The 71287-nt window shown below is 43.7% G+C and overlaps 2 protein-coding genes across 2 annotated transcripts; both read right to left on the bottom strand.

Moving 5' to 3' along the window:
* Positions 1-2522: 2522 nt before the first annotated feature.
* Positions 2523-18903, bottom strand: TCTE1 (t-complex-associated-testis-expressed 1). The gene is made up of 6 exons (XM_044675329.1): positions 18888-18903; positions 10083-10262; positions 6064-6632; positions 3672-4121; positions 2790-2941; positions 2523-2736 (listed from the first exon to the last, which is right to left on the bottom strand). Exons 1-6 carry the CDS (start codon positions 18901-18903, stop codon positions 2523-2525), a joined length of 1581 nt encoding a protein of 526 aa, XP_044531264.1.
* AARS2 (alanyl-tRNA synthetase 2, mitochondrial) lies at positions 18623-36644 on the bottom strand. Its single transcript, XM_044672901.1, has 22 exons — positions 36312-36644; positions 33727-33918; positions 32981-33126; positions 32069-32236; positions 30048-30192; positions 28925-29070; positions 28679-28787; positions 27383-27421; positions 27140-27251; positions 26684-26811; positions 26083-26233; positions 25181-25353; positions 24386-24499; positions 24046-24186; positions 22671-22808; positions 22467-22576; positions 22203-22311; positions 21891-22013; positions 21563-21673; positions 20928-21011; positions 20549-20659; positions 18623-19787 (listed from the first exon to the last, which is right to left on the bottom strand). The coding sequence occupies exons 1-22, from the start codon at positions 36606-36608 to the stop codon at positions 19623-19625; spliced, it is 3012 nt and encodes a 1003-aa protein (XP_044528836.1). The 5' UTR covers positions 36609-36644; the 3' UTR covers positions 18623-19622.
* Between the last annotated feature and the right edge of the window lie 34643 nt (positions 36645-71287).

Genomic DNA, 71287 nt, shown 5'->3' on the forward strand with positions numbered 1-71287 from the left:
CTGCTGATTTAGTGCAGAAAGGTAAAAGCAGTCTAGAGATGAGTTATGGTAGGCCTTTGTCTAGAATTTCCTTTCCCTTGCTCTCTCCCATCTCCCTCAGAAGACACCTAAAGGTAACCAACCCTTCTCCCCACTTTAGGCCCAACAATGTCAGTGCCCCCCTCATTGTGGCCTCCACCTATGCAACATCAACTCGGTCCCCACATCCCTCCTCATTAGGGGTTTGGGGAAAGAAATTCAGGAGGCACTGCTTCTGGGCTCTTTCAAGGTGATTAGACTGGTGTGGGCCTGTGTGTTTGTGGCTAAGAGGCTGATGCTGGGGTTGGGGAGGCTATGGGAAGGTGGTACCAGAATGTCCACTAGATTCCTCTGGGAACTTTTCTCCCCATCTCTACCCCCTGCTGTATAATCCTACACTCAGTTGGCTGCCTCCCTGAGTCTGTCCTCTCTCCCCCATTCGGTCTCTAGCCTGGTCTGAGCCATCTCTTCACTCCCACCTAACGGGCATCTGTGAGATATAGATGGTGAGGCAGAGGGACACCTTCCCACTTCATGGTCAGCCCCATCCCATTCTATGTTGCTCCTCCTACTGTCAACTTGTAAAAACATCTTGTTCTTCAGAAAGAAGGAAAACCTTTTCAGCCCATTCCCATTCCTATTCCCTTCAGAAAGGGCCTGAGAGGTTATGGTGGGGATGCAGGATGCCAAGAGAAGGGGATCAGGACTTGGACTTCTCGTTCCTTGTCTGGACTCACCACCCCTGGCCTTGGGTGTCATGTACACACACACACACACACACACACACACACACACACACACACACACATTCACACTGGCAGACTTAGAGGCGTCAGTCGTTCAGTTCTTGCTTGGTGATTCTTCTGATTGGCAGGAGAAATTCAAACCAGTGAAATTAATCTCCAAAATTAAAACCGTACACTGAATGTTCTCATTCCTTTGATGAGGAAGTCTGCACACACACACGCACACCCACACATTCACACTTGCACAGAGATGGAATCAAACTCACAGTGGCACAGGCACACAGATGGGCAGGGCACTGACAAGCTGCGGGACTCACACATGCACACTCCCCATTGGTGCTCTGCTAGGTGTCGGCTGGCTGGCAAGGCAGCTCCAGCTATCTCTTTTCCCCAAATGCCCTGCCCTGGGGATTTGCCTGATACTTCTTGGCTTTTTGTCCAGGAAGGGGGCTCACCCTTTCTCTGGGCTTCCAGGATTGGGGGATAGGGTAACGGGATGGGGAAAACGGTCATTTCTCTGTTAGATTCTTTGACAAATACCAGCAGGGGTAGGAAGGGGAGAGCTTGCCTGTTTCCTAGTCTTCCCCACACCCTGGGGTAGGCAGACAGGGTGAAGACAACCCTGGGAAGATGGAGATAGTGGGATGCAGGCATTTACTAGCCACATGCCTTGGGCAACATCTGGAAAGTTTGGTGTGCTGGGGATGAGGGCTAGGGGCTGCAAAAGGGGGGTAGGACAGTGTTCTGTCCATTGGGTGCATCACACTGTGGCCTTTCTGTTAAGGATCTCCAAGTGGAAAGATTGTACAAACCAAACATGGAAAAATAAAGTTTTCAGATGACTCACTGATTTCCCTCAACAGCTTGGTGTCTCCTTCCTTCCTTCTCCAATCTCTTCCCTGTGCTATACACTCCATTTATAGTCCTTTAGGATTCGCAGCTGGTAGCAAAGTGAGACTTGGGTCTAGATTTAGGGAAGGCCACTTAACCCTTTCCACTCAGAGATTTTCTCCCTTTTAAACCCTGCTCTATTCTGTGGTGACCCCTTTGAGAAGGTGGAGTGCATGCATGCACTTATACCATCCCTTCTTCCATAAATTTATCACCCAAGGATAGTTCCCCCTATCCTCAACTAGCCCTGTTCTCCCACTCCCTGAGAGAGGCAGCTTAGGCAGGGGAATGACTCAGGAAGAGGACAGAGATGGAGAGAGGAAGGTGGCCTTGGCTGGGGTAGGGATGGCAGATGGTAGCCAGGCATCACGCCCCAAAAGAGCCAGCTCTGTGTTTGTATATATATATAGGTTGGAAGACATGCTTATCACTGTCTCCTATGGTATTCTGGGTAAGGAATTGGGGCTCAGCACAGAGGTAAAGAAGACAGAGGGACAAGGAAGGACAGGAATGGGGGCCCAGATGAAGGAGATATTTATAACCTCTTTATAGATGTCTCTTGAATTTCCCCACTCCCTCCAGAGATTTGTACCCATCCTAGGCTTGGAGAAACTTTGCTTCTTCCCAGTGTTCCCAGCTTTTCTGTCCCTTGATATATAACCAGGTACCTGCTTGCTCCAAGCCAAGTCCTTAACCCCAACACCCCTCCCCAGTTCCTTTTTAATTTTCCCCTTTAATTTTCCACTACCAAGACTCTTCCTCTTCTACCCTTGTGACCTGCAGCCGATGATGGGATGCAAGAGGATGAGGGCTTTATTAGAAAACTATCTTAGGGACAAAGCTGGTTTATGGGCAAGGGGATGGGGCTCAGTGAGAGGGGGAGGCGGGCTTAATAGCAGGTAGACGCCTCAGGAGCTTGTCACGCTTGCTGCCATCGTCACTGTTGGCATTGTCGCTGTTGTAGCTGTTGTCATCGTCATCGTTGAATTGGCCACTGTCATTGTCGAATTGGCCATTGTAGTCGTTGAACTGGTCATTGCCGTCGCTGTTGTCGTTGTTGCTGTCTCTGTTGTCGCTGTTGCTATTGTAGTCGCGATGTTGAGTTTGCTGACTGTTATATGACAGCAGGTAGACTGCAAGGTTCGAAGACGAGCAGCCTCTCGGTTGGCATTGAGAGCCACATTGATGAGGTATTCACTCTCCTGGCCAATCTCAGACATCCGCAGGTCAAACTCCATCAGGGTCTTATTGTCAGACATGCCCTCCAAAAGCTGCTTCCCACCATCCTGTGCCATGGAGTGTGAGGAAGAGAAAATGGTAAGGGTGGGGAGCTTTTCGGGAAGGATAAATTAGAGAGGCATTTTTCCTGGGGGGTGGCCTTATTCTAAGAGGGGACAACATGAGACCTTGATGAGGCTATTTCACTTTTGGACCTGTTTTCTTCTCTGTACAATGAAGAAGTTAGATTCTGTAATATCTGAAGTCCCTGTCAATCTAAGTTTCATGACTATGGTTCAATGGGTCATGATACCATGAGTCTACAAATAGTGTCCTCCAGCCCTCCTCTCTTGTCTCTCAGCTCCATTAGTTTCCTCTACAACCCTTGCTGTGGCATGTCTACTTAGACTGGTATCAAATTCAAACAGCTGGTGTGTGACCTTGGGCAAGTCACTTGACCCCCATTGCCCACCCTTACTCTTCCACCTAGGAGCCAATACATAGAAGTTAAGGGTTTAAAAAAAATTTTCAAACAGCTGGGTGACGGTGCATTGAGAGCCAGCCCTAGAGAGAGGAGGACCTGGGTTCAAATGTGGCCTCAGACAGTTCCTGGCTGTGTGCCTCAATTGCCTACTCTTTACTCTTCTTCGGTCTTAATTGATCTTAAGACAGAAGGTAAGGGTTTAAAGAAAATTCAAGTCTATCTACAGCACTGAATAATGCCATACCTCCTACCACTGACCCTTTGCCCATCTGCCCCATTGCCATCCCTTCCTAGGGCCCTCCTAGCTGACTCACCAAACCAATGTGATTGCAGGAGAGATTGATACAAGTCAGGGTGGTGTTGACTGACAGCACCTGGGAGAACAGAGTGGCTGTGGGCTCAGATAACTCGTTGCCCGCCAGGTTTATGTAGGTGAGGGTTGAGTTGGTCTGCAGGGCATGGGCCACAGCCTGCCCACCCTCGTCCTCGATGCAGTTGAGGCGAAGGTTGAGGGAGATGAGAGTGGTGTTGTAGGACAGAGCATGGGCTAGTGCCTGGGCCCCCATAGCTCTGATTCTGTTGTTGGCAAGGTTGAGGATTTTCACTTGGCTGTGGTTGATCAGTTTGGCTGCAGCCCTCACACCTCGGTCCCCAATTTTGTTGTGTGACAGGTTTAGCTCCAGCAGGGCTGGGTGGTCCAGGAGGCTTCGAATCAGGATACGAGCCTTCTCATCATCCACCTTGCTCCGAGTCAGTTTAAACACCTGAAGGGGCAGAAGAGTTTCCTGGGGGTAACTGAGTAAGAACTTATCCTATCTGTTCTTTCTCAGGGAACATGGGCATAGGGAGGGAAGCAGTGATCTGAATCTCTAGCACTTGTCCCATAGCCTGACTCCTTGGATTGGGCTCTGAAGGTGGAGGGCATCTTTACCCTGCATGGGAGGATGATATAGGATGGGATATGGGTGATGGCATAACTAGTAAAGATCTCTCTAGCTTGCTAAAAGAAGTATTCTCCGTGGACAGTGTTGACCTTGGAGTTGGGGAGACCTGGGTTCAAATCCCACCTCTGATACTTGCTAGCTCTGTGACCTTAAGCAAGTCTCAACCTTCTTAGTATTTGTTCCCTCATCTATGAAATGAAGAAAATAGAATATTGTACCTACTTGCAAGATTGTTGGACGATTCCGAGATATTTGTAAAGTACTTTGTGGATTTAAACACACCATATGAAATTATTATTATAAGTAAGTCCCATCATTCTCCATTGATATTTCACTGTGGTATGGAGGAGACCCTAAGATCTAGCAGGCTATTTAAGGGGAGCCAGGGTGGTACTTTATAAAGAACTTTGGTTTTGAAAGCAGAGGATGTGAGTTCAAATGCTAACTCCCCGAACAAATTTACCCAAGTTACTTTACCTTGTTGGCCCTGGTTTCCTTCTCTGCAAAATGAGGAAGTTAGATGCCTGAACTGGCATCTGAGTTCCCTTCCAGCTCTTGTTGGAATTCAATCGTGTCTGACTCTTCAGGACTTCATTTGGGGGTTTCTTAGCAAAGATACTGGAGTTGTTTGCCATATCCTTTTCCAGCTCATTTTATAAAAGAGAAAACTGAGGTAAACAGGGTTAAGTGTCATACAGCTGGATTTGAACTCAGTTCTTCCTTACTCCAGGACCAGTACTCTATCTACTCTGCCACCTAGCTGCCTCTTCCAACTCTAGTTTGTGAAACTGTCAAAATGTTGGGAGATCTTACCATTGGGAAAAAGGCTTTGAGTGATGAGTCTAACACTGGGTTTTATGTCTTTGGTCTGAAGAGTGGCCTATATATTAGAAGAAAGTCATGAATTTTTTTTTAACACACTTTAAAAACTCTCTCTTAAAAGGGATGAGATCTGAGCTGGTGGAAGGAATAGCAACCCAATGACAAGACTGAAATTCCTGAAGTGCTCATATACTAAAGCTAACCTTAGAAGGGAAATTTCTTTTTTTTTAAATTTTTTAATTTTTTTTTTAAACCTTTACCTTCCATCTTGGAGTCAGCTGTGTATTGGCTCCAAGGCAGAAGAGTGGTGAGGGCTAGGCAATGGGGGTCAAGTGACTTGCCCAGGGTCACACAGCTGGGAAGTGTCTGAGGCTGGATTTGAACCTAGGACTCCCATCTCTAGGCCTGGCTCTCAATCCACTGAGCTACCCAGCTGCCCCCTAGAAGGGAAATCTCTCTCTCTCTCTCTCTCTCTCTCTCTCTCTCTCTCTCTCTCTCTCTCTCTCTCTCTCTCTCTCTCTCTCTCTCTCCTCTCTCTGTATGTGTAGTACCTTCTATCTTAGAACTAATGCTGTGTGTATTGGCTCCAAGGTAGAAGAGCAGTAAGGGCTACACAATGACGGTTAAGTAACTTGCCCAGGGTCACACCGCTAGGAAGTGTCTGAGGTCAGATTTGAACCCAGGACCTTCGGCGTCTAGACTTGGCTCTCAATCCACTGAGCTACCCACTTCCCATTTTCTAGATGAGGAAACACATGAAATGATTTGTCTATAGGCACAGCTAGTTAATGACAATCTGGATTCAAACTCAGATCTTCTGATTCTAAATCAGAGAATGTTTTTCACTCCTTTGTGCTGTGGACGACTGGGCCCTGACATTCTGGGGTTCTGTGGGGAAAAAAAAGGGGGTGGGTGGGACAAGGGGATGAGGCTTCACTACCTTGAGAGTTTGACAAGCCTTAATGGTGGCAGCCAGGGAGTAGCAGTCTCGGGTGGTGAAGTTAAAGAGATTCCACTCGAAGTTCATGCCGCAGTCTTTCACTCCGTACACCAGATCCAGCTCTTCCAGACGATGGAGTTTGCCCACCAGTTCATCCAGCTGGAAGTGATCCATGTTGAGTTCCTCGGGCTCACCCTCACTGGCTGAGTCTGATTGCTCCAGATCCTGGCCCGGCTGCTCTAGCTTCACGGGGGGCAGGAACTGGTCCACCTGGAGCCTGACCACGTAGTCCTTGCAGAGAGGCACCAAGTCTAGGATCTCGTTGGGGTCCGTGGTTCCCGGAATGAAGAGTTTCAAACGTTCCTGGAGGTGCCTCTCAAAGAACATTCGTTTCCAGCTGTTTCCGTACTTCTCCACGTGGCCCACCGTCCAGCACTTGTTGCAGCGGCGGTGCCAGTACTCCTCGTCCGAAATCAGGTTGGCCACCACATTCAGGGGCACATCCAGGGAGATGCGATCTAGCACCCTCCGCTGCTGGTCTGGGCGGAGCTCTCTGAGTATGGGCTTGGCTGTGAGGAGGAAAGGCAAAGTGGAATCAAAGGTTATCTTATCTGGAATCAGTTACCGAACTCCAGGGGTGAAGGAATGGATTCAGTGTTGGACTCAGAGGAAGAGCTGAGTTCAAATAGTAACCTTGGGGAAGTCTCCTCACCTGTTAAACGGGGATAATAGCGCCTGCCTACCATGGTAGCTGGGGCAACTGGGGTGGGGTGGGGGGCAGTGGATGGAGTGCGGGGTCTGGAGTCAAAAGGATTTGAGTTCAAGTGTGGCCTCCGATGCTTACTAGTTACCCTTAACTCGTTTGCCTTAATTTCCTCATCTGTAAAATGAGCTGGAGAAGCAAACCACACCAGTATCTTTGCAAGAAGACCCCAAATAACAACACTGTGGTGGCTGTGAAAATTACATGAGGTAATATACCCCAAAGCGATTTGTCAACCATATATAAATATAAATATTACCTATTGTTAGAGGCAACAGGGAACAATAAAAGGGAGAGTTTCTGCCTTCAAAGAACTTAAACATTCTTAGAAGTTCCCAGAAAAGTAAGCAGAGGATTATATGAAAAACAAAAACAAACTGGTTGGCATAGGACACTAGCAACTGGGGGGATTTTGTTAAAATTTTTTTTAAAATCTGTTTCTATTTTATCTGCCAAGGATAATAATTATTTTTAAATCAGTTTTTTTTTAATGAACAAAAATTCCAATTTCTCTCACTCCCACTTCCTTCCCCATTTCATTGAAAAACAAAACCCTGGTAACATAGAGGCATAGTCAAACAAAATAAGCTGCCAAATTGGTCATGTTCCCCCCAAAATATACCTCTCTCTGTACTCTGATGTCACTGGGAGAATCCAGAAGGAGTTCAAACAGGAAAACATTCTAAGCTTGGAGGGAAAACCTGTGCAAAATGGGATGTATGGTACGGGGAATAACCAGTGGGCTATTTAAACTAGATCATGGGCTGGGAAAGAGAAGAGAAGGAATCAGGATTTATAAAGCACCTACTATGAGCCAGGCACCTTGTTAAATATTTATGAATATTATCTCTTTTGATCCTCACAACAACCCTGTGTGTTAGGTGCTATTACCCACATTTTATAGTTGAAGAAACTGAGGCAAACTGAGGTCAATTGACTTGTTCAGGGTCACAATTAGTAAAAGCCCAAGGCTGGATCTGAACTCAGTTCTTCCTGACTCTGGGACCAGAATTCTTACATCTAGATGTCTCAAGGAAGATTAGTGAAGACAATCTAGGGTGTAGTTAGTCAGGGAAGGCTTCTGGGAAGAAGGGAGCTTGCTTTGAACTCTTTAATTTGATCCAGAGTCTTCCTAAGTGGACCCAGCTAGAAGTGGGACAGTATGCAGGAATCTAAAGTTGGTATTGAGCTGCATAGAGGGTTTATTCTGCTCTTTTTCTGACCTGGGAAGATCAAGAGAGTCCCTGCCCTGAAGGAACATAGTAATCCTAGGATCATATTTCTAGATCGACAAGGGATATCAGAAATCATCTCATTCAATTCCCCTCATTTTACATTGGAGGAGACTGAGTGATGGGCATAAGATTTGAACCCAGGTTCTTCAACTTCCAATCCAGGACTCTTTCCATCCATTATCTGACAAATGGTGGATCATATGATCATGGAATCCTGGATATTAAGCTGGAAGGAGTAAAAGGGGCCTTAGAAGTTATTTAGGCTAGTCCTCTTCATTTTACAAATAAGGAAATTGAAGTCAGGGGAGGTTGAGTGACTGACCTGAGGTCATGGAGATAGTAGATGTTAGAGTCAGGGTGCCTCAGTTTACCCTCAGTTACTTATAAGGGCATCTCATTAGATCGCTCCTAACTCATCCTTACTCTTTCTGTCAAACATTTTCCTTACTCCCAACATGGACATTCACCTTGTCTAATAATAATTCTTGTGCCAGCCTGTCCTTTGAAACTCAGATTTTGTATGTACTGCAGGAAGGCACTAGTATAACTTGTATCAAACTATTTACTGCCTCAGAAGTAGAAGAAGGGCAGGAGGGAGAGAGTCTGAATCAGAAAATATCAGAAGACAATTGTCAAAAATTGTTTCTACATATAACTGAAAAAAATAATATTTAATTAAAAAACCTCTCCAGGGTAGCTGGGTAGCTCAGTGGATTAAGAGCCAGGCCTAGAGATGGGAGTTCCTGGGTTCAAATCTGGCCTTAGACACTTCCCAGCTGTGTGACCTGGGCAAGTCACTTAACCCCCATTGCCTAGCCCTTAGTACTCTTCTGCCTTTGAACCAATACACAGTATTGATTCTAAGACAGAAGGGAAGAGTTTTTTAAAAAGTGGAATTTGAACCCAGTTCCTCTGGCTCAGGGAAGACTCACTGAATTTGGAGTCAACATCTAGGCTCAATTTTCTTGCCCCGTCTATGATCTCAGGCAAATCTTCATTTCTTTGTACTTCATTTTCCTCATTTACAAAATGAGAGTGTTGAGGGAGCAACTGGGTGGCTCAATGAATTGAGAACCAGGCCTAGAGATGGGAGGTCCTAGGTTCAAATCTGACCTCAGAGACACTTCCCAGCTGTGTGACCCTGGGCAAGTCACTTGACCCCCATTGCCTAGCTCTTACCACTCTTCTGCCTTGGAACCAATACACAGTATTGATTTTAAGGGGAAAGGGAAGGAGTTATAAAACAAACAAACAAACTCCCCCTCAGATTTCAGGAGAGATTGGTTGGGCTAGGGTTGGTCAAGAGAGAGAGCAAAGAAGGGCATTTTGGGCAAGCTAGAAAGGTTGTGAGGGCAACAGTTACACCATGTTCCAGGAGGACATGGGCTGAACCCCAGTAGAGGATGTTTATGTATTTATGAACATCAATTAATATTTATTGGTGTTTCCATTCATGCATTGGCTTGTAAGGACTCTTGTGTTTTTCCTGTCTTTCCTTGTGACACTAGGAGCCCCAGTAAGTAATTGTGCCTCTTCCAGGAGCCTGAGAGCTCCTTAAAGGCAGGGACAGTACCTGTCCCATCAGATTGGCAGTGCCTACCTCTCTTAACTAAGTGGAAACACTCTAAAGGAAGGGACTATGTCTCCCCCATTAGATGGGGTATTCTTTGAAGCTGGTTTAGCTTTTACCTGGGACTGGAAAACTTTCCACTGTGGCTAAAGATTTCTTCTAAGCCATCAACAAAAAGAAGTTTAGCGGTGGTCAGGACTGGGACTGGGGGCTGCTGTGAACCCAGGATGGCTGAGAGCAAAGCTACTAGATGTGGAGGAAGCTGAGAGTTGGGGGAGAGGCCCAATCCTGGAAGCTGAAAACCTTCCCTTTGGTTAGCTGATAGGGCACCTCTCTAGGAAGCCATGGCACAATATCCAGGGACTCTGTTGCCCCTGATCCTCTTGGGCTTCTCCTCCCAGTAGCTTCCAGAGCAGCCTCCCTGAGGTTAGTAGGGATAAATGGGACTTACTCTCAAAGTTGCTGATAATATGCTGCAAGCAGAGGTCAGAGAGCATGGGTACGATGGCCAGGCTCCATTCGGGGTCCTCGGAAATGATGCGACGCATCCTCCGGGAGTTGTTGGCCGGGTTGGCCCCTGCGGTCTTTGATGGTGGGGGGACCGTCATGGTTACCTGGGAGCAGGCTAAGCCTGTGACACAAAGGGTTCACTGGTTTGGGAGCAGGAGACTCCTTAAGCAGAAAGAGCCGGAAGAAGTCGCTGCCAAGGTCCTAGGGCAAGAGACATGGTTAGTGTCCTTCAGTAGCTGGCATGGCGCAGGCATCCACAAAATGCTTGATGATAAAGATGGAGATAGAGGTCAAGCTGGGCTGTGGCCAGTGCCATCCCGGAATCTCTTTTAGGTTAGCCTGGGATATAGGAAGAGCTGGAAAGAGAAGAGTGGGCAGCCAGGGCGAGGGAAAGGCGACGAGGGAAACAGTGGGGACCCCAGAGGAATATTAGAGGAATGGATGTGGGGCCAGGGCACACTGAGGCAAAGAGGGGACCGTGGGAGTTTGTTGGTCATAATATTTTGGGATGGCAGGAAGCCAGGTTAAGGAACTTCCTCTACCAATGCAGATTGCTGCCTTCTTGCAATTTATAGTTTTGGAATTGCCTAGGGGTACTAAGAGCTGAGAAATAGCTTGCCCAGGGTCATAGTACGTGTCAGATGAGACTTGACCTAGGTCTTCTTGCCTTTGAAGCCAGCTCTCTCTTCACTAAGCAACACTGTTTTTCACCTTACCATTAAAGGAGAGAATTTCTTTATTCTTGGGCAAATGGGGGTTTAATCACCAAAGGATAATACTTTAAAATGATTAAACTTCAACGTTTAATAGAGAGTTCTTTAATTAGAATTTGGTTTACAGATCAAGTAAGCAATGGGTTTACTTGACAGAGGTTGGCTTGCTCGCTTTGAGGGAGTTGGGGTACCGCTTTGAGGGGATGTGGTTGGTGGAAATGGGGAGAGGGGATGAGGATTTGTTCCTGCCAGTAACAGCAAAAGTCTCAAGCAATTGGACTGAGAGCTGCTGCAGAATAGCCTTTGGGAGGGAACCCGATTGGCTTTGCAAAAATGGATGCACATGGGAGCATGCCTGTGACTGTGGAGAGAAGTGTATCCACAGCTTTTCTATACACACAAAGGATACACAAATCTCCAGCTCCCCTCATCTCCCACGAATCAGAGCGCCTTAGGACGGAAGAGAGGGCTATTCTCCCACCCACATCCTCCTTCCCCTAAACTGGGCCTGACTTCTCCCTCTTAACAGGCTTGGTGGGTTGCAATAGAATCAGGCCCATGCTCTAATTCAGTGGTTCCCAAACTTTTTTGGCCTACCATCCCCTTTCCAGAAAAAATATTACTTAGCCCCCTGGAAATTAATTTTTAAAACTTTTAATAGCAATTAATAGGAAAGATAAATGCACCTGTGGCCATCACTGCCTCCCTGGATCGATGCAGCACCCACCAGGGGGCAGTGGCACCTACTTTGGGAATCACTGCTCTAGTTGGATGGTCTGTTCCACAGTCCAGAGGCTAGTCTCAGGTCAAGGAAACTGCCTTGGTCAGGCCCTTCCCTCTTCCTGATGGCCTATGGTCCCAGGCTTTTCCTTTCTCCATCCTCATCCTTCTAGAGTACTGGTCTGACCCAAGACCTCTAATCAATCAAGTATTTATTTTAACACTTACTATGTGCCAGACACTGAACTAGATGTTAGTGACAGGGTGCAAAGAATGAAATGAGTGGCAGTTAGGTGGCTCAGGGGATTGAGAGCCTGACTCAGAGTTGGAAGGTCCTGGGTTCAAATTTGGCCTCAGACCCTTCCTAGCTGTGTGACCCTGGACAAGTCACTTAACCCCCACTGCCTAGCCCTTACTGCTCTTCTGCCTTGGAACCAATACACAGAACTGATTCTAAGACCGAAGGTAAGGGTTAAAAAAAATGAATGAAATTATTCCTTTTTGCTATGAATTGACATTCTAAGCTCAGCTTTCTGGTTTGGGATTGGGGAGAGGGTCATCTTTTATCTCCCTGACCCTTTGGGGACCACAGGGGGATGATATTGGATGATGGACTAGACTTCTTCCTAGGAGTGAGTCAACCGAAAGAAGGGATGGGAAGGAAGTGGAGAAGGGGGGATAGCAAGGAAGGAGGCCCCTTGTTTCCTTTTCTCTCCCTCCAGACTCTTGACATTCCAGACAACAGCAGGCATGCGTTGGCAGTGAAAATGGAGGTAAATTTGGGTCTGAATTTTGGGGGATGTGATTGTGCCATAAGAGCATCTTTTTAGCCTCACTTATGGGGCCCAGGATGGAGGCTGTAGGACCTAGATGGGCCCCCTCTGACCTCGTCCTCAAGCCTCTGCCTGCTTCCCCACCTTGCCTGGATTCCTTTTGAATCGTTTCTTGGCTTCCTGCACAGTGGGGAGGGCTCCTTTGAACCAAGCCACTGTGTTCCCTGGCAGAGGGAGCACAGCAGATGGTGCTGCCCCCCTGTCTGGCCCGACTCGGTGGCTCAGTGCTGGCTGCAGCACAGGTCCCTTCTAGGCAGCCCCTCCACCACTGAGGAGTCTGCAAGGAGGGAGGGTTCGGAAGATCCCTAAGTGGGATTGGTTATCTGTGAGGCAGAGGTCTGCCCTGGAAGAAGAGGAGGAAAGGGAAGGAGCCAGGGTTGGGATCTTTGCATTTTGATTCAGATTCATGCCAATTAGAATCCAACACATTTGATAATCAGCCTGGACAATGAGAGGCCTGTGGGGATGTGGTGGGGTAGAGGTGGGGTGGGAAGGAAAGATTGAGACTGTAAGGAGAAAGGGGCCCGAGAATGAATGGCATCTGAATGGGACAATTGGGTCTTTTGAAAGAGGATGCTGAGGAGTAGCTGGGTGGCTCAGTGGATTAAAAGCCAGGCCTAGAGATGGGTGGTCCTGGGTTCAAATGTGACCTTAGATGCTTCCTAGCTGTGTGACCCTGGGCAAATCACTGAACCCCCTTTACCTAACCCTTACCACTCCTGCTTTGGAACCAATATATTGATTCTAAGATGGAAGATAGGGGATTAAAAAAAATAAATGAGAGAAAGAGGATGTTGTCTCTGAGAGGGGACAGAGTTTGAGGGAGGGATGAATTCTGGGAAGGGTGATATGAAGAGAGGAAGCAGGTGGGTCTGCTGAGAGAAGATGGTGTCTCTGAAGGAGAACAGGTCCTCTAAGAAGTGGAGAGGTCTTCATGAGGGTTGGGAATCCCTAGACGAGGTGTTCCCTAGCTTCTAGGCTCCTGGGGTATTTATTCTGGTTTGGGTCAAGGGCCACGAAAGAGGGGGTGGTTGCTCCCAGAGGAAATGGGAAAGACAAGAGAGGAGAGTAGGGAGCTCATCCAGGCCCTGCCTGGTTCTGAGTCACCTTCCCATTGACTCAGCAGAAGGCAGAAGGCATGATGTCAGTTCTGTTCCAGCTTGGGATCTTCCTGAGAGGTCCAAACCCCTTCCCAGCACAGGAATGCCTTCTCAGGGATGGCTAATTGGAAGTTATCCAAACCTAGTGGTGCCTGGAATCTCCTCTCGGGAGTCTACCTTTCTGCTATAAGAGGGAAGTTCCTGATCAGGAGAACCTCTGAACAACTAACTGGGTGGTTTCCCAAATCAACCTGATGAGAGAGTGTGAGCTTTTATCTAAGGGCATCTCCCAAGAGGAGGTAGTTCTCCCCAGTGAAGGGACACAAGGACCTCCTCTGATGGGCCTGCCAACAAGATGACTAGCAAATGAGAGTCAGTCAGGAGGGATACAGGGGGCGAAAAAGGAACTTTTTTCTCACAATCTATAAAATCAAGTTGTGAAGGTGCTCTGCCCTTTCCAATGCATTCTCTTCAAAATAATAGAGGGGAGGGAACCAAGGCAGGGGGTGGGAGTTCATCCCTTTTCAGCAAGAGAAGCCTGAGAAAGGAACCCCCAGACTTCCTGGACCTGGCTGCCGTTTGCCTTTCTGTTTTCTTTTCTGAGCAAAGGTCAGAGATTAGAGTTCCTGAGAATGGACTTTGAATGAAAGTTTAAAAACCATCAGGCAACTGGTCAGTTCCTGGGTCTGATCAGTCATTTGGGTGTTGGCTTCCTAGAGGTAAGTTTTTCCAATTTATGTTTGTAGGAGAAGGCAAAGAACCACAAAACCTTCCACAACTGAGGGAGAGGAACCATGTCTTGGGGGAACTGGAGATTGGTTTTGTAGTGGATAAGGCATGGGCCCTGGAGTCAAGAGGTCCTGGGTTCAAATCCTCAGAGCTCCCCATACTTACTTAGCCCTGTGATCCTGGCCAATTATTCTCTCCAAAACTCAATTTCAGCATGTTTTAAAATAAAGATTGGGCTCAATGGAAGACCTCTTCTAGCTCTAAATCTATGATCTTATGACCCCCTCTACAATATTGCCATGAGTTGCTTGGACAGTTGAGGTGGGAGATGATTGTTTAAACCAGTGATTCCCAAAGTGGGCGCCACCGCCCCCTGGTGGGTGCTGCAGCGATCCAGGGAGGCAGTGATGGCCACAGGTGCATTTATCTTTCCTATTAATTGCTATTAAAATTAAAAAAATTTAATTTCCATGGGGCTAAGTCATATTTTTTCTGGAAAGGTGGCAGTAGGCCAAAACAGTTTGGGAACCACTGGTTTAAACAGTGTCCACCATGTCTTTTAACTTTCAGGGGGAGTCTAATGAGCTATCTAGTATCTACCTCACAAGGCTATTGTGAGGACCAAATGAGATAGGATATGTAAAACACTTGGCATATAAATATACACATAAAGCACCTTCTAAATGGGCACTTAGGTGGTACAATGGATAGAATACCCAGACTGGAGACTCATCTTCCTGAGTTCAAATTTGAACTTAGTGTGACCCTGGACAAGTCACCTAGTCATGTTTGCCTTAGTTTCCTCATCTACAAAATGAGCTAGAGAAGGGAATAGCAAACTACTCTGGTACCTTTGCCAAGAAAACTCCAAGTGGGATGATAAAGAGTTGGCCACAACTGAATGCCACCACCATATAAATATTAGTTCCTATTATATCTCCTCATTTGTTCGCAGGCTGTGAAATGTTATCATCTTATACATTTTCTGTAGTGGGTGAAATAAAGGCTACCCCATACCTGATATGAATATTGTACACTGAGTGTCTTTGTAGAGGTTGGGAACTCTGTGATGCCAACATTTGGGAAAACCTAGATACCAGCTATTCTGAGGTTTCATTTTGGAGATTTTTCACCCCCCTGGGGAACTCCAGGTGGTGGCAATGAACTAAAGAGAGAAGCTCCCCCTTTAAGGTCAATTATCCAGAATTGAACCCAGTCCTGTGTTTCTTGGGCCCTGGGGAGTACAACAAAGTGGGGATATGTCCAGTGATTTCTGGTCTCCTCCATGCCAGGACTCATCACGCTTACAGGTGTATCTGATTTTGAACCTCAGTGATCTCTAGTGTGATTGGTAAGGATATGACAGGCAGGGCCCGCCCAATCATGAGAATAGTCCCTGAAAAATTCTCTTTACTTCTTTTTTCCCCTTTACTTATTTTCTTCTAACACCTGGTAGATTAGTGTTAAGGCCCAATGCAATTGGGTGCCAAGGTTAAAAAAACACATTTGAGGAGCCTCTCTGCCAGTCCAGCAACTCCGAGGTTCCATGTTAGCATTCATTGTCTACAATAGGTAGTTATTCACTGATAAGGGTGACCAGATGTCCTAGTTCAGCTGATGGTTTGGATTTTCAGTGGTCTAAATTGGATAGACAAATGACCAGGGAAATGTCCACTTAGTATAACTGCTGATAACTTGACATTGTAAGAGGCAGAGGTAAGAAGGGAGAGCCTTTTAGGTATAGGGCACAGCCAGGGCAAAGGTATAGAGATAGATGTTCTGTCCTGTATGAGGAATAGCAAATAGGCCAATTGTAGAGGCGATGAGAAGACTGGAAAGATGGGATGAGGCCATTCCCATCTCTACCAACATGGCCCTTACCACCACTAGCTTCCAATGTTGTAATGTTGCCCTACAAGCAGAGATTTTCCCCTGACTAGTTTCCACATAAGGAAGGACTTCCTAACAAATGGACCCTTACTTGTCTTCTTATATATCCTTCTTGGGGAGGAGTGCTATCTCTATGTTTCTTGGCTATTCCCATAAAACTCTATAAGCAAGTAGAGCCGATTTATGGTGAAATGATCACCTTAACTCGTGAAGAGCTCTGTGTGGGAAATCTGGCCAAGGCATCTCAAACATGGGACACGACCTGAGGGTTATCAAGTTAGTTGCTGGTTCCATGGAGCATCAGGACAAGGGGCAGAAGGGGATCTCTGGTGGTAGGAATGAGGAACCTATGGAGTCATGGAATTGTGGAAGGTATCTTCATCTAGGGCTCAACTGCTGCCATTTGACAGATGAGGAAACTGAGGCACAAAGGGAAGTGAGTTTTCCAAGGTTACACAGCTGATCCAGTAAGAATTTCAATGCACATCTCCCAAATCCGGTTTATGTCATGTTACCTTTTGTGAGTCATCATTCCTTGCACCTTCTCCTACTGCCCTCTCCACCCCCAAACCAGAATACTTGGACTGTCTGGCTCAGTCCTGCAGAATTACTTATAAAACGGAAAGTAACACATTTATATGAGCTGTTAGTCTTTACAAAGTGCTTTCCTCCCATCAGTGTCTGGATGGTATACAATAGAAGTCTAATTCCCATTATTAAAATGAGATGACAGTGTGAGAAGCCGATTGATTTGTCAAGGTCACAGACTAGTCAGTAATGGATGCTGCTGAGATTCCCACTCCCATTTTCTGCTTCATCCCAGGCTCTCTCTCACATCATTTCCCTGTCCTCTAAGCTCTGGCTTCAGCAGGCCCCAATCCAGGACTGACCCAAAATGAGTTGTTTTGTTTTTTTTTTTTAACCTTCCTCACTCTACCTTGAACACTGATAACTCCTACTGGGCTATTCTCAGCATTCTGCTTTCTAAAGGTCATTGCAGTGTCTGTCCACCTTCCCTGGGAGGAGGAAAGGCTGTAGCAGCTTACTCTGGAGCCAAGGGGAAGAGAGACTGCAAGGAGGGAGGCAAGGGAAAGAAAGTCTGGGCCTCCCAAAGGGGCCTCTCTCCCCAGGGATGCCAAAGCAGAGTAGGAACAGGGCAGAGGCAGGAGTTTTAATGACGTCCCCTGGCCCTTTTCTTTGGATTTCTCTCCATCTTCTCCTCCACTCTTCTTTGGCTAGCTCAGCCCTCCCCCACTTACTGTTAATAAGCAAGGGAACCCCAGGTACCTTCCTTCAGCTGTGGGGTGATCCCAAGTGGCTGCTGCTGAGGCTTCCCCCCCCTCCTACCTGTCCCTTGGGCAGATGGACCATCACAGAGAGAATGTCACAAGGGGCTAACCTGGGAAAGATACCGGAAAGCTGAAGGGGGCATGTTGGCAAAGGAGGATTCTTTTATGGAGGGGGAGACAGGAGGGGATGAGGGGACAAGGACCAAATGGGGAGCGCAGACACAGGGGATGGGGCAGGGTGACCGCCAAAGACATGGGCATGGAAGGGATTCGGGATACAAGGGCATCAATCTGCCCCCCTCCCCAAGGTCTCCTCACCAGCTGCCTGGGTTGCCTTCAGTCTAGTCAGGACCCTCTGCCTGGCTCTGTCTCCATGGAGACGCCTCGCCTCCCCTCCCCCTAACCGGAAGGCTCTCTGCATTGGTTGCTATGCACGCGGGTTGTTGTCAAGGGAAGGAGCCTGCGCAGTTTGCATGGGCTTGGGATACTGGGTGCTGCATACACACTGATGTTCAGCGCGGAGCACTCTTACATGATTGCTACAGGGCTGTCATATATTCTTTTGTGTGTGAAGTGCTGACCGTAGGGAACTCTACTCACTCCTCCATCCCCTTTAGGACAAGAATTAAGGTTGAGGAAGATGGGTGTTGCCAGGGGATCTCAGGATCCCTTTCCTAGCGGAGGAGACTGAAGACCGAGCCCTCCTAACCCTGACCCCAACCTCAGGGAAAGTTGTGGAATAATTCCCATGACAAGGGCTCTGCAACAAGGTGTGTGTGTGTGTTTCTCCTAACCCTGGCACCTTTGGGAAAGGGCATCCTCCTTTCCCTTTTTTCTAGGCCCCTGAGAGGGAAGCAGGTGGCATATCCCAAGCCCCAGGGCCCTTCCTGGCCCAGCCCCACCCGGTCCCTCTAGGTTCCTCTTCCTCCTTGGAGGTGGGAATGATGAGAGTTGTGGTTTCCATCCTCAGGCCCATCCCATCTTCTAGGGGCTCCAGCTGGGGCTCAAGAGGTGTATTATCTGGCTGGACAGTGGAGGGAGGGTTAAATCCAGCATCTTTCCCCTTTTCCCCATGCCTCCCCCTCCCCCAGTGAGCTCATGGCCTTAATGAGGTTGGGAGGGAGGAGGAGTCTGGCCCTGATGGAAGTCTTAGAAACCCCAGAGGCATAGGCAGGGCAGGAGTAAACAACACTGGGGCCAGACTCTTGGAACTTTGGAGACTACTGTGCTCACAACAGTGATTAATCAATAAATCAGTAACATCTTAATTAAAATGAAAAATCAGCTGTCAAGTAGAATCACACCATGGAGGGTCCAAGCTCCACTGCAGTAAGAGACCTTTAAATGACACCACTAGATGCTGGTAAACTGGAGGCCTTTTATAATTTTGATGCTCGGCCAGAAATCCAGATCCAGCTGCAGGAACCTGGGCCAGCCTTGAAGGGAGAGCTGTCCTAGTCATCTCTCCTCACCCTCATTGAGGCTCATGCCCAGCTTCCCCAGCATTTGATAGCAGAATCTGGAAAAAACTGCCAGGAGACAGAAGTGTGAGATGCCTAGACTGAGGAAGAGAGGCTGGCATTTCACCAGGTGTCCTGTTGGGCCCTCCAGTGTCCTCCCGAGGACCACTCCAGGAGGGAGGAGGTAGTCAGGGTTGCTTGCCCTGGGCACAAGTGTTGTTTAATCTTCCATCTGGTCTGAGGGCTCTCAGAGTGCCAGGCCAGGGCCTTTAGCTCTGGGGACAAAAAACATTGAGCTCATTCCTGTCACTTGTTCAGATTTGATGTCATCTGTGGAGATGCTGAATCAGTAGTGACAAAGGTCTCAGACTATCGGCTCAGGCCCGAGGGAACAAGACATGGACAGAAGTGCTGCTGAGTACTCTGTTCAGAGATGGGAAGGGAAAGGAAAGACCTCTTTACTTCCTAGGAACCTGTGAGAGCCGCTGATCCTTTTCCATAGGCAACCATAGCTTTGGCACAGTGTTCATAGCTAAGGAGCACACTGGATACACATCCTCACTTGGTGGAGAGGTCTCCTGGGCTCCCCACTGAGAGAGACTGGCACAGATGAAGGACCCACAGTTAAGCTGAGGCTCTCCTGGGCTCCTGACTGACTCGTCCTTGGTTTCTTAGTCACTGGGCACCAAGGCCTCTGGTTCCCACCCCACTGGGCCTCCCTGCTCCTCTTCACCCAACAGTCCTGGGTTAGAGTTGGTTGAGGGCGAAGGCCCGAGCCATGTTCAGCACAGCTTCCAGGTCACTGGTGTTCCCCGATCCCTGAGCCACAGCTTGGGAGCCCCAGGCCTTGCCTCCCATGTGGCTACACACGGCCGATGCCCAGGTTTCAGCGGTGAGAGTGGGTACTGCGTCCTGGGGAGGAACAAGACACTGCCCCTCACTACCAGCACATAGCACCCCAGGAATCTCTAGCTGCCCAACCCCACCTGTGACCAAGTTAGCCCTGGTTTGTCTTTGGCTATGCATATGTGCATGGGTGTGCACAGACACACACACACACTTACATCAGAATACTCCTGGGGACATCTGGGGCTAACACAGGGAGAGAGTATGGAGGAAGGAAGGCTGCTGAGTAGGTGATGTATTCAGCTCAAAGCTTCAGGGAACAGGGGCTCTGTCCCTGCTAACTGAAGGGGCCACAGAGGCTCACATGATAAAGAGGAGGAAGGCTAATGTGGAAGAGAACATGCAGGTACCAGCTCCCCACTGGGGCAGGGAATTGAAGAATAAACTCTTTCCCTTACACTGGCACTGTTTTGTTTTGTTGAAAACTGTACCTTTCATCTTAGATTCAAGAAGAGTGGTAAGGGCCAGGTAGTTGGGTGTGTGTGGGGGTGTTAGTGATTTGCCCAGGGTCATACAGCTAGAAGTGTCTTGAGGTCAGGTCGGACTTTTGATCTCTTGAGCCACCTAGGCACCGTTTTTAATACAGGGGAAATTCCCCATCCTGGGCTCTCTTTGAATCCCTATCTTAGAGTTCTAGCCCTTTCAAATGATGACTTAAAGCAGAGATGTCATCATGGACTGTGAGTAGATAGTCTCTTGTGTTACCTCCTTAAATAGGGATGTAGGATGGGGTAAGCACAGGGCCTCTCTTTCCTCACTGTACTCACCTGGGCCATCTGGCAGGCACAGAGCACCTTCCCTGGGGCCTGGGGGCTGAGCAGTAACACGGAGGCACCCGGGACTTGCTCACACAGCTGTTTCGCCACCTTCACTAGCAGCTGGGGAGGGAGAGTCACACTGAGATTCAGAGGCCCCATGGCTCACTAATTACAGGTCTTTTCCCATCAGGGTCCTCTTGACCTCTGGTGTTTCCCTCTAAAGCACAAAGCAATGGTCCAGGAAGATCCTCATTGTAGCTCCCCTTGTCTCCCTGACACTTGTTATGGACTGCCCCATCCAGGCTGCTTCTCTCCCTTCTCCTGAAGCTGGCTTCTTCCTGTTTCCCTCCCTCTTTAGGATGTCCTCTGGTTCTTCCCTATGACATACCGAGAGGGATTCAGTTGGGACTGTGTCCACAATAAAGGGGCCTACAGGGTGTTTCTTCAGTATCTCTCGGGTTTTTGCTGTGGCCTAAAGAACAGAAATGGGAGTGGGAGAAAAAAGGAAAGCAAGTATCTGAGTAGGATGGCATGGTGGGGACAGAGGCCTAGATCCTCTTCTTTCTCCACATATTCCTCTTTTCTTCTCCTCCCTGAGTTGTGAGGGAGCAGCTCCCACCCCTGGTGCCCTGGCCTTAGCATTTGTACTTCCATGTATCACCTCCCTGTACCTCTTATAGGTTCTGAGAAGTGTGGCAAGAGCTCTGAGAAGGCTGGTGTTGGCCATTCTGCAGAGGCTGAAAGCTCCACTGACATCTTCTTCCATCCGAGCCAAGCTGCTTTTAGGTAATTCTAAGCCTCTTTCTTCCTTCTGCCCCAACTCCACATCCTTCCCAGCCTTTTCTTTCAGGAAGTCTTCTCTGATGACTTAGTCTCCCTTATGACCTAAGTTCTGGCTTTCCCATCCCCTTGCCTTATATGATTGGCCCCTTCTGTGGTGTGTGCCATCTAGGTGACGGGGAAGACTGTTCTCTGACTGTCACGCCACACATTCCCAGGCCCCAGCAAGACCAGTTCCCTTACCAGCCCTATCTCCAGTTTTCGGACAGCAGTATTGGCACGGCGCTGCAGTCTCTTTAGGACGGCCTGCAGCTCCCGACGTTGCCACTGGGGCATCACAGCCGTGTCTACTGTCTGGTCAGAGAAGGCAACAACATAGCTACATTCTCAGTCTCATAGAGCTCTAGGGCAGAGGCAGGGCCTGGGCCAAAGCACCTACACTATCACCTTCTCACCCCAAAGTTCCCAACAGAGAATGTTCCCTGGTAACCATCTTGGTATGAGACAGGGAGACTTGAGAAGGGCTTGGGCCAGACAGTGGGAAAAGAAGAGAGAAAGACGTGGTCCTCACATCACTGAGCCGCCCCACGTCCTTGGACAGACGCTGAGCCTCCATAACATCTTGGCTCCCCTGGTGCAGTCGAGCTGAAGCCGCTTCAACTTCTTGAGCCAGATTCTGGCCAACATCGCGGGCCTGGTAGGCAGGAAAAAGGACAGTCTATCAGCCAGGCCCCACTTTGCTAGGACCTCTCCCAGACCAAAGCTCGGGGGCTGTTTGTGCTTTCTCCAGCCTGCCTCCCCCAGCTCAGGATTCCCCCCTTTCTCCAATTTCCCCTCAGCTAGACCTGCCCTTTCCCTGCTTTCTTCCTATATGACCTCTGACCTGCTGGGCCTGCTCCCCTGTGACAGCGACCAGGCGGACGATGCCCTTGGACAGTGGTTTTTCTCCAACAATAGTCAGGTCTCCAATGGCCCCGGTACGTAGCAAGTGCCTAGGGGCAAAATGAAGGGGGAGAGTAGGGGACAGGCATTCTAGAAGAGAAGAATCCTGAGACCATAGCCCCGGGTAGAATGTGGGGAAGCAGAAGTGGAGGGGTTGAGGGGCACATGGGCACACAGCCTGGGGCAGCGAGAATGGGTGACTTACGTGCCACAGCACAGTTCTACAGATGTCTGCAGTGCAGCCTGGGAGGTGGGGGCCAGGGCACTGGCTACAGGTACCCCCACGGACACCACCCGCACAGGGTCAGGGTAGATCTGTGGCAGGGGAAGGAGGAGGCACATTAAAGACCCTCACCTTGAGGAAGGCAGTGTTCTTGAGCCAAGTCCTGCTGTTCTTCCTCTCCCTTACCTCATCAAGTGAGCGCAAGCCTGGAATTTGGGTGGTTAGCTCCAGAGCCACCTCAGCCATGTACACAGGTTTGTCCTGCCCCACAGCCCCTCGGACGGTCTCCTCCACTGCCTGAAGCTGCTCAGATGTCAATGGAGTCTGCAGAAATACAGAGAGGAGTGACTCCCTGGGACTTATTTCTTCAGAAATGAACATTTATGGTGGGTGGCTCTAAGACGGGTGGATCTGGTGGTTCTCAAAACCAGTGAATCACAGAAGAGATCTGTTTAGAAAAAGCTGAACCCTTTTATTATGAGAGGATCTAAAGAGATAAAGGACTAGATTTCTGCCCTTGGAAAGCTTATAATCTACAAAGTGAAGGAATTCTACCTAGACAACAACCATAACACCATGTGCCAACACATGCAGGGTGCTAGACCATAGGATAAACTGAACATGAATGCTAGGGCATACTAAGTAGAGGGGAAGTCTGAGATATTTGGGGGTTCCCCAGGGAAGGATTGCTGAAGGTTCTGCACCAGACACAGAAAGAAGGAAGGGACATATGTGGGCAGAGAGAAGTGCATTCTAGTTTAAAGGGCAGCAATCTTTGAAATGGCAGAAATGGGCATATTATATAGATGGAAAGGACAGATGCTCTTTCACCCTCTCCCAATTAGGCCTAATACATCCTCTGTGTAGAACTCGTGGAATATGGTCTGTCAGACCTAGAAGGGATCTTAGAAACTATTTAGTCTACCAGGCTCATTTTAGAGATGGGACTGTCCCATCATTTGTCATACAACTAACTAATCAGGAGCTGAGTAGGGACAGAACTCAGGTTTTTCTGAGTACCAGATCTGGGCCCTTCCTATCACATGCTACACACATCCAGGTATACAATGTCACCAATCCTCCCAACTCTTCCCACGTCACATAATTAAAGTACACCCTCTAGGAATGTCCCCAATAAGCAACTTTCCAGCCTTTGCTTGGAGACCTCCAAACCCAAAGAGCCATGACCTCTGGAGGCATGGAGTTTTCCCTTTGAACAGCTTTCATTGTCAGGTGGTTTGTTCATGATTCAAGACCAAGTCAGCTTCTCTGAAACTGCCACCAACTATGTCTCCCTGTCCTCTGAGACCCAGGAGAGTAAGTTTACCCATGCTTCTCCTAACAGCCCTTCAGAAGATGGCTGTCGTGTCACTCCCCGAGTTTTTTCTCCTCCCAGTCAAACATCTCCAGTTCTTTTAAGTGATCCTCATATGGCATTTTTCTCCCAGCTTGAGGCTGTACTCGTATGGATGTGTTCCCATTCACTCCTGCCCTTCTTCGTTCTGCCCACACAACCTTGGAGTCTGTGTCCTTTATTAGCCCTCCCCCCACTTCTGCTTACCAGGGTGGCCACATCAAAGCGGAGTCTCTCGGGGCTCAGGTGGGAGCCACACTGCTGTGTGTGTGGGCCCAGCTCTTGCCGCAGTGCCCAGCTCAGCAAATGGGTGGCTGTGTGTTTCTTCATGCAGCCCAGACGCCATTCCTACAACACAAGAATTCTCATGCTTTCCTGGGATGCAAGGTTATCTAAGGTCCTGTGGAAAGGGCAAGCGGGGAGGCAGGTATGGTGTGGTGTGGCTCACATCAGAGAGGCCGAGGGCCTTCTCCTTCCCTTCTATTCCTAGTCCATTCCAGGAGGCCCAGAGAAGTGCAGTGAGGCTATGGGGCCAGGAGAGCCTTACCTCATCCACATACAGTTGGACTTGGTCTCCCACCTTCAAGGTCTCCAGGGCTATCACTTCATGAAGAATGAAACCTCCATAAATCTGAGCCCCAATGACTGGGAATAGCACATCCTCGAGGAAAGGCAGAGACACAAAGTACTGACTCTTTGCTTTAGTGTTCTCCACACTCTCATCTCCTCCCCTCAAAGGCCTACACTCAAAGAGTAGCTCCCACCGAATTATCAGGCTGACCCCCTCTGGGATTCTGGGGGGATGAAAGAGACAGTTGTATGCAGAGGGACAATCATCAGGTGCTGGAGGTGGGGGTGAGGCGGAGAAGATCACCATCTAGTCAATAAATATTTAGTGAGGGGCAGCTGGGTAGCTCAGTGGAGTGAGAGCCAGGCCTAGAGACAGGAGGTCCTAGGTTCAAACCCGGCCTCAGCCACTTCCCAGCTGTGTGACCCTGGGCAGGTCACTTGACCCCCATTGCCCACCCTTACCAATCTTCCACCTATGAGAAAATACACCAAAGTACAAGGGCTTAAAAAAAAAAAAAATATTTAGTGAGGTCAAAGCACTGTAGGGGATCACAAAGACAAATAAGCTTGTTTCTGCTCTCACAGAGCCTACAGTTGGTAGCAAGGAGAAGATGAATATAAATCATCACAGAGCCAAGCAAGGTGTGGTAAGTATCTTAAGAAAGGTGGAAACTCAAGCTATAGGAGCTCTGAGGAGAGAGAAGAGTGCGATAAAGCTGTGTGCTGAAGGAGAGTAAAGGGGGCAAGTCAGTGGGGGAATAGTCTGACTTACTTGTTGCCCTTTGCATATCAGATAGCCCCGGTCAGAAGCCTGGCCCCCTTGTTCAGCATAGAAGTTGGTCTTGTCCAGGAGAAGGCCACAACGTTGACCTCCCCCCACTGAGCCTATGGCCGCCCCATCTAGTGTATACAACTGTATGATCTCAGCTTCACAGGCTCCAAATTCTGCAGGAGAGTAAGAGGAGAACAGGGTCAGTGCTGGGAGAAGGGAGGTTAGTCAGGCTGGAAATTGGGCATGTAGAAAGCTGCTGATTCATACGGGGATTGGACTAGATCAGGGGTTTGGAACCTGGGGTTTGCGAATTTTTTAAACCCTTACCTTTCATCTTAGAATCAATACTGTGTGTTGGCTCCAAAGCAGAAGAGTGGTAAGGGCTAGGCAGTGGAGGTTAAGTGACTTGCCCAAGGTCATATGCAGCTAGGAAGTGTCTGAGGTCAGATTTGAACTCAGGACCTCCTGTCTCTAGGTCTGGCTCTCAACCCACTGAGCTACCCAGCTGCCCCCTTGCCTGTGAACTTTAAAACAACTTTTTTGATCACTGTACTTAATTATAATTGGTTTCTTTTTTAATCCTATGTTTTACTTTAAGCCTTTAAAACAATTATTCTGAGAAGGGGGCCACGGGTTGCACCAGACTGCTGGAGGGTGTCTAAGGTTCTTTTCTATTTTAGGTCCCAAGAGATCAGCAGCCCTTCTATTTTGCTGCTGGGCAGAATGGTTAGAGATGGGTGCCGAGACCACAGCGACACCTGGCGGCCTGCTGTGGACACTGGGGGTAGTGGTGACACCATTCATCAGGCCGGCTCCCACCCTGCAGTGGCTTGTGAGTTGGGGGAGGCAGACACTGTGCCCCAGCTTCAGCCCCTCAGCCTTCTCCCCACACAGATTCTCACCGTAACAGCCGTTAGGCAACAATGAGTAGTTATACTTGGCGGAGTCATCTGTCGGGGGGACCCCCTGCCTCTGCAAGTGGCCCAGGGCGTGGATGTCCAGGCGCAGCTCCGTTTTCTCTGCTGGCTTGGCCTGCTGGGCTTGGCTCCGCCGCTGGCAGGGGAGGCAGAGGGGACAATAAGGCGCGGAGGGAATCCCTCCAGGGATGGGGTGGTTCAAGCAGCTGCTGGAGGTTTGGAAGGACTCCTTGACTGGGGACACGAGCCCCAAAGCTGCAGCTGTCTCAGCGTGCTCAGGTCTATAAGCATCCCCCTCCCCCTCCTGCTGCTCATCCCCTGCCCAATGGGTCTCTTGCACGAGCACCCTCAGCGCCATGCCTCCACTCTTAGTTCTCTCTGGCCAGCGCTTGCACATAGATAAGGTCTGTCTGCCCCAGAGGGGAGCTCCTGGAGGGTGGAGGCCAGGGCTCCTTTGGTCCTCCCAATGGCTATGGCCCTGATGGGTGAAAGCCCCCTGCCACTGTGGATCCAGAGAGCCTCTGAAGAGGTGGCCCAGACACTTCAGCATTCAATGGTTGCCCTGGGCTTCCCTGACTTCCGTTACCTGGGCCTCCTCCTGGGCCAGCCGCTGCAGACCAGCTGAGTCCAGCTGCACACCCTTCTCCTCCAGCATCAGCCCCACTAGATCCAGAGGCAGCCCCAGGTTCCCAGACAAGGACCAGGCTACGTCAGCTTAAAGGAAAAAGGGGCAGAGAACACTGAAGGTGGGAGAGGAGAAAAGGAAGGAAAAGAAAGGCCTGGGTAAAAACAGTGAAGAAAGGTCTCTTTTCTAATTCCACAGACTCTGACACAGCCTCGGCATGGTGCTGCCTCAGACAGAATACTAGGCTCTGAGGCCTGCTCCAAAGAAGCCCTACTCTGAGGGTTCTGTCACTCCAAACTGTAGGGGGCTCATAGGCAGAAAGAACAGCAGTGGCTGGTGGAGGGAGGGCAATGGGATGAGGCTTCTGAGCCACTCCCTACCCCTCACCTGCCACTATTCCTCAAGAAGCCCATTTACCTGGGAACAGGTGAGAGGGGCCCAGCTGCTGCAGGGTCCGATTGATGATGCGGCAGCCTCGCTCTAGGGAAGAGAGGAAGGCAGTCTCTTCCTCTGCCACCAGGCTGGTAATCTTGGGGAGAGCAAAGGGGTGAGACAGGCCAGGTTAGGAGAGGACAGAAGGCCTTCCTGCTGTACGGCTCTTCAGGCCATGCTCCTCCTTCCACACAGCCCGTGCCCTTCCATGCCACCAAAATCCTGTACCTGGGCTGTGCTCTTCTCCAGCTCTGGGTAGGCATCTCCCTGGAGAGGGGATGAAGAAAGGCTGAGACAGGAAAGTGGGGCATACTTAGCCCTTCCTGGGTTCAGGGACACTTTATGCCACCTCCTTTTGTAAGCTGATTCTTATTGCCTGTGTGAAAGACAGTGCTTGCCTTCTAAGGGCTTGCAATTTAGAAGGGGGCTGCAAAAAAACAGGATTGGGGTGCCCACTTGGTCACCTGCCCCTCTCCCTCACACTGATTTTCCAATCCTTTCTGGGTCATGAGATTGGCTTAAGGGAAGGGAGATGGGACAGGGCCCAAGAGGGGACAGAGCAGGAAGGAGAGAGCAAGGGCACTGGTAGTCTTTGGGGTCAAGAGACAAGCTTGGTATATAATGATCATGGCCCAAGACAAAATATGGGATCTATTCCCAAAGCCGATTGTGATGAGAAATTCCTTCCTTGTCCCCATTATCTGATCTAGCTTTTCTTCCACACTTCAGAACTTAGGTAATATACAATGTTAGAGCTGGAGGGTTCTTTGATCTTGACCAATCTCATGAGAGACAAGGAAACCAAGGGCCCTAGAAGTGACTTGTCCAAGGTCACATAGCTAATTCACAGCAGAGGTGGGACTAGAACACTGGCTGACCAATAGCTCTGTGTTCTTCCTGTCATATTGGGTTGCCTCCATCTGGTCCTACTATATAACTAACCCTTTCTTGTCTTCCCTGTTTGACCACCAAACTGCAGAATTAGAGTTAGAAATGATGCTAGAGATCAAACAAGAAGCCCCTTTACAACATCCTCAAAGAGTAGTCACCCACTATTCCCCAGGGACCTAGGTGGTGGAGTAGCTGGAGCACTGGGCCTGGAGGCAAGAAGACCCAAGTTCAGATCCTGACACCAGCTATAGGACTCTGGGCAAGTCATTTAATCTCAGCCTGCCTCAGTTTCCTTAAATGTAAAATGGGATGATAGGTTCTACCTCCCAAGGTTGTTGTGAGAATGAGATAAGATTTGCACATGCTCTGTAAACTGTAAAATGCTTTGCAAATGCTAGCTTTAACTATTGTTATTGTTACTATTACCATGAAGTTATGATGTGAGGGCTTTCCTAACAAGGCTAAGAATTTCCCCTAAGTTATCCTTGCATTCCAGCATAAGCAGTTCACATTGTTCTCAGCCCTGATGACAAGGAGAATGAGGGGTGAAGAGCCCCAGATGCCCCAAATTCAGGCATCGCCCAGATCCTCTTCTCAGGGCTGAGGTGGGCTGGGGAGAAGCTCTGTTCTTACCAGTGTCTCCACAACGATGGGCACCAGGCTGCTCAGAAAGCCCGGAGGTGCCTGGAGCACCTCTGAGGAGAAACGAATGGCTCGACGAAGGATCTGGCGGAGAACCAGTCTGAAAGTGGAGGACACAGATCCAGAGATAAAAACATCTCTTGTCTGCATTCTGCACGGAGACAATTCTCAGTGCAATGTCTGTTCTCCTGCTTCCCCACCCTGTAGCCAGCCCCCCTGGGGCCCTTCCAGACTTACGAGGCTCCAGACATGCCAGGATAAACCCCATCAGCCATGCAGATACTCAGGGTGCGGATGTGGTCAGCCACCACACGGTATGCCATGTCTGTGCGTCCCCCATCTGCCTTCCCCACCTGGCCCTGATATGGGGGGGCCCTGCAGCCCTGAGGGAGTGAGAAGAGACGCAAAGGATCGATCAGACTCTCAGAGACTTGCTTTTGCCTCCCCTCTGGCCCCTTTAAAATCTCACCCTGTGAATATGTGAGTGTTGAGGGATGGGAGGGCTGGGTAGGTGAAGGGGAAGCCTGGAGGGATGGGCTGTTACGAACTCTCCCCAGGTAGCCATAGCAGCAGATGACCACATCCAGCCTTGTCTGGGATAGGAAGCAGGAAATCAGGGTCTTGGACAATCAACAAATAATTACCAAGTGCTTAGTGCACTACAAAGAAGTCCCAGGTCTTGGGTTCATATCCTCCCTCTGATTTTTATTAGCTGCGTGATCTTGGGCAAGTCACTTAATTTCTCGGGGTTTTGGTTTCTTCATCTGTAAAGTGGGAGGGGATTGGCCACGATGGCCTTTGAGGTCCCTTCTAGCTCTCACTAGACACATTTCTTGTCTTCAGGAGCTTACAGGGTGGACACTGACCACAGAATCTCAGGGTTTTGAATGATAAAGCATTTGAGAGATCAGCTAGCTCAACCTGCTCATTTAATAAAAATAGAAACTGAGTCCTGGAGAAAGGAAATTATTTGCTCAAGTAGTAAGTGGTCAAGCTGAGATTCAAACCCAGGTCCTTTGACTCCTGATCTAGTGTTCTTCCCTCTACAACATGCATAAGATGGAGAGGAACAAGCCTTCCTTAGGAGATCACCTAGTCCAAATACCTCATTTCACAGGTGGGGAAACTGAGACCCAGAGAGGAAAAAGGACTGGTGTGAATCAAACAGCAGGTATGCAGCAGAATGGGGATAGGACCCATGGGGATATGACCCTAGAGGATCACAAATGCCCCATGTGCCCCAGCTCTTCCACGGATATACTTTGTGACTCTGGGATGGGCATTGCTTGGTAGGGAAAAGGTGGGTTGGGCCTTGGGTCCAAGGAGGCCAGCTTAGTGTGTGTGTGTGTGTGTGTGTTACCTGCTGGATAGCTGTAAGCAGTGGGGAGAAGAGGTCTGTGTCATATGTAGAATGTTTGTTCTGCAACACAGCCACCAGCCTTTCCAGGCCCATGCCGGTGTCCACATGCCGCTGGGGCAGGAGCTGCAAGCTTCCATCTGCCTCCCTGATGACAGCAGGTTAGTTACAAAGAGTTTCTGAGCACCACAATTCCCTCAGTGATGACTGCTTTAGGATTCTAAGTATGAGGTAGAATTACTAGGGAAAGGGAGAGAATGGTGGCAACAGTGTAAGGGACCTGAACAACCTGCCCCCCCAGGCCATGGCCTAGTAGTCACGGTCATCAACCACGACCAGCCACCAGTGGAGGTGTTGGCCTTTTTCTTCAGGTTTTGCTCCTCCCCTTAGAATGCAGAATTCCTTTCCTAGGCAGGTGCTCAGGGTTGCCTCTACTTCTGAATATCCTTCACCCTTAGATTCATGTAGCTGCACAGCTAGCCAGGATCTTAGAAATCAGCTAATGTAATAATTTTAAAACTGCCTACCAAGTGCTGTGAATACGGGCTCAATGAGAAAATGTCAATACTGACAGTCGTCTTTTCTTGAGAATATTAAGTTACATTTATTGAAAATACTTGAAAGGTAGACTTCCAAGTATTTTATACACTTAGAAGAAATTTTAATTTCTACTGGATTCTATTGGTATTTTATAGACGTATTGATGATTTTTATGGATTTATTTTATATTCTTCAAGTCTGATGAAGTTATTGTTTCAATTAATCTTTTAGATGGCCCTTCAGGGTTCTTTAAGTACATTATCATATTATCTGAGAATAGGGATAATTTTATTTCTTCTTTCCTTATCGTTATTTCTCTATTTTTTTCTTGTCATATTGCTATAGCCAGTCATTCTAATATTATGTCAAATAGAAGTGGTGACAATAGATATCTTTGTTTTACCCCTGTATTTATTAGAAAGGATTCTAGTTTATTTTTGTGATAAAAAAAATGGCAGCTCTTGGTTTTAGATATATATTATATATCATTTTAAGGAAAGGCCCATTTATTTCTATACTTGCTAGTGTTTTAAAAGAAATGGCTTAGATCTTATAAAAAACTGTTTCTGCATCTAATGATATAATAATGTAATTTGTGTGGATTGTATTGCTAATATGTTAATTATTTTATGGTTTTCCTAGTATTAAACCAGACCCAGAAGAACAATTTGTATTATAATATCAATATTATAAAAATGAACACTTTCAAGGACTTTTATGAACTGATGGAGAATGAAATAAGCAGAAGCAGGAGAACAATTTATACACTGACAACACTGTAAAAACAACTTTGAAAGTCATGAGAACAATGATCAATATAGTGACTGTTGGGAACTCCAGAGGAGTTCTTTACATGATTTAGGATTTACGGTGTGGAATGAGACATGTATATTTTGGTATATAGCCATTGAGGGTATTTGTTTTGTTTATTATATACATTTGTTACAAGAAACTTGTTTTTCTTTTCCCCCCAATAAGGTAGAGTGGAAGGCAGAAAAAATAGATTTCTGTTTATTTATTTTTTAGTTAGAAAGAAATGAGGAAGACTTCTACAGATGTAAACTGCTATATGTACTTTCAGGTGAGGTCACTGTATTGTTACTTTTATTTAATTGTTATACTTCACTACAAAAGAGCTTTCAAGAAGTGGGAATGATGTGTAAATATGTCTGTAATGAATTATACACCAACCAAAAAAATACTTATTCCACATGGCAAAAATTTGGCATGGAATTAGAATTAATTTCCACTAAAATTTATCTTAACTCTCTCCATCATCCTGTTGTTGATGGGACCTTTTAGATCCTTGGGCTCCCAGAATAACAATTGTAGTATCCATCAATCTATTTCATGCCCAAAGCTTGAGAAACTTTGATCTAGTCTACTGTCTTGTCCATATTCATAGAACGAATCAATGGGACCAGAATCCAGGTTACCTGATGCCAAGTCAGCACTATTTCCATGATACCACGTTGCCCTGTTACCTGTTATACTGCATGAAGACCAGATTCCAGAGCTCTACCAGTTGGGGAGGACCCACTTCTCCTGCTAGATCATAGTGGATTTCAGTACAGGGTCCACAAGGTCCTGTCTCTCCCATCTCCCAGAAATTTTCTGATGGTCCAAAGGGAAGCACCCGGGAAGAAGGTACCCTAGTTAAGTGTGGGGGAAAAAAACTGGCTGAGTGTTGACAGGATTAGGCAATCTATGGGAAAATCTAGAGCAGGGGTCGGCAATCTTTTTGGCTGTGAGAGCCATAAACGCCACACTTTTTAAAATGTAATTTTGTGAGAGCCATACAATGCTCACAGTGCTCACTCCTATAACAGTGCCTGAAAAAAAAATTGACTTTATGGCTCCTGCAGAAAGAGCCATACGTTGCGACCCCTGATCTAGAGGAATCCTCTCCATTCTGTAAATAGCATGAATCTGTAAACTTGACTAAACTATGGCCTTCTAGAGTTAGCCTTAGAGTCTTCTGTGATGCTCTAAGGCAAGATCTGGGGCAAGGCATCTGTGGACCTGAGATCAAGTTTGAAAATGTCTCCTCTAGTATTATTCTTTGGAGGCTTCACAGTAACACATGCAACTTGACTCATTACAATATAAATACCTGGGTGCACAAAGAACAAAATTTTCTGATGTTATAAATGTGGCTGTTTACACAATGGAATATTTAAAAATGTCCTTCACTTCCACCTTCCCAAATGTGTATTGTGCCTTAGGTAAAATGCCTAACTTGCTTATTCTTAATTTTGGCTGTGGTTGAGTGCAAGAGATCTGAACTCCTCCTCTTTCCTTTTTTCCCCAAAGAACCAAAAATATAGGATGCAAATTGGCAGCTTTCCAAAGGCTTAGCCTCATATTTTTTTATAACCCTTCAAAACCATGCTTACCCCAAGCTGAGCCAGATATCCCTGCTTTCGTAGTCTGGGGCCAGTCCCTCAGGAGGATTACCACCAAAGTAAGTTACCCACAGCCTGTCCTGAGGAATCTCATAGATGTGGGTCAACAGCTCCCAAGCCATGCTGCAGGCCTCTTCCTGGGTAAGGAATGATGAGTATTATGGAGAGATGCCATTGTCCTTCTGTAATCCTCCTATATAACCTAACTCTTCAGAATTCATAGGAACAAATCTCCTTGAACTCACCATATGTGTTCTTATTTCTAAACTTTGCCTTAAGGCATCCTCTCTTCTTAAGATGTCCTCCCTCCTGCTTTTGGCTTCCACAAGTCTTAGTCTTCCTTCAGAGTCCAGCTGAAGTCATACTTTCTCTAGGAGGCTCTTCTGAGACATTCGAGCTCTCAGAGATCACCCTACTTCTCTGGACTCATATAGTGCTTTGATTCTGTACCCTTTGTTCAGCAGGTATTTATCAAACATGTCCCACGTGCAAGGCACTGAGCCAATGTTCATAAACTCACAATCCAATAGGAGAGATAAGATATTTATATAAATATGTAGAATATTAGCACATTTTCTGTTTCCGCCTGGTGTCTGGCTCAGGGCTCTATACAAGGGTGAATGGATACATGAAGGATGGAAGAAGGAAGAGAGATCCATCCACTGACTAATAACACCTTTCTTTGCTAAGTCTTGCCTCTTCTCTTTCCCTGACTGTAGGGGCCTTGATTAACTCACCTTAAAGTATTCACCTCCAAATGCCCAGTTGCCAAGCATCTCAAAGAAGGTGTGGTGGGAAAGGTCTCGGCCTACATCCTCCAGGTCATTATGTCGCCCTCCTGTCCGAACACACTTCTGGCTGTTGGCTACTCGCCGGAACCGGGCCATCTCACTTCGAGGGTCCACTGTGCCCAAGAAGATTGGTTTGAACTGGGATCAGAGTACATGGAAGTGGATCCCACAATTAATAACTCACACTTTAATGGTTACATACATAATCTTTTCTAGTCCTCAGAACCTGGAGAGGTGGAAAGTGCAAGCACTATCCCATGTTACCACTCAGGCCACTAAGGCCCGAACAGATTTAATGACTTGTCTAAAGATATACATGTATCAGCTATGAAGTCGAGTCAGGACTTTAACCCAGCACATGTTCTATTATGTCATGCTTTCAAGTTACTAGCCAAGTATAGGGAAGGTGGAAGGTGAGCTCAGAATGACTAGGACATAGATTTTTACTGAGTAGGAAAAGAGAGTGGGCAATCTGAGAGCTGGGTGTGATCTCTAAAATGAGGAAGATTAACTATCTGATCTTTAAAGTTCTTTCCAGTTCTAACATTCTACTAACCTAGAGAGTAAATTAATCAAGCAACATGCATTTATTAAGCACCTACTGTCTGCCAGGTATTGGGGATGCAAATGAATAAAAGAATCCTTTTGAAGAATGAAATAATCTTTACTCACAAGAAGCTTAAATTATATATACATTCTACATACTATAGAAGGTGCTACTTAAGCTGAGTCTCAAAGGAAGAAAGGGATTCTTTGAGGTAAAGTTGAAGGAGGAGTGCATTGGAGGTCCCAGGGAGATCACCAGGGCAAAGATGGCATACCATGTGGGAGAAATAGAGAGGCCAATATGGTTCAAAGAGTGTGGGAGGGAGGAAAGATAAGGGTTATGAAGGGCTTGAAAAGTAAAAAGTTTATCTCAAAGAGGAAAGAACTGACTATATAGGGTAGTAACATGGTTGGACCTGTGCATAAAGAAAATCACTAACTCTAGTTGTTCCCTGTTTTTTAAAAAATATATATGCATATATATTTAATATATATATATATATGTATATATCAATGTATAAGATGGACTGGAATGGGGAAATGTTTTTGAGAAAGGCAAGCCAATTAAGAAGTTGTTTCAGTAATCTAGGTGAGAGGTGAGAAGATCTATGAGTAGAGGGAAATGGTCAGAAGAATGTGGTGATTTGGCCACTCACTGGATATAAAGGGTAAGGAAGTAAGGAGTCAAGAATAACAGCTAGGTGGCTCAATGAAGAGAAGGCTATACCTGGAGATGGGAGGTTCTGGGTTCAACTCTAATCCTAGCTACTTCCTGATTGTGTAACCCTGGGTAAATCATATAATCCTAATTGCTTTGCCCTTACCACTCTTCTGCGTTAGAACTAATACATACAATTCTAAGACAGGAGAGGATTAAAAAAAAAGAATGGCAAGATTACAAACCTTGGAAGCTGGGATGGTGATATGTTTGGGAAAAGGGTGAGCTTACAGAAGGAAGAAAATGAGTTCTGTTTTAGACATATTGCATTTGAAATGTTTCTGTGATGTCCAGTTTGAAATGTTCTATAGGTAATTGGTGACACAGGACTGAAGCTCAGAAAAGACTGGAACTATACCTCTGTACAGAATATAAACCGCTTGAGGGAAGGAAGTCTTTTGTATTTGTATCCCCAGGGCCTAGCACAATGCCTGGCATATAGCAGGTGCTTAATAAATACTGGATAACTGTACCAAAGAGAAGAGAGTAAAGAAAGTGTAGGTTTGGTTCTAAGACAAACCCTTTAGTGAGTTTTTTTTAAAAAAAGCTTTTTAAAAGATAATAAATTGGGGGCAGCTGGGTGGCTCAGTGGATTGAGAGCCAGGCCTAGAGATAGGAAGTGATCTCAGACACGTCCTAGCTGTGTGACCCTGGGCAAGTCACTTGACCCCCATTGCCTAGCTCTTACCACTCTTCTGCCTTGGAGCCAATACACAGTATTGATTGCAAGACGGAAGTTAAGGGTTTAAGAAAAAAAATTAATCCACTGTATCACCAACTTGCTTCCTATATACTACTACTGCCACTACTACTTGTAAAAAGCTAACCCATTGGAAATTCACAATAATTCTGAGAAGAAAGTGCTATTATATCCCCATTTTACAGATAAGGAAACTGAGATTGAGAGAGGTTAAGTGATTTGCTTACTGGATCTGAACTCCTGTCTCCCCGACCCCAAGTCCAACACTCCATTCACAACACCACTTCATCCTTACTAGAAGAAGCTGAAAGATGGGACCTGGATTTCCCCAGGTGTCTCCCCATTTCCTGGTCCTTCCTCACGTGAGTCATTTCAACTCCAAGAAACTGCGCACAAATTTCCTTAGGGCAAAAGTCCCGAACCACCGGCCGCAAACCCCTTTCTAAGACCTGGGCACCCTCTCGAACATGTCCCGCCTCCAATCGTTACTAGCCAAAGGGAGGCCACACCCCCTCAGCTCCCACCCACTCAGCTTTCTCAGGCTTTTCGCTCAAGCTCCGCCCCCACCTGGTTCATTCCCGCATTGACGAAGAGCAGGCCAGGGTCGCTGCGAGGCCTTACGGAGGCAGAGGGCACTAGCTGGTGGCCATGACGATCCCGGAAGAAGTGAAGGAAGGCAGTTCGGACAGCCGAGGCCGAAGGCTGGGGAGGGTGTGAGGAGAGCTGACGGCGGTGGGGCCGGGTCCTGGGACAGGGGCTTTTCCATCCCGGAGCCCTGCGGAAGGCCCGCCGCAGATACCCGTTTGCCGACCACGCCGCCGCCATCTTTCCTTCTGGCGGTGGCTTCTCGGGGTCAGGGGTCATGGATGTAGTGAAAGGAGGATTATGGCAAGTGAGAAGGGACAATTTTGTGCAGCGGCTCCTGCTGGAGAGGTTTTCTAGCATTTTGGCGTTTGGAACTTTTTAGAAAGAACTGGGAGAGGATCCAGGAATACCTCAGTCTTTTATTCAATATGAGATCCGTGTAGGGCTGGAAAGTACTTTAGAGTTCATCTGGTCCAACTCCTTCATTTTACACACGAGACTCCGAGAAGGTTCATTGAATTGTCCGAGGTCATACAGGACAAAGCCAAAATTTTGATCAATAGCTATAACGAAAGCTCAGTAATTGTAAAATTTTATTTTATTTGGTGGGATAGAGAACTAAGCCTGGAGTCAGGAACACCTGGGTTCAAATCAAAGGTAAGACTTGAATTCAGGACTCCTTAACACCAAATCCACCCTATTCCTTCATTACAAACTGCACTGCAGGAGAAACAGCCTTGTTGAATGATGGTTGCAGGCATATCCCTTCATATCACTGAGTTTCAGTTTCCCCACTCTGTAAAATGACCTTAATAATATTTGCTTGTCAGTATTTTTTCGGCAAGCACTTTGCAATCATAAAGCACCATGAAAACATGAATATAGTTGTCATTAGGAGATTTAGAGCCAGAAGAAATCTTTGAGGCATTTATTTCAACTTATTTTTACAGGGGAGTAAACTGAGGTGCAAGGGGAGGAAATGATTTGCTTATCTTCACATGTAGTAATTAGCAGAAGCAGGAGGCAAAACCAGATCCTTTGAGTGCAAATCTTTGTCAAGACATTCATTCAAAAAACATTTAAGTGTCTAGTATCTTGCAAACCCTGTGCTAAGCTCTGGGAGATGTGGGACCTTGAACAACAGAGATAAAACATATCTACTCATTCCAGAGGAAAATGCTCTTTAAATTGTGAGGGGTTATATAGTTCAGGGGTTGGCAGACTATAGCCTTCCAGCCAGGTCTGGCCTGCTGCCTGTTTTGTACAGCCTATGAGCTAAGAATGGTTTTTACATTTTTAAATAAGGTTTGTATTAAAAATGTAAACATTGCTCTTAGCTTGAGGGATGTTCAAAAATGGGTGGCAGGCTGGATTTGGCTAGAGACCACAGTTTGCCTATCCTTAAAATAGTTGTGTTATTTAATGATAACTTTTAATGTTGGGACTTGGGAGACCAGGGATGGGGTAAAGGAAGAGAGAGAAGGGACTCTAGCATAATACCTTCATTCCCTTCCTTGTGCCTCCCTGCTTTGTGGAGAAAATCCCAATCCTAAAGAGTCTATTTCTGGCCCCTCTTAAGTGGCAACTGGGCTGGCAGGAGGAACAGAGGCAGTCCAGACTTTTTTGCTTAGCATCATTTCCTGCCTTTATTAATTGCCTAATCACATTTGGCCTCTATTCTCTCAGGGCCTTTTAATTTACCCAGCAATTAGAGAGGATCCAGGTCAGCATAGCCCAGCGGTCCACTAATAGGTAAAGAGATGTCTCTCTCCACAGGCCTCCCATTAATCTGGTAGATTTTTTTTTTTTAAACTTGAACTAAGAAAGCAGTGGAAGTTTATATTAGCTGTACTCTCCTCTACTTTCCAGATGGACAGGTTGCTGAATCTCATTGTCCCCCCAGTTTCCTCATCTGAAAATTGGGGGCAATAATAGCATTGATTTAATAGGACTTTGATCTGGAAGGAACCTTAAGATTGCTTAATCCAACTCCCTTTATGTTACAGCTGAAGAAACCAAGTTTCCTCAAGGTTTGTTCAAAGTCACAAAGGTAGTTGAACCCAGAATTGGTTCCCTTTTTTTTTTTCCTTTTTAAGCCTTTACCTTCTGTCTTGGGTTCAAAACCAGAAGAATGGTAAGGGCTTGACAACTGAGGTTAAGTGACTTGCCTGGGGTCACCTAGCTGGGAAGTGCCCTGAATTTGGAGGACCTTCCATTTCTAGCTTGGCTCTCTACAATTTAGCTGTTCCTCCTCTGACCATTTTTTTCTTTTTTCTTTTTTTTCTTTTGAAAATAACATTTTATTTTCATCTCACACTCTATACCAACATAAGACCAAAATGGATACGTGATTCAGATATAAAGAGTGATACCATAATTAAATTAGGGGAAAACAGAATAGTTTATCTGGCAGATCTTTGGAGAAGGGAAAAATTTATGACCAAACAAGAGATAGAGAATATTTTAAGATCCAAAACTAATAATTTTGATTTTATTAAATTAAAAAGCTTAGTGTTAAAAAAAAACACTAATCTAAGATTAGAAGGGAAACAAAACAAACTGGGGGAAATTGTTTATAACAAATGTCTCTGATAAAGAGATAAAAAATGTCTAATTTTCTCTGACCGTTTTCAAATTGCTGCTCCCATAATCCTTGGCTTTTCTGAAATGGGTGAAAATCTTTGAAATTGGGATTTATCTTTTGATTTTCTTGTGCTAGAACTACAGTAGGTTAGGACTTACTTCAATATGGGGCAGGTAGAGAGTATGCTGTGTGGCTCCAGTGCTACCTGTTGTCACTGTGGACACTGGGGAACCTTTTAGAGACTGAGAGTCCCAACTGCACCTTCACACTGAATGTGAGCCCCCCCACCAGGTACTCCAGACAGGGTAGGGAAGAAGTGCTCCTATTGGGCTGCTGGGCAAAGAGGCCAAGCATGTGAGAAATGTCCTCAGGCTTGTATGGAAAAGGGAAGGGGAGCAGCCCCCTCTAGCACGAATATCCACAGGTTCAGCAACACAGGCCTTGGGGAACTTACATGAGATTTTTGCTCATGCTTTTTTGGTTCAAGCTTCTGTGGTTTTCTGGAAAGTTTATCTGACTTTCTTCCACAAAATCAGTGGAACCTCTTCACCAGTCCTAAACTTTATTAAATTACATACTCGGCAGAACCAAGACCTTTACCTGAATTTCCCCCCAAATATGATTTTGTTTGTTCCAGCATTTCAGTTGTATCCAACTCTTTGTGATCCGATTTGGGGTTTACTTGGCAAAGATATGGAAGTGGTTTGCCATTGTCTCCTCCAGCTCATTTTACAGATGAAGAAACTGAGGTAAATAGGATGAAGTGACTTGCCCATGGTTGTGCAGCTAATAAATATTTGAGGCTGGATTTGAACTCGTATCCTCCTGACTCCAGGCATCCACTGTACCATCTAGTGCCTTCTGTGTGTCAGAAACTATGCTAAATACTGGGAGATACAAATAAAAGAAAGACTAGTTCCTGTCCTCAAGGAGATTACAATCTAACTGGGGAAGATGGTACACACACAAAAAAAAAAAAGCTGAAAAAGAAATGAGGGCACTAGAAGGTACCCAGCACAGGAGTATGGAGGTAACCAAACGAGTATGAATTGAAACCAAACAGATTGGTTGGTGACCAATGAAGAGATGACTGGAATTTTGAGCCCTTTATAAAAGAAAAGTTTTTTTGCTCTGTCCTCCAGAGGTGTAAAACCAAGCAGAGAAGCTGTTTTATTTGAAATAATTCCCTGTTGAATGGAATGTGGTACAGAAGAAAGTTCTATGATTCAAATCTTAGCTCTACTACTTCCTACCTGTGTGACCTTGAACAAATTACTTAATCTCTGTCTCATATTTTCCTTCTTTGTAAAATGAGGGATTTGTACCAGATGACCTTTGAGGTTCTTTCCTGTTCTAAATCTATGACCCTGTTTCCTTTTCCAGTCTCTCACAAGATGGATTTGAAGATTAGCAGGGAAGCAGTTGTTGCTGTTGTCACTTAAAAAAATTCACATTTCTACAGTACCAAAGTAGGTAGTATGATGGGCACGAAGCCTAGGCCTGGAGTCAGGAAGACTTCAGATCCTGCCTCTTTAATATTACCTATGGGTAATATTAATCATTGAGTTTACTGGATTTAGAGAAAGGGGAAAAGGAGGATTGCTTGGGCAAGGGATAACTGACTAAGAACAAATACCAATGGGGAATCACCTTTACACCCACAAACACAGGACTTGGGAAAATGAGTAACATCTATATAGAAGAATGCCAGTTAAATCAATTAAGCAGTGAGCCAGACTCTAGTCAGTTGGGGAATTACATTAGACCCTTATATAACTTAACTAAGGTACTTCTAGGGTTAAGGAGAACAGGCAAGAAGCAGGAAACAATAATTTATGAAAGTAAAGAAGTTAGGGAGATGGGTAAACAGGCATTCCTTAACTGGGGTTGACTATGGACCAGAGACAAGGGAAATGGATTACTACACTAAAACCCTAACACTAGATCTAAGTGGGATGGGGTCTCACTCCATGGGTCCTTGTCCCTCCAGTAGTGGTCTCAGATGTCCCAAGGTCCCAGAAGAAAATCATCCAGTAATTCCAGTAGGTAACAAACAGTGAGATGGTACAGAAATGGAAGTTCACCCCCCAAATCTGTAACCCTAACTCCAGCTTGCACTTGCCCACAGAGTAGATGACATCCTGGTGATGCTTTTGGGAGTTCAACACATAGACTTCCTTCCCAGTTGCAGCCAACTGTCCCAGAGCCCTGTGTCACACATACTCTTGTATTCTAAGGCTTCATGGAATGTTCAGCTCATGCCACCCTGCTTGGCAATCTTCCTGTCTACACTTAAATCTATTTATCTTATAAGTTTGCCTACAACATTCAGACACTTAACTAGCTGTGTGACCCTGGGCTAGTCACTTAATTGCTATCTGCCTCAGTTTCCTCCTCTGTAAAGTGGGGATAATAATAGCATTTGTCAGGATTATTGAAGATTGAATGAGATAACGTATACTGTTTTGCAAATTTTTTTAAATCTCTTACAGAGATTAAATCTTGTAGAGATACCTTCAGAGAATCACAGAATTTTTTTTATTTTTATTTACTTATTTATTTTATTTTTTTTTTTAAACCCTTACCTTCTGTCTTGGAGTCAGTACTGTGTATTGGCTCCAGGGCAGAAGAGTGGTAAGGGTAGGCAATGGGGGTCAAGTGACTTGCCCAGGGTCACACAGCTGGGAAGTGGCGGAGGCCAGATTTGAACCTAGGACCTCTCGTCTCTAGGCTTGGCTCTCAATCCACTGAGCTACCCAGATGCCCCCCCATTTCTTTTCTTTCTTTTTTTTTTTTTTTAGGCAATGGGAGTTAAGTGACTTGCCCAGAGTCACACAGCTGGGAAGTGGCTAAAGCGAACCACAGAATTTTAAATTGGACTTTAACCTTGGATTCTAGTTAGACCTAGAATTTAACTTGGAACATAGAATGATAAAGAATATAATGTTGCAGCTTGAAGGGGGAATTTATAAATCAAATGAAGTTAGGAGACATTATAAAACATAGAAAAGTCAGAGCTGATAGGGGCTTTAGTGCTTTGCAAATCTTAAAGGGCTATATAAATGCTATTAGACTGTGATCCTTACATTATAGAAGAAGAAATAGGATCAGCAAAATGCCAAATTTTGCCCATGATCCAGCAGTCTATCCACCATGCCTCCTAGCCACCCTTCTGTAGGATTATCTGTATGGCTTCTGCTTTTTTTCATTTGGCCCATAAGATCCCTCTGCTCCACCTCAGCCAATGAGGCTGCTCCACAATGAGGCAGCAGCAGCAGCAGCAACAGCCCCTCCCTTCAACTCCCTTGTACTGTCCTCTGTACAGTCTCCCCTAAAACCCTATTCCTTTGCCCAATGCCCCATCTAGGGAAGGGTAGCAACAAGGGATTTAGCCACTGATCCCGGCAGCATCGTTGCCCCATACTTGGCCAGGTTTCCCCTTTCACCAAAGCTTCGGAACAGTCCCAGTGATCATCAAGGTGCCACCTCCTCTGGCCTCCATCTCCCCCATCCTCCAACTTGTTGCTGCTCCCTCCCTCCCTCCTCAAATTACCATGTATTTACTTACTGTGTGCACGGTGGATCCACTCCCTATTTCTACCAAATCCCCCAGAGGCAGGCTCTTTTTGGTTTTTATTTTCCTAATTCCAGTGCCAGGGCTTAATAAATGTTTGTCATTATTGATCTGAGGTCTTTTCAGAGCAGAGGGTCTGGCCGTTATTGCCTGGAGCAATCCCCTCATTTTCTCAGGGCTGGAAACTCTCCTCACTCTATCATAGCCACCAAGAAGCCTATGGCAGAGATTCCTTCTGAGGGGGAGAATTCTATCTCAATGGAAGCCCCTTTCATTTGGGTTTTCTTGCTAAGCTTTCTTTCCTTGTGGGATTCCACTCACTGGTCCAGGGTTTCCACAGTTACTTCCTCCTTTCCCTTACCCCACAACTTGTTCCCTGCTTCCAGTAGAAAGAGCATTAGCCCTGCAGTCAGAGAATCTGGCTCAAATTCTATCTGTGTGATCTTGGGCAAATCACTTAACCTCAAGCCTCAATTTTCTCTTCTAAAATGAGAAGTTGGAGGGGGGGGGGGCAGCTAAGTGGCTCAGTGGAAAGAGCCCTAGGCCTGGAGATGGAAGGTTATGGGTTCAAATGTGGCCTTGGACACTTACTAGCTGTGTGACCCTGGGCAAATCACTTAACCCCCATTGCCTGGCCCTCACTATTTTTCTGTCTTTGAACCCATACTTAGTATTGATTCTAGGACAAAAGGTAAAGGTTTAAAAAAAAAGTTACTGGGGCAGCTAGGTGGTTCAGTGGATAGAGAGCCAGGCCTGGAGATAAGTGAGTCCAGGGTTCAAATCTAGCCTCAGACACTTAGCTGTTTGATCCTGGGCAAGTCAATTTAGCCTCAATTGCCTAGCCCTTACTGCTCTTTTGCCTTGGAACTAAAACAGTACCAATTCTAAGACAGAAGGTAAGGGCTTAAAATAAAGTGAGGGTTTGGACTAGATGACCTCTGCAGGCCCTTCTAGATCTATGAGCCTATACTGTGTGAGATTATAAAGGTCACCCTTGATTTGAAGCATCATGTTCCTTATCTTTTCCCTCCTCCATCCCAGCCTCTTTTCCACATTTGGTGGCAGCCTGTGGGCCTTGTTTTCTAGGTCATAACTCAAGGTTCATGTGCTCAGCCTAGCAGGGAAGCTGTACTGAACTGGCTACACTAGAGTCCTCTTTTTCTCGAAGAGAGAAGTAGACAGCAGGGGGATCTCATGTCTGCTGACTGATCAGTTGTTTAATTTTCTCTTTCAGAGAGTCCCACTCCATGGTAGGTTAAATGTGTTTTGGTTTGAAGGATGGAGCAATAGGAACTTTCACGAGAGTCTTCTGAGGTACTTTATTTCGTCTCTTTGATGGAGAGAGGTTCTAGACACTTTTGTCTTCTTGGGACATGGTTTCTAAATAGATGGGATTAGATCATTTGTATTATAGTACTGCCCCATAATCCTCTGCTTCTCCTTTTCAAGTGAGGCAGAATGGAGAAAAGATAATTTAACCTTTGGACTTCGCCCTTCTAAGCCAAGACTCTGGGATCGTGCTAACCCGGTCCATTCCTGGCCCCAGGAGAGTTATTTTTTTCTTTCTTGGCTCATTGCTTTCATCTGACATTATTCCATAAAAAATTTCCAGTATACTCATAATTCATGTCTAGGTTTCCCCAAATGTGGGTGACAGGATCCTTAGTTATTGTACTGGCATTTAATTTACTGAAATGCACATAGGGAATGAAAGCATATATTTTGCCCTTTAGAAAAATGCAGATGCCCCAGCTGGGTCTATTTCCCAAGGAGATCAGGGGAAAAGGAAAAGAATCTGTATCCAAGATATTTATAGCAGCTCTTATTATGGTGGCAAAGAACTGGAAATGGAGAATAGCTAAATAAATTGTGGTGTGTGATTGTGATGGAATACTATTGTCCTGAAAGAAACAATGAACAGATAAATTTTTTTTAAAACTTGGAAAGAACTACATGAAATAATGGAGGTAAACAAGTAGAATCAAAAGAACATTATAGACAACTACAGATTTAATACTTGAAGAATAACTTGTGATTGTTCACCTCCAGAGAATGAATTGAAATATGGAAACAAGAAAGACATAATCTATAAATACATATCTATTTGCTAAATGATGCCTTCTGGGGGAGGGAAAGAAGGGGCTGAGATACCTGGAAATAAACTCTATTAGGTAAAATTATTAAGAAAAAAAAAGAAAATGCAGAGATGAAGGAGACTCACTTCATCCCATAAATGGATACAGAAAACACACAAAGCACTTAGCTCCTCAGCTCTGAATTGAACGTTGAAGTGACAATCTGTCTGATCCTTCTTTCTCACAGGTTCTTATACAGTCTCCCTAAGATAATTAGTACTAAACTGGATAGATAGAGCTCTGGGCCTGCAGTCAGGAAGACCTGAGTTCAAATACAACTTCAGAAAGTTCCTACCTGTGTGATCCTGGGCAAGTCGCTTAATTTTTGCCTGCCTTGATTTCCTCTTCTGTAAAATGGGTATACTAATAGCACCTTTCTCCCAGGGTAGATGAAGAGTCTGGGAAATATTACAAGCCTGGTAGCATGATATGGTAGTAAAGGACTTACATTATTTAGACTTCTGCTAGAGCACTCACAGCTGAAAGCAGCTGAAAGCTAAATGATAATTTCTTGACTTGCCTAAATGATAATTTTATCCTTCAAGACCATCTGCGATTCTTTCATCTCTGTCAAAACAAAAAAATCTGACCTCTCTTCCATATAACAACCATTAAGGTACTTGCAGACAGCTATCATGTTCTCATCAGGTCTTTTTTCCTTGGAGGCTAACCATCCCCAATACCTTTGACCAGTCTTCCCATGGCATGAACTCAATACCTTTTTCCATTTTGATTGCCTTCCTCAAGATTTTGACCCCATGTCCCATTTTGATACTACTGCATTCTTATGTAAAGGTTATTTGTTCCCCTCAGGGCCCATACAGTTTCTTTCTTCTTTTTTAAAACCTTACTATCAGTCTTAGATTGATTTATTTTTTATTTTTTATTTTTTAAACCCTTAACTTCTGTGTATTGACCTATAGGTGGAAGAGTGGTAAGGGTAGGCAGTGGGGGTCAAGTGACTTGCCCAGGGTCACACAGCTGGGAAGTGTCTGAGGTCGGATCTGAACCTAGGACCTCCCGTCTCTAGGCCTGGCTCTCAATCCACTGAGCTACCCAGCTGCCCCCTTAGATTGATTTTAAGTATTGGATCTAAGGCAAGAGAGCAGTAAGGGTAAGGCATGGGGGGTTAAGTGGACTTGCCCAGGGTCACCCAACTAGGAAGTGTCTGAGGCTGGATTTGAACTCGAGTCTTCTGTACTCTGGACTTGGCTTTCTATCTACTGAGCCACCTGATTGCCCCAGAGAGCAGTGCTTTTGTTGTAGGAATGTTGAATAAAAGATTGCTAGCTTCATTCTGACTTTCAGGTCTCTCTCTTCCTCCAGGAAGTCATTTGCATAGATCTAATATCAAACTGGTGTGAGATGGTAATGAAAGGGATTTTTGAGCCAGGCCTGGGAGAGGGAAGGTCCTCCTCAGGCACTCCCAGCTGTATAACCCTGGGCAAGTCACTTAACTCCCATTGCCTAGCCCTTACTGCTCTTCTGCCTTGATTTGGTATTGATTCTAAAATGGAGGTTAAAAAAAAAAAAAAAGACTGCTTTATTTTTGAAAATCTTGGTTTTACCTGTTTTGATACAGTGATTTGAAGATCTGGTTCTAAGTTCATTTCATTTCAATACTTGGTTTTTATGTCTATTAGAGGTGAAAAAATGATACACCTCACACAAATATACAGAACCAAATGGAAGAAATTAATTGCTCTTTGGGCTTACGAGGTCATAAGACTTTTTTTCAGTCATGTCTACCAACTATATAAAGCTGTTGCTGAAACTCCTCAAGTAAATTTCTATCTTCCCTTTTGTCATTCAGTTGTTCTTGCAAACTAATCAGCTGCTGCCTATTTATATGGTTAACAAGTGGGTTCAAAATGCATTGAAACTCTTTGTAAACACATTATTTTTTGGCAACAAAAGACTAGATTTTGAATGTCTATTTAATTAGAATTAACTAAATGAGTTAGTCTCTTAAGACATAAGGTACATTTAGGCCATGGTGAATCATTAGCATGGGTGATGGGAAAATGGGGGGGGGGGGAGTTGTTTTTGTGGTTTTCCTTTTGGAAACCACTGATCAAGACTTCATTCTGGGAGCAACAGACACCAAAGATGTCTCACTTATGTTGCAATGGAGGTTGTCAGGAAGGACAAGTAATTTCTGCTTACTGATCAGTTATTTCATTATATGTGTGTCAGGATCTCCCTGACCTGTAGCCTCCTCAGTGTTTGGGTTTTCATAATGGATGGACAGAGCCCTTGATGGGGTTCATTGTGAAATGTATCATTTGACCTTTTGTGAGGAAAGAGACCCTTTTGTGTTCTTCGCACAGGTTATTCCCAAAGCAATGGTGTACTATCAAGTACTACTTTAGTTTTCAGTCATTTACGTTGAGGCATAAGACTTGAGAATCAAATTTATCCCTTCTGCTTCTCTGAATGGTTGTAAGAGCTGGAATGAAAAGATACTGAGCTCCTTTCCTATGCATCTGAACCAAAGGGTCTTGCTAGAATTCTCACCCTCACAGCTTAAGGTATAAATGCTTACACTGAAAATTTAACAATTGGCTTACAAGTTTGAACTGGCCCCAACACACCTCTGCTTAAAGTATTGTGACAATATTGTTTGTTAAACCCAGCAAAGAAGGAGGTAAGTGGATCATGAGCTCTTATATAGGTGGCATCAGCCTCCAGCCATCTTTTAAGTGTGTCAGGAAGAAATTTCTGAACCATCTCTACTATAATGAGTGAAAATGAGTGTAACCTATGCTGTCTGAGAACTAGGAAGATTCAGAAGGACCTTCCTGGGATCATAGAACCTTTGAAGGACCAAAGTTCTTAGATGCTTGGCAGGGTTGGAGTGTTTGCAGGCCAAGGGCCAGGTTTCCATTTCCTTTGGGTTTGCTTTAGTCAAGGGCTCCCAACATCTAGGCAGATCAATAGATAAGGAGAGAGCTGCTCAGGGGGTTCTCCAGGCTTGCCCTGCCATGCAGCAGAGGAAGAGTAAGGGGCTTTGGGGGTGCATAATGGAGAGTAGAGATGACAAGACTGAGCAGATGTGAGGTGCTGATTGGACTGGGAATGACTATAGGTCAGTGATGTCGAACCTATGGCATGGGTGCCAAAGATGGCACACAGCACTTTTTCCGTGAGCACTCTCTCCTGCTAAGAGTTCATTACTAGAAAGGCAGAGGGACTCTGGTGGAGCTGCTCTCCTTTCCCTCTTCATCGTGCCTAATGACATTTTTTCACATCCCCCACCCCAAGTCCAGCAGCCCAATGGGAACGCACAGAGAAAGAGATAAAAAAAAGAGACAGAAAGAAAGAGATAGGCATACAGGAAAAGAGACTGACAAAGAAGGAGATGGAGAAAGAGATAGTCACAAAGAGAAAGTGAAAGAGAGGAGGAGGAGGAAAGGGAGAGAGGGGGATATGGAGAAAATTTGACTTTAAAAACAACCATGGGCAGCTAGGTGACTCAGTGGATAGAGAGCCAGGGCCCTGCAACTGAGTTCAAAGCTGCCCAGATACTTCATAGCTGTGTGACCCTGAGCAAGTCACTTAATCCTCATTGCCTAGTCCTTACCACTCTTCTGCCTTGGAACCAATACTGTATCAATTCTAAAACAGAAGGTAAGTATTAAAAAAAATTCTGAGCTTATTCCAGAATATAATGGCTAGCATGGTTTGAACCTGGTTCTACTACTGTTCAGTAGGGCACCTGTGTGACCTTGGGCAAGTCAATTAACTTTTCTGGGTCTCCTTATATATAAAAGGAGAGGTTGATGAGCAGTGTTCTCTAAGGATCCCTCCAGCTCTAAACCTATGATCCATTAACATTAAGGGAATAGACATTTATATATGGCACCTACTATATGCCAAACACTTTACAAATATCTCATTTAATCCTCACAAAAGCCCTTTAAGGTAGGTGCTATTATTATCCTGTTAGCAGTTGAGGAAACTGAGGCAAACAGAGGTTAAGTGACTTGCCCAGCTGGGAAGTGGCTGAGGCCAGATTTGAACTCAGGAAGATGAATCTTCCTGGCTCTAAACCCCACATTCAGCTGCCCTGGACTTTAGTCTCTCCATTTGTGAAACGGGAACAGTAATATCTGCTCTCCTTATTTTTCAGCATTATTGTAAGGACCAAATGAAATTAGGTATGTACAGTGCTTTGTAAAATGAAAGCAATAATTTAAAAACTGAAATAAAGGAATTTTTGTAAGTTACATGAAGGAAAAAACCCCCATGTAAATGTGTTACTTAAATGTTCATAATCTCGGAAAGAAAGAAAGAAACGGGTCATATTTTTTTAAAGCATTATGATATAAAACATTTAGCACTTAGTGATTTCATAATTTATGAGGGAAGTTATGAAAAACATTTTTAAAAACCCACAGAAAGTGGGAGCTAGGGAAGAGGGTGGCCCTGGATTTGGCCCCTGCTTTGTGTGAATTAATGAGAGTCTGTGTGAGGGTGGAGGAAGGGTGGGTAGAGGATGGATACTCCCTTTGAATTAATGTGGATTATTTTCGCCTTCTTATTCTTTATCAGCAAGGAGCCCAGGGAAATCATTTTAGTCTTGGGGTGGGGCCACCCTTGGCCAGTCTTGTTTCCTGAGCTTGTTTAGGACCATAGCCCCTCCCTGCCTTCAATGTTGGCCCTAGTTCTGGAGGCAGAGCAAAGGAGAGTCTTATATTTTATTTGATTTTGAATTTTTGGTTAGATTTATTTGGAATTTTAGAATGTTTATTCTATTTTTATATTTAGAATTTTTAATGAAATTTTATCTTCTCTCCACCTTGCCTCTCCCCCCCATCACTGGGGAAATAAAAACAAATCTCTGATAGATAAGTGGACAAAGGATATGAACAAACAGTTCTCAAAAGAAGAACTGCAAACTGAAAATCATGTGAAAGAATATTCTAGATCACTAATAATAAGTGCATATCAAAACAGCTGTGAGGTTCCATCCCACACTCTGCAAATGGGCAAAGATGACAGAAGAGAGGAATAGTCAATGTTGGTGTTGTGATAGGAAAACACTATAACCATTTTGGAATTATGCAAATGAGGTGACTAAAATGTTTCACTGTTTGGCTTCCACTGTACCCTACAGAAGCCACTGATAAGAAGAAAATTCCAATATATATCAAAATATTGATAGCAATGGCATGGTGGATAGAATGCTGGGCCTGGAGTCAGGAAGACATCTTCCCAGGTACAAATCTGATCTCTGACACTTCTTAGCTATGAGATCTTGGGCAAGTCACTTTACCTTGTTTGCTTCCTTCCTAATGTGTAAAATGAGCTGAAGACAGAAATGGCAAACCACTCCAGTATCTTTTTTTTTTTTTTAGCTCTCTCCTTTCTGTTTTAGAATAAATATCACTTCCCAGACAGTAGAGAGATAAGGGCTAGGCAAATGGGGTTAAGTGACTTGCTCAGTCTCACCCAGTTAGGAAGGATCTGAGGTCAGATTTGACCCCAGTACTTCCCATCTCTAGGCCTGGTTCTCTATCTGCTGAGCCAATTAATTGTCCCTACTCACTGTCTTTGCCAAGAAATCCCCAAATGAGATCACAAAGAGTCAGATACAGCTGAAAATAACTAAACAACAAAAAAGACCAACAATATTTTATTTTAGAAATACAAAACCTCCATAACAGACCTGTTTAAAATATTTTTTTAAACCCTTACCTTCCATCTTGGAATCAATATTGTAAATTGGTTTCGAGGTAGAAGAGCAGTAAGAACTAGGCAATGGAGGTTGTTAAGTGGCTTGTCCAGGATCATACAGCTAGGAAGTGCCTGAGGCCAGATTTGAACCCAGGACCTCCCATTTCTATGCCTGAGCCACCTAGCTGCCTCCTGCTTATATTTTATTTTATTATTTTTTCCCTGCTTACATTTTAAAGAGACATGTACAGAAGATGAAAGCAAGCACAGCAATAGTCAATGAACAAGATATGTCATAGAAAACTGTAAGAACAACATTGGATCAAGAAAACTCAGAATGAACTGAGGTCAGTAAGGAAAGCTAAGAATAACAAAAAGGCAAGTTTTTCATTTCTGGGGTTTTTTTTGTGTGTGTGTGCTTTTTTTTTTTTTTTTTTTGGTCTATTTTGAGACAGGTAGGTGTTACAGTGGATAGAATGCCAGTCCTGGAATCAAGAAGATCTGAGTTAAATCCAGCCTCAGATACTTATTAGCTATGTGACTGTAGGCAAGTCACTTTGCCTTATTTGTCTCGGTTTCCCCATCTGTAAGATGAGCTGGAGAAAAAAATGGCAAACCCCTTCCTGGCCAAGAAAACCCCAAATGGGATCTCAAAGAATCAAATACAACTGAAAAACTACTGAACAACTTAGTCTGTATTGGCTAATAGAGACAGCATGGTATAGTGGATTGTAAAGCAGGAAAATCCCACTTTAAGTCCCACTTTTGATACTGATCATGGGATACATACTGAATTAGTTCCTTAGCTTCTCAGTGTTCTAGGCAACTCTCTAAGCCTCAGAGATGATGCTGACCTGCATTGGTAGAGAGTTTCCTCAGCTGGGAGTTCAGGATACTAATGAAATCACAGGCCCATTCCCTATCTCTCTAGATATAGTATATAGAAAAAAGGAGTCTCCAAGAAAGGATGACTGCTCCTCAGGTCGGATGAGCAGCAGAAGGTGAAGCTGCTGAACTGTTTTACCCTGGGGTAGAATGATCTTTGGACTGAAAAGGACAGAAGGAAAATAGCTAAGAGGGAGTTGATTTGATACTCGAGATAAGGAAGGTGACAGTAGAAGAACACTGAGCTGCCCTGGATAAATTCAAGGAGCCTGGCACAGATAAATTGCATCCCAGGGACTGAAAGAATGGACCGAGGTGATGCTGATCCCCTGTCCGTGGAATTGGAAAAGTTATAGAGAACAGGAGAAACACATCCAATTTGGAGAAAGGCAATCATTGTCCCATTTTGGTTCAACGAGGAATGACAATGGAATCAGTAGATTCCATCAGTGGGTATCCATTAGTGGATAGGCTACAGAGCTTAACTTGGAATCTGTAAAGTGGGGAAAAAATGAACTACTATTAAAGGGATAGTTAGTGAACAATTTAAAGCAGTGATCACAGTGAGTCAGCATGCCTTCATGAAGAGCAGGATCGACCTGACTAATGTTACTTCCTTTTTTTTGACAAGATGACTAAATTGGTATATTAGGAGGAATGTCAAAGAGCTAAATTACCCAGATTTTAGAAAAACACTTGATAAATTCTTGAATGCTGTGCTTGGAAAAAGATGGAGAGATGTGGACCAGACAAAAATGCAATTAGGTGGGTTGGAAGCCAGTTGAATGCTGGACCCAAAGAGTAATCATTAATTGTTTCATGTCAGTCTGGAAGTAGGTTTATAGTAGGATACCACTTGGATACGAGTAGAATATAGTAAGATATCATATTTGGCATTTGTTGAATAAAATTTTTATTAGTGCTTTCAATCAGTTAATCAAAAAAGCATGTATTCAGGGGACAGCTGGGTGGCTCAGTGGATTGAGAGCCAGGCCTAGAGACAGGAGGTCCTGGTTCAAATCTGGCCTCAGATACTTCCCAGCTGTGTGACCTGGGCAAGTCACTTAACCCCCATTGCCTAGCCCTTACACAGTATTGGTTCCAAGGCAGAAAGTCAGGGTTTAAAAAAAAAAGCATTTATTCAGAAATTCTATGTGCAGGGAAAGCTAGATAGCACAGTGGATAGAGAGCCAGTGCTGGAGTCAAGAGGACCTGGGTTCAAATTTGACTTCAGACACTCCCTAGCTGTGAGACCACGGGCAATCACTTAACCTCTACTGCCTAGCCCTTGCTGCTCTTCTGTTTTAGAATTGATATTTAAGTCAGAAGGTAAGGGTTTAAGTAAAAAAAAGAAAAGAATTTCTATGTGCTAGATATTATAAAAAGCAAAGAAAGTTTGAAAACAGTCCTTTCTTCAGGGAATTCTCATTCAAAGAGAAGATATAACATATACATAATTCTCTACATAGTAGATCTATACAGAGTAGAAGTGAGATATCAGAGGGAAAGATATTAGAAGGTAGTATCTGAGCTGAGACTTGAAGAAAGCCGGGGAAATTAAGAGAAGGATAGACAGTATAATAGAGATAGGGGATGGATCTGTATTGTGTTTAAGGAACAGAAAATAGCCCAGTGTATTTTTGAGTGGAGAGTGGATATGGAGAGCTTTACCACATAGAGGCCATTAAACTTCTGGTGGTAATAGGGAGTCAGTGAGGTTTATTGAATAGGCAAGCAACTCCAGTTAGATAATGGCTTTAGGAAAATTACCTTGTCAGCTGAGGTGAAAATAGATCAGAAGGCTACTGTAATAGTCCTGGTGAGAGGTAACGATGAAGGTCTAAACTCAGATAGTGGTCTTTTGTTGTTTGGTTATTTTTCAGTCTTTGTGATCCCGTTTGGGATTTTCTTGGCAAAGATACTGGAATGATTCACCATTTCCTTCTCTAACTCATTTTACAGATGAGGAACTAAGGCAAACAGGGTTAAGTGACTTGCCCAGGGTCAAATAGCTAGTAAGTATCTGAGGCCAGTCTGACTTTTCTTGACCCCATTTGGGGTTTTCTTAACAAAGACACTGGAGTAGTTGGCCACTTCCTTCTCCAGCTCATATTGTAGATGAGGAATTGAGGCAAACAAGGTTAAGTGACTAGCCTAAGGTCACACAGTAAGTATCCAAGGCCAGATATGAATTTGAGAAGATGAGTTTTTCTGACTCTAGATCTAGCACTGTATTGGGACACCTACTTTCTTGGAGTCGTGACCCACAGTAAATGGAAGGAAAGATATTTGTATAAGAGATATTCTTCGGATAGAAAAGACAAGCTATGGCAACAGATTGGATATGTGTAGTGAATGAATGTGAAGACTTGAGGATGGCACAGAAGTCGTGAGCCTGGGTTATCAGGAGTGCCTTTGATAGTAATATGTAAGTGAGGAAGAGGAAAGTTTGGGGGAACGATAATGAAATGTTTTGGACATAATGAGTTTGAGATGCTTGTGGGGCACCTAGTTCTAACTTCCAAAAGGCATTTGATGATTTTGGACTATAGTTAAGGAGAGAGATTAGGGCTAAATATGTAGAATTATAGGCATAGAGATGATAATTGAATTTATAAAGTCTGATGAGATCACCAAGATAATATAGAAGAAAAAGGGTAGAGGGGCCAGGACAGAGTTTTAGGGAATACCCACAGTTAGCTGGTTTAACATGGACAAAAAATGAGGAAAGAAGGCTGAGAAAGTAACAATTAGGTAGTTAGGAAGTGGACTGGGTGGGATTAATTTCAAGAAAACTTAAAAGGAGAGTATCTAGGAGGAGACATTCAGTAGTGTCATATGTTACAAAGAGGCTAATAAGGATGAGGGACTGAGAAAAGACCATTTGGTTTGCACTTAAAAGAAGAGGAGATGAGGTTGGAAGAGAGAGAGAAAAGGAGAGGGAGGGAAGGAGAGAGAGAGAAGGAGGGAGGGAAGGAAGGAAAGAGAATAGGAAATACAGGCACTGAGTATATATAGAGATTTTTCAAGGAATTTAGCCATGAAGGAAAGTAAAGATGGGTGATCATAACTAGTCAGGATGATACAGTCAAATGAGAATTTTTAAAGCATGATGATAAATGGTTGTGTTTGTAGATAGTGGGGAAGGAGCCAGTAGTTTGCTATTGTTTGTCTTTCCATTTTGAATAGGACCAAATGATTTACACTTAAATTGGATTTAAGTGAGGCTGAGTGGCACAAAGTGAGGATGAAAGTGGGGGCAATCGACTGGATAAGGGATAGGTTTAAAGGTATATGTAGAGGGGTTTGCCTTGGCAAAGAGAAGAGTCATCTGTATTGAAGGGAGCAATAACGGGGGCAAACATTTGAGTGATCTGATATGAAGAGAAGGGGAGAAGAGGGAATTCTTGGTGAATGCCTCAATTTTTTCAGCTTTAGAAGAACTGAAAAAGTTTGGAAGAGCAGCTGTATAGAGAGTGGGAGGGGAATCAATTAAGCAAGAATAGAATGATTGTCTTGCTGAAATGAGAACTCAATTGAGATTAAATAACTTAAATTTGTAGTGTACCCGATCATTACAGTTATATGATTTCCTCCAGCTCCATATTGCAGCATATGAGTAGGAATGAAGGAGGCAGATTGTAGGAGTAATTCAGGGTTAAGATTTGTCAGGGGAGTGATTTGTGATAGGATAAGGAGATAATCAATTTGAAAATAAAGGATAGTGGAGAGCTGAATTTGTTCACTAAGGGCTTAAGATGGGGAAGGAAGAAGAGTGTTGTAGCCTTTGCAGAGATGGAGCAGGCCAACAGATAATTTGTTCAGTGGGTGGAAGTTACAAGGAGGCAAATTTAGGACTGATGTCAAGAAAACTTTCCTAATAATTAAAGCTATCAAAAGTGGCATAATGGGAAGCCTATGGATGTAGCATGTTTCCCTCTTTGGAAGTTTTCAAGTCACCAAAAATCCAAATCTTTTAAAAATATGGGTAAGATGATGTTATCTGAGGTCTCTTCTAATTCTAAAATATCTGATTCTAAAAAAAATACAACATGATTCTGTGAATTGAATTGGGAGGAAGGGAGAAAATTAGGCATTAAATGGAAGTTTCTAGGAAATTTTCCCACCTGAAGTCAGATAGTTGTCTGAAACAATGGGTTTTAACTTAGTACCAGAAACAAGCACTAACTTATCCTGCACCATTTTGCTTGTTTTTGCTTGACTGTCCTTATCTAGATATGGGGGTTCATAGACCCAGCAGATAAGTGTTAAAAGAGACATCATTTTGCCCGATCAAGGAGATGCCTTCTAGTTTCTGCATTTCACAGGGAGCTGAGATGGTCAGTAGATGGTCCTGAAAAGATGAAGACCAGAAACTAGTGGCAAAGAGAGGGAATATCCATAGGACTGGTAAAGTAATGGCCAGTAGAGGCAAGGTGACTGGCAGAACCATCTGCTTAGCAGAGAGCAACATGATGCAGTCATCAGAGGATCTTGGCAGCCCTGCAAGGTTGCATGTAGAAGTTGTCTTGGCAGGGTGTGTATGCTATACTGGTATATTCTGATATGTGCTCCTTTATGCCTGTTCTCTGGCCACATATATTTGAAGGATTTTGATTGAACAGTGTCAACAAGTATTTATTTATTTAAACCCTTACCTTCCATTTTAGAATCAATATGGTGTATTGGTTCCAAGGCAGAAGAGTGGGAAGGATGAGGTGATGGGGGTTGTGACTTGCCCAAGGTCACACAACTAGGAAGTGTCTGAGGTCAGGTTTGAACCCAGAACCTCCCCTTTCTTGACCTGACTCTCAGTCCACTAAGGCACCTAGCTGCCCCCTCAACAAATATTTATTAAGCATTTACTATATGCCAGGCATTGTGTTAAATGCTGGTGATACAAAAGAAAATAAGTCCCTGCTTTCAGGAATTTATATCTGGATGTATATTCAAGATATATACAAAATAGAAGGAAGGTAACCTTATGAGAGGAAGATTCTAATAGTTTTTCCCGACCTGTGATGTGGTAACCTGAGGAAGACAGTACTCCATATATGCATGGGATACACTGGGGAGAGAAGGGAATCTTTTTTTTCACATTATTTGTTAGTCATTTGAGTAAATGTCTTGTTTTGAATTAAAGTGTCCTTTGGATGACTGGTAAGAACAAACCTATCCTTACTGGAGGTCTTTGAGTTCCCTGGATTGCCTCAGTCCTGGGGTAACCTATCTGCTGACCCACATTTGAGGGGAATCATAGGGTATATATGTTGTTATGGGAGAAATATCTCTTTTCTAAGTTTGTGTGGGAGGTATTTTTGCTGCTGAAATTGACTTAGCACAGTGCAGAAATTATAGACAGAGAAACCTAGTTTTTATTATGCTTAAGCATAGATTCAGATCTCAAATAAACAACAGCAACAAAAAACCAGAACAAAGATTAGGATTCTAACAAGGTCTCTTGTGGACAAAATTACCTCAGTGACAGAATAATAATTCTTTTACATACTACAATCTTATACCTTCCTCTTAGGTTACAAAAGTTAAAGAAAAGATAGATTTGTAACCCCATGCCTTCTTCAATGTCATAAAAGTTGGACAAACTTCTTTAAGCAAAGTCATAATCTCATACATCCCCTAAGGAAACAAATTTAGTTTATTAGACTCTATAGGTAAATTAAGACAGGTTATAGATTAAACTACATTTAGTTTTAGTTAGAGGGTGATTGAGGGGAAAGATTTACATGCCGCCAAGATAATCAAGAAAACTGACATCAGGGAGCTAATAGATAACTAAATCACTTTGGAAGTGCAAACTCCATTTTGGCTTTTATCAGAGGCATATTAAACAGTCTTTCTTTCTTTTTTTAAATTTTATTTATTTTGAATATTTTTCCATGGTTACATGATTCATGATTTTTCCCACCCCTCATCCCTCCCCCCTTCCTGAGCTGACAAACAGTTCCACTGAGTTATACATGTATCATTGTTCAAAACCTATTTCCATATTATTCATATTTGCAATAGAGTGATCTTTTAACACAAAACCCTGATCATATTCCCATCAAACCACATGATCGATCATATGTTTTTCTTCTGCGTTTCTACTCCCACAGTCCTTCCTTTGGATGTGGATAGTGTTAAATAGTCTTTCTTAAACATTATTATTCCAGGAGTCAGGTATTGGTCAAGTGAGATTAATATTCACAGAAGGAAGGGCAATTTGGAACTATACCCAAAGGGCCATAAAATTATGCATACCCTTTGATCTACTACTGGGTGTGTATCCCAAAGAGATCATAAAAAAGGGAAAAGGGCCTCCTTGTACAAAAATATTCATAGCAGCTCTTTTGTGGTGGCAAAGAAGTGGAAATCGAGGGATTGTCCATCAATTGGAGAATGGCTGAACAAATTGTGCTATATGCTGGTGATGGAATTCTATTGTGCTCTAAAAAATGCAGGATGATTTCAGAAAAAGCTGGAAAGATCTACATGAACTGGTATAGAGCGAAATAAGCAGAACCAGGAGAACACAGTAACAGCAATATTGTATAATGATGAACTATGAAAGACTTAGCTCTGGGACAATTCTGAAAGATTTATGTTGGAGAATGCTATCCATTTCCAGAGAAGGAAGTGTTGGAATCAGATGGATGTGGATCAAAGCATGCTATCTTTCACATCAGTGTATTTATGGTCTTATTTTGGGATTTGGGTTTTGTATGAGTGTGCTCTTAACAACAATGACCAATATGGAAGTGACCCAGATCAAACTGTTTACCATCTTCAAGTGGGAAGAGGGATGGGAGGGAGGGAGACAGTTTGGATCATGTAATTTTGGAAAATGTGTTGAAAATTATTATTACATGTAGTTGGGGAAATAAATATCTTTGAATAAAAATGAATTGGAGAAGGAAAAAAATATTAAGAGAAGACAGGCTTTCGGCTAACCCAAAACTGAAGGAGGAATGAACCTGAGCCTTGAATTATAGAAATTAATAAAAATTTTAAAATCCCATAAAAATGTATATGTAGAAGTTTACTGGTAAATGTTTAACAACGATACATGTATAACATGCTTTCAAATTTAATTGTATTATTATTATTTTTCTATCAGGTTCTTAAGTTTAGACTATCAGCAAAACACTAAATCAACCCTTATTTGTAGCATTTACTGATTTCAGAGGTGTAAATGTCCAACTGAAAATTTAACAATCAGTTCTCCTAAGTGCAATCTGATGTGATTCACCTCAAACCCCAGTAGACTCAGAATCCTTTGAAGAGAAGGGACTCTTCCATTTTTGTGTCTTCAGGACCTCCCTAATGCTTTGCACACAGTAAATGCTTTATAAATGTTGGTTAAGTTGATTTGAGTAGTGTTATGAAGTTTCCCTTCTCTACCCCTCTCCACCATGGTAGATTCAGGATATTTTGGTTCGGGGAGGATGACCTGCTGGCTTCCCTAATTTGGTTCCACATGGGGTACTTCATTTGGCCTCTTTCATGGAAAAAAGATTCTAAGACACTTTTTCCAACTCAGGGTAAAAGTGTGGAATCTCATTCAGGTATGAATCATTTGCATTTAGATCAGAGTATCCTCTTAAATGTTCCCTCTCTCTCTTGCATCTACCCCTCATTGATCCATCTTCCATATAGTTCTAAATGGACATTCCTAAAACAAAGATCTAATCCTGTAACTCGCTCTGCTCAACAATTCAACAAATCTCCAGTGGCTCCCTATTGCCTCTAGGACACATACAGACTTTTCTACTTGGTATTTAAAGAATGTCACAATCAGGCTTTAACCTATATTTTTAGACTTATTTCCCATTACTCCCCTTTGCAAACTATGTTCCAGTTAAAATGTTCTACTTGCTATTCTCTATATGTGACATCTTATTTCCTTTGTATAAACTGTCCCCTAGGTCTGGAATGGTTTGCCTCTTTTACTTCTATTCTTGGAATCTCTAGCTTGGATCTCAAGGTTTAGTCAGCTCAAATTATTGAGTTATTTCAGGCATGTTTGCTTCTTCATGACCCCATTTGGGGTTTTCTTGGCAAACATACTAGAGTGGTTTGCTATTTCCTTCTCCAGCTCATTTGACAGATGAGGAAACTGAGGCAAACAAGGTGAAGTGACTTGCCCAGGGTCACACATCTAGGAAGTGTCTGAAGTCACATTTGAATCCAGATCCTCCTGATTCACTATTTCGGATCCTATCTAATTATTATTATTATTGTTATTGTTATTGTTATTATTATTATTACTAAGAAACCTTTACCTTCCATCTTGGAATAATATTGTGTATTGATTCCAAGGCAGAAGAGCGGGAAAGGCTAGGCAATGGAGGGGGTAAGTGAGTTGCCCAGGGAAGTGTCGAAGTCTAGATTTGAATTCAGGAAGAGGAGCTCATATACTTTACATTTTGTCACTGTTTCGTGTTTACTCCCTATAAAGGTATACAATGTTTCCTCTTCCCCACCCTTGTAGTATATGAGAGTAGGGACTTTCTTTCCTTGAGAGCAAAGACTCTTTTTCATTTTTATCTTTTTATCCCCAGCATCTAGCAAAATAGCCTGGCATATAGTAGGTGCTTAATAAATGTTTGTTGAATTGAATATATAATACTGCCCTATAATCCTATTTATCTCCATTTTCAAAAGGATGGAGGGGGCCAGATGGCTCAGAGTTAGAGTTGAGTATTTTAGCTTGTTGGAGTCTGGGAAGCATTTGTTCCACTCTGTGTCCTGTTTCCATACAGTGATGTCCCAGGGTTCTTTGCTGTAACCCCATTCCCAAATGATACAGTGCTATGCCTTTAGGAAAGGACTTTGTCTTTTCTGATTCTGTTACTGGCATCACAGCAGGAATTGTGGAGGTCAGGACTTCATTTTCTGTAGGACAGATGGACCAAGGGCATGGTTGCTCTTTTCTGTGATAGGGTTAGACAGTAGGTGTTATTTCTGCAGATTTATTAGTATCTGGAATGGGAGTTCTTAATCTGGGTTCCATAAATTTGACTTTAAAAATATTTTTATAACTATTTCAATATAACCAGTTCCCTTTGTATTCCTGTATATTTTATTCTGTGCATTTAAAAGCATTATTTTTATGTAGAATAAGAGATTTCCTTGGACATAATCAATGCCGGAATTTATTTTGCTTGACTATGCATATTTTTTTCTTTTCTTTTTTTTTTTTAGCAAGGAGGGAAGTGAGAGGGAGAGAAAAAAGATGTTTGTTAATGGGAAAAAAATAAAAACATAAAAATATTATGTCTGAGAACGAGTCCATAGGCTGAGAAAAAGGGTCCACGATTCCAAAATGCTAAGAACTGTTGATCTAGGAGTATCTTCCTAAAGATATAGCTGTCATATTTTTGTCTGACGGTTTATGTGGGAGTGGGGCTGGAGGTGAGGTCTCTTTTTCCCGAGCCATTCAGATGGGCGTCTTTGGACATGGCTCTTTGCAAAGTACATTTTTTGGGGGGGTGATTAGGTAGCTTAGTAGATTGAAAGCCAGGGCTAGAGACAGGAGGTCTTGAGTTCAAATCAGATCTGAGACATTTCCTAGCTGTGTGACCTTAAGCATGTCACTCAATTGCCCTTACCACCCTTTTGCCTCAGAATCAATATACAGTATTGATACTAAAAGGGAAGGTAAAGTTTCTATAATAATAATAATAATAATAGTAAAATCAAGTGCATTATCTGGTTTCTTTGGTTGCCACCAAAAGTACTAAGGTGCTTTTGTCTTCTCTGGGTGGGCATGAGGTTTCTAGGTAATGATTATTCCTTGATTATACCCCTACCCTTCATTTCACCTTGCTTCTCCTTGCTAAGTTTTTATCTACTGTGTGGTCCAAAAAAAAAATCCTCTGCTTTTTCACCTTACCCAAGTGGAATGCAATCCTTTGACAAGAAGATTTGCCTTTTCTTACACACACAGTGGCATCAAATTTCTAGATCTTTCCATTGTCCTTACTATTAACTCTAAATAATAGATAATAATAATAATAAATAATAAATAATAGATAAATAAATAATAGACAACTCTAAATGTGTCCAATCTTGTCTATCCTCAGAAATTAAGCAAGGGGGCAGCTGGATGGCTCAGTGGATTAAGAGCCAGGCCTAGAGGCAGGAGGCCCTAGGTTCAAATCCAGCCTCAGACACTTCCTAGCTGTGTGACCCTGGGCAAGTCACTTAACCTCCATTGCCTAGCCCTGTAACAAATAAAATTAATATAGAAAAATATTTATAAAAGATTTTAGGGTTTAAAAATATTTAAAAAAAGAAGAAAGATTTGGTTAGTACTTGGATGGGGGAATTCTAGAATAATGTTGTTCTTCTCCTAATTGCTTCTTTTGACTCCCTTCCTTCCTTCCTTCCTTCCTTCCTTCCTTCCTTCCTTTTCCTTCTGTCTTAGAGTCAATACTGTGCATTGGTTCCAAAGCAGAAGAGTGGTAAAGGCTAGGCAATGGGGGTTAAATGATTTGCCCAGGGTCACACAGCTAAGAAGTGTCTGAGACCAGAGCAGAACCTAGGACTTCCCATCTCTAGAACTGGCTCTTAATCTACTCAGCCACCTAACTGCCCCTGATTGCTTCTATTTATGTTTCTGCTGTGTTATGACAGGCAGCTTTTAGTCCTCTACTGTTTTTTTCTTCTTTTTTAGGTTTTTTTATCTTTTCACCATATCAGCTTTGGCTTCTGTCTCCTATCTCCTATCTCCTATCTCTATCTCTCTATCTCTCTATCTCTATCTCTATCTGTTGTGGTAAAACACACCAAAGTTTATAGCAGGAGGGGGCAGCTATCAATACAAAGTATTGATTCCAAGATGGAAGGTAAGGGTTTAAAAAAAAGTTTATAGCAGGATCTTGCCCAAAGAATTGGAGGCTCAAAATTCTATTCTGTCCAGAGGTACAAAAGTGTTTATTAAGGCTAATAGAAGGTTCCAAGTTGTAGATCAAGGTTTGCATATTTATTAAGAGTCTGGGGGCTTGTCACTTCCAATTGCAGGAAAATCTCCACTTTTTCCCAGAATAGCCCACCCTGGGTATTTTGGGGTGTTCTAGGCAGAACCCCCTCAAAAATGGATATAGAGGAGGAGGGTACAAGTCTAGGGAGTGGTGTGTTTTGGGGTCTGACATATCATAGGTGAACTTAAGGACACCAAAGAGGGGGGGACATGTGCAGGATTGGGGGATTCCCCTGGACTGCCAGAGACTTTAGTGCACATGTCTTATGTTTCCTTCATTGTTCCACCTGCCATCATTTGTTATCATAGGAGAGGTCTCCCTACCCTTTATCTAAGTGGGAAACATAGGGAGGATACAGCACAGTACAAGACCACTACAGGTGATTAATGGTACAGAACAGTACAAAATTAGTGTAAATACAGAACAATACAAGACTAATGTAGGTGATTAATAATATAGAACAGTACAAGACTAATGTAAATGATTAATAATACAGATTTTGCAATTTGTGCTTTACTAGCACTAACTGGTAGAAAAAACCCAAGATTTCAGAACATGAAGGTCCTGCTTCTATCACTGTCCACCTCCATTACACCAATGGCTTGAATTAGAGTCCTCAGGGCCTCACTTTTCATTTAAAAAGATAATCATAAAAATTTCCCCATAAAATAGAGAGTCCTCTTATAATCCTATTTTATTCTTCAAGTTCTTACATATGTAGCATATGTTGACTTATCTCAATTTCCTCATGATGCATCTTCAGAATAAAGCTAATTACTTTTCTTCTCCTTATAATTTTAGAGGGTAGTCCTAAGGGACTGGGGTTGTCTTTCTAATGTTTGTGAGCCCTTATGACCCGTGATTATCAATTCAAATAAACAGGTATTTGATATGGTGGTGTGGCTCATATAAAATATCTCTCCTACTAGTCCAAATGGATTCCAGGGGACTGTAGGCTCAAGATTAAAGTGTACAGGTGGCAAAGTCTCTGGAAGCACTTTTTATGGAATCTTCAAGATGTTACCTTTAGGTATAGTGTAGTTTTTCTACTGAGCTCTTGTAGAGCCTTACCCATCTTGCTTAATATGTCCTTGGCTCCTGATACAGATATTGCCAGTCCATCTGCTGGGACACCAGTGGAAATATGGAGAAATCCAATTCTCTGGGCCCTTTGAAAGAAACTATTCTTCTCCATCCGAGGTGGGGGAAAGAAACCAAGATTAAGATGGAGGTATTTGACTCCCATTTCCCCCTGACTCAATTCTTTGACAAAAATTTGACTGGAAGAGGCAGCTGGGTGCCTTAGTGGATTGAGAGCCAGGTTTTAGAGATGGGGAGATCCTGGGACCTCAGACACTTCCTAGCTGTGTGACCCTGGGCAAGTCACTTAACTCCCCTTGCCTAGCCCTTACCACTCTTCTGCCTTAGAACCAATACACAGTATTGATTCTAAGATGGAAGGTAAGGATTAAAAAACATTTTTTTTGAATGGAGTCCTCTCTTCTTGCTCAATAATTGCTTGAATTGTTTGGGCTCTGACTTAGTTCCTAGTTTTATACTGCTCTTCCCTCCCCAGGTTCCTCCCATGCCAGTGTATAAAAGAGTCCTGTACCCATTTGGAACAGACTTCCAGATAAAGTCACTCTAGCTTATTCAGGGGCTTTTCAAGATTTTGTGTTATTTAGTCTAAAGTTTTTGATTGATTTAGACATGTTATTATCTTGCTAAGGTATCAGGGCATAGTATTTTGGCACTTGCTTTAAGTGGGGGTGAAGTGATTGTCTAGATCAGTTCTTAACATACATATATTCAAGGGCATCTATGAATATGATGGGAAGATTATATCTTTATTTCAATAGAACTGGTTTCCTTTGTTATCCTATATATGGTATTTTGTGAATTTAAAACATTTTTCAAGAAAAGGTCCATAGCAATCCAGAGGAACTTGTGAGAAAGGACGCTATCCACATCCAGAGAAAGAACTGTGGAACCAGAAATGCATTAGAAAAATATATGATCAACCATGTAGTGGGATAGGGATATGATTAGGGTTTTGATGTTAAAGGATCCCTCTACTGCAAATATGAATAACATGGAAATAGGTTTTGAACAATGATACATGTATAACCCAGTGGAACTGTTAGTCAGCTTTGAGAGTGGGGAGGAGAAAGCCTGGGATTTTTGAGAGGGGGGGGAATCATGAATCTTGTAACGATGGAAAAATATTCTAAAAAAATGGTTAAAATATATAATAACATTTTATCTCCTGCTGCAAAAAAAGAAAACAAGATAAAGAAAGGAGAAAGAAGGACAGATAGAAAGAAAGAAAGGAAGGAGGGAAGGAAGGAAGGAAGGAAGAAAGAAAGAAAAAGAAAAAAATAACAAAAGGAAAAAAAGAAAGAAAAGGTCCATAGGCTTGGTTATGTGAGGTCCTGGGTTCAAATTTGACCTCAGACACTCTGTAGCTTTTGACCCTGGGCAAGTCACTTAACACCAGTTGCCTAGCTCTTACCACTCTTCTGTCTTGGAACTGATACTTAGCATCAATCTAAGAAAGTAAGGGTTTAAAAAAAAGAAAAGAAAAAGTCCATAGGCTTCACCAGACTGCCAAAAGGGGTCCACTATACAAAAAACCCTTACTCTTAAATATGATTTTTCATTTTTTTGTTTTATGCCCTTAAATAATAAAACAAATACAAATGAAATAAGAGATTATAATGTCCTGCAAATCTTAAGCCCTGAACAATCCAACATCTCATTTTATGTCTGAAACAATTTCTTTGTATTCATATTTTTCTAGTTTTTTATAAATTTTTTTCCTGTCTCTAAACCATCAAACTTTTCGCATAAAAATAAAGCATCATCCTACATCTTTCACAAGGGGATTTCATCCTTTATATTATGCTACAGTTTGTTTTTTGTTTAAAACTCAAATCCTACTCGAAAATTATGTTTCTTCATATGCATATTTTAGCAGTTTTCAGGCATTAGGTTAGTTATAGCAATGCCCATTAACAATTTATTTATCCATTAACAATTTATTTAAATATCCATTAACAATTTATTTAAATATCCATTAACAATTTATTTAAGTATTTTCCTTTGTACAAAAGTATTTTTTTCTTCCATATTTAACTAAATTACTTCATGTGAAAAGGACTATACCTTATGGTAAAAGATTGGAAACTGAGTGATTGAGGCACAGAAACTTTTGGACTGCAGTTACTAGTTGGAGTGGTTTTCTCACTTGGGGGTGGAATGAGCAGGAAGAAATTGGTGGAGTTTTTAAAAAACCTTTATCCTCCATCTTAGAATCAGTACTGTGTATTGGTTCCAAAGCAGAAGAGGAGTAAGGGCTATGTTAAGTGAGGGTTACGTGACTGGCCAGGATCATACAACTAGGAAGTATCTGAAGCCAGGTTTGAACTCAAGACTTCCTGTCTCTAGACCTGGCTCTCAATCTACTGAGCCAACTATCTTCACCTAAAGAAAATGATTACAATTTTTTTAATTTAATTTTTTTTATAATTTTAAGTACTTTTTTATTTAAATTTTTTATTTTACTTTTAAAAATTTTTCCATATTTACATGATTTATTTTCTTTCTGTACCCTCTTCCCTCCCCACTTCCAGAGCCAACAAGAAATTCCACTGGTTTGTACAAATGTTATCATTTGATATCTATTTCCACACTATTCATTTTTACCAGAGAACCAGAGAACAATCTTTTAAAACCAAAACTCCAAATCATATACCCATGTAAACAAGTGATAAGTCATAAGTTTTTCTTTTGTTTCTACTCCCACAGTTCTTTCTCTTGATGTGGATAGCATTCTTTCTCATAAGTCCCTCAGGAATGTCCTGGATTATTGCATTGCTACTAGTAGTAAAGTTCTTTACATTGGATAGTTTCACAATGTTCTACTTTCAGTGTACAATATTCTCTTGGTTCTGCTCATTTCGCTCTGCATCCATTCATGGAGGTCTTTCCAGTTCACATAGAAATCCTTCAGTTCATTATTCCTTACAGCACAATAGTATTTCATCACCATCAGATACCACAATTTGTTCAGCCATTCCTCAATCGAGGGAAACCTTCTCGTTTTTCAATTTTTTGCCACTACAAAGAATGTGGCTAAGAATATTTTTGTACAAGTGTTTTTTCTTATTATCTCTTTAGGGTACAAACCCAGCAGTGGTATGGCTGGATCAAAGGGTAAGCATTCTTTTAAAGCCCTTTGGGCATAATTCTAAATTGCCTTCCAGAATGGTTGGATTAATTCACAACTCCACCAGCAACACATTAATGTTATAATTTTGCCACAACCCCTCCAAAATTTATTATTTTCTTTTGCTTTTATATTGGCCAATCTGCTAGGTGTGAGGTGGTATCTCAGCATTATTTCGATTTGCATAAGAAATTGATTTTTGAGGGAAGTTCTTGGACTGGAGGAAGGTCATATGCTAGAGTTGGGTGACCATGGGGAGAGAACAAAGTGCTAATTGTTTTCCAGTCTTTTGTAACCTTCATTCCAGAGCCTCTTGATATGAGACTCTTTTCTCAATGGTGGAGATCAGTCTCCTGCTCCTGTATGAGGGGTTGGGCAGAGTTGGCTAAGAGTAGAAGACAGAGAAGCAGGTGTTTCTGGTTCTGCAATGCTGGTCCTTCTTTCCCCATTAAAAAACAGTGATGAGAAGTTTACTTTGATCCTGAAAAACCTCAAACCTTCGACTAGTAATATCTAAGGGAGACAGATAATCTGTAGTCACTTTTCTCCAAGAGATACTTGTACGGTAGAAGTCCATCCAGAGGGACGGTCCCCTCTGAGGAGAAGTAATTGGGAAACTGAATAAAGAGGGGGTCCATGCCAACATAATAGTAATAGGTTTTATTGGGAGCAGCTTACTTATGAGGCCAGTTTTGGGCAATGACAAGACAGTTGTAGAACTCTGAATTGCACCCAGGTCTAGCCAGATGTTATATAGGACAGAACAAAGGAGACTTAGTGCCAAAAAAATGATCAATGGTCACATGCGAGTTTTCCCATGGAATTGGGGTTGTTTTACTATTTACAATAATTGTGATCCCCACCATCATGTTCCCACACTTTTGCTCCCACCATACAAAAGTTGGCTGCTCAGTCCTCAGAAAGATGTGGTACTGGGCTAGAATTATGTTGATCTGTTCCCTTAAATATTGCTAGTCTATGAGGATGTGATTTTTCATGTCCAAACTAACTTTGATTGCTGTTTCATTCATTGGAGGGAAATGGAACCCCAAGCTTTATATCCACGGTTTAATTTCTTTCCCATCAAATACCAGTTGTACAATGAGTACATATAGGAAATAGCAAAGAAATCCATTTATCCTAGTTGAAAGGAAAACAAAAATCAGGGAAAGTGTATATAAAATATGTACCAGACAATACAGAGTGAAGAAGTTCTCCCATTGGGAGTGATGTAATAGCTCAACAAAGAGAGAGAGTCCTCGATCTCACCCAAGGGGAAATTCATGAAGTCCCTAGTGTAGTAGACTAAGGATAGGAACATGATGGAGACTGCCACCTCCTCTTATGTTGGCTTCTTCCCAGAGTCTTTTCCTTCAGCAACTTGAAGTGGAGTTGGCCCCATCCATCTTTTCTCCAGAAGCTTGAAGTCAAAAGCATTTGCAATTTGAAAAGACAAAGAAGTCAGAGTCCAGAGAGGAGTGAACCTCAATTTTTTCTTGTTTTTGGCAACTTTACCCTACCACTCAAGTAGGTGAAGAGCATTAATCTCCACCAATGAGGAGAGAATCCCATACCAAAAGGGCTTTGGGTCTCAGTTTACACTCTCAATGAAGGAGAATGGAGAGCTGAAACTGGCAGAGGTATTCTGGGAATAGCAGAACTCTGGTGGAGAAAGGAGATAAGCCATGCTTTTTAAGAAAAATTAAATTTCCATATTGTTTATTTTTGTCAGAAAATAATTCTATAAAACCAAAACCCCCAAACAGGAACCCAAATAAGTGAAAAATTGTGTGCTTTCATCTGCATTCTGACTCCAGTAGTTCTTTCTCTGGATGTGGATATCATTCTTGATTTGAAAATCTTCATTTAATTAATTAATTTAGAATATTTTTCCATGGTTACATGTTTCATGTTCTTTCCCCATCCTCCTCCCACCCCCTCCCATAGCCAATGAGCAATTCCACTGGGTTTTACATATGTCATGATCAAGACCCATTTCCATATTATTAATATTTGCATTAGGGTGATTGCTTAGAGTCTACATCCCCAATCATGTCCTCATTGACCCATGTGATCAAGCAGTTGTTTTTCTTCTGTGTTTCTGCTCTCACATTTCTTTCTCTGGATGTGGATAGTGTTCTTTCTCATAAGTCCCTCAGTTGTCCTGGATCACTGCATTGCTGCTAGTAGAGAAGTTCATTAATTCAATTGCGCCACTGTGTATCCGTCTCTGTGTATAAGGTTCTCCTGGTTCTGCTTCTTTCACTCTGTATCAATTCCTGGAGGTTGTTCCAGTTTACATGGAATTCCTCCAGTTCATTATTCCTTTCAGCACAACAGTATTCCATGTGGATAGCATTCTTGGCCATAAGTCCCTCAGAATTGTCCTGGATCATTGTATTGCTGAAAGTAGCTAAGTCTATCACAGTTGATCATTCCAAAATATTGCCTGTTACTGTGTAAAATATTCTCCTGGTTTGGCTTATTCACTCTGCATCAGTTCATGTAGGTCTTTCCAGGTTTTTCTGAAATCATTTTGCTCATCGTTTCTTATAGCACAATAGTATTCCATCACCATCAAATACCACAGTTTGTTCAGCCATTCCCCAGTTGATGGACATCCATTCAATTTCCAATTCTTTGCAACCCAAAAAAGAGCTGCTCTAAATATTTTTTACAATGAAGTCATTTACCCTTTGTTTTGATCTCTTTGGGATACAGATCTAGTAGTGATATTACTGATCAAAGGGAATGCACAGTTATATAATCCTTTGAGTATAGTTCCAATATGCCTTCCAGAATGATTGGATCAGTTCACAACTCCACCGGCAAATAAACCATGGTTTTAAGCACAGTTGAAATGTGCTGGTGGTGAGGGGCTCAGCCTAGTGCTTACTAGGAAAAAAATTTCCCTTTCTGCTTTCCCATAGCTTTGGGTAAGAGAAACTAATCTTCTTGTCTCTTAGAAGATGGCTAATCCCCGAGTCTTTGGAAATTTTTGTCTGAGTTCACTTTGATCTTTATGCTATAGAAAATGATGACTAATTATTAAAATGTGTGTGCTAGTCAGTCTCCTTTGCTGGCTTTTCCTCTATGCCATGTCCACTAATTAGAGGTATCTTCTGAAGTTCTGTCCTTGACCCTCATCTTTTTTTTTTTTAACCCTTAATTTTTGGTGTATTGTCTTATAGGTGGAAGAGTGGTAAGGGTGGGCAATGGGGGTCAAGTGACTTGCCTAGGGTCACACAGCTGGGAAGTGGCTGAGGCCGGGTTTGAACCTAGGACCTCCTGTCTCTAGGCCTGACTCTCACTCCACTGAGCTACCCAGCTGCCCCCCTCATCTTTTTTCTCTTTATATTGTCTACTTATTGTGACCTCATCAGTTCCATGGGTGTAAAGATTATATCTATGTGAATAATATACATGCTTCCATATCTAGCTCTAGTCCGACTCTCAAGCTACAGCCTTTAATCACCAACTGTGTTTTGGACATCTTAAATTGATGCCCCATTGGTGTCTCAACAGGTTCATAATAGAACTTATGATCTTTCCTCTCAAAGACTTCCTCCTTCTGAATTTTCCTGTTCCTATCAAGGGTGCCATCATTCTCCCAAGTACTCACTCTTACAATCTTCATATCAAGCGAAAAGAAAAATGATAAAAATACACCAGAGTTGGGGCAGGAAAGCAGCTCGGTGAATTGAGAGCCAGGCCTAGAGATGGGTTCAAATCTAGCCTCAGACATTTCCTAGCTGTGTGATCTTGGGCAAGTCACTTAACCCCCATTGTTAAATCTTTACCACTTTTCTGCCTTGGAAACAATACACAGTATGGATTCTAAGATGGAAGGTAAGGGTTAAAAAAAGTATACCATAGAATGGGTGGCTCCAAACACAGTTATAAAACAGATGGTAAATCCTTCTTTCCTTTCCTGTTCTTGCCTTTCTCCTCCATAACATTTCCTGCTAGTTGCTTGGTTAATGGTCCCCCAGGAAATCCCCTCTTTGCCTCCCTTTGCTTCCTTCTTCCTCTTCTGGAAGAGATAAAGGAGATAGAGACAGAGAAAGAAAGTCACAAAGGCAGAGAGATAGAAATAGAAAGATGGGAAAAGATAGAGACAGAGAGTGAGGGGAGAGAGACATAGAAAGACAAACAAAGGGAGAGGCAGAAAGAAAGAGAGAAACAGAGAGGGACAGGTGGGTAAATAGAGAGAGAGGGAGAGTCAGAGACAGAGATGGAGGGGGCAAAGACAGAAGGGGACAGAGAAAGAAAGAGAAGATAGAGATAGAGCCTTGATTTTTAGAGCGGGGAGCATATATATATTCACTAGGATTTCTCTGGACTTCACAACAAAATAGGAATCGTGCAGGGAGCTAACTGGCTGGGGAAGTCAAGTATTTGGCATTACCCACGGACTGCTTTGAAAAGAGACCACTCCTTAAAGGGAAAGGGGCTGCAGGAGGGCATGAAGAGAAAGTCTTTTCCCCAGAGGAGAGGTAGCTAACTAGCTGGTCGCCGGACACAAAGGTGGGAAGGGAATACAAATGACTGATAGTTTTGTGTCCCTCCTCACCAGCCCAGTACCTTGAAGCAGTCACACTAGGAATTTATCAATTCCTTGAAGGCAGAGACTATTATTTCTCATCTCTGCTTTCCTCATACTTTGCCCAGAGTAGACTTAATCAGTATTTGTTGAATCCTTGGATTGAATTCGGAAGCAAGGGAACCCTGTGTGTGGTCATGGCTGCCACCTTGGGACTTTGATTTGAAACTACACCTGCTTTGTTGAGAATAGCATCTGGGGAGGAACTGAGAAACAGGTTCAAGGGATTTAGAGCTGGGGGCAGAAACCAATTTCTGGGTCTTGTCTTCTTTGAACATAGGAGTA

Source organism: Gracilinanus agilis, chromosome 4, assembly GCF_016433145.1.
Source record: "Gracilinanus agilis isolate LMUSP501 chromosome 4, AgileGrace, whole genome shotgun sequence".
In the NCBI taxonomy this organism is placed as follows: Eukaryota; Metazoa; Chordata; class Mammalia; order Didelphimorphia; family Didelphidae; genus Gracilinanus; species Gracilinanus agilis.

Bases quoted from the DNA above. Each gene is read 5' to 3' on its own strand.
- TCTE1 (XM_044675329.1), bottom strand. The intron at 2,942-3,671 runs GTGAGTCAGCTA...TCCATGGCACAG, and splicing joins CCTGCAATCACATTGGTTTG to GATGGTGGGAAGCAGCTTTT. The intron at 2,737-2,789 runs GTCTACCTGCTG...CGACTACAATAG, and splicing joins GCTCGTCTTCGAACCTTGCA to CAACAGCGACAACAGAGACA.
- AARS2 (XM_044672901.1), bottom strand. From the start codon at position 36,608: ATGACCCCTGACCCCGAGAAGCCACCGCCAGAAGGAAAGATGGCGGCG. The intron at 22,577-22,670 runs GTAAGGGAGAGG...CCCCTGCCACAG, and splicing joins GCTTGCGCTCACTTGATGAG to ATCTACCCTGACCCTGTGCG. The intron at 19,788-20,548 runs GTGAGTACAGTG...GTTCCTCCCCAG, and splicing joins GTGCCTGCCAGATGGCCCAG to GACGCAGTACCCACTCTCAC.